This window comes from Sphaeramia orbicularis, chromosome 7 (genome assembly GCF_902148855.1).
Source record: "Sphaeramia orbicularis chromosome 7, fSphaOr1.1, whole genome shotgun sequence".
Lineage (NCBI taxonomy): Eukaryota > Metazoa > Chordata > Actinopteri > Kurtiformes > Apogonidae > Sphaeramia > Sphaeramia orbicularis.
In genome coordinates this window covers 46,666,626-46,735,902 of record NC_043963.1, presented here as the reverse complement: position 1 = coordinate 46,735,902, position 69,277 = coordinate 46,666,626, and the positions used below count along the sequence as shown (strand labels likewise).

Sequence of the window (69,277 nt, the reverse complement as noted above, 5' to 3'; positions counted from 1 at the left end):
AAGTGTAATTTTAACAATATTCTGTCTCAGTTTATCATTGACACATGTACATTATAACGTACAGATCACAGTGGATCTACAAACACACAAAACATTTAGTAACGGGCAGAATATTGTTAAAATTGTACTTACTTCTCTTAAAATGTTTCAGGTTGTTCATATTTGTTCAGGTTATTCACATTTTTGGCGAAATTATACTTTGTTTTAGCGTAAATACATGAAAATATTTACATTTACTACGAGAAAAATCTGGAGTTGTCATTATTTATATGTTCTTATGATAGTTTTTTACCGATCTGACCCATTTGAGATTGAATTGGTCTGAACCTGAACTAAAAGGATTGTTAATATCTTGGTGGAATTTTGGCATTTCACAAATTCATCCCAAGGACCAGACTGGACCCTTTGGCGGGCCAGATTTGGCCCCCGGACCACATGTTTGACACCTGTGGTTTATGGGGCACTGAGCTGATTAAACATATGCATTTTAACCATAATATTTACTGTGTATTTGTTCACTTCCTGGTCATGGGATGTCAGTAAAATGAATATTTGGCTCCTAAAACTTCAGCTGAGCAGGCGACACAGGGATGCACTGTCACTGGAGGATGAAAACCTTCTGTGAGTTGTTTCGGTTTTCTTGTCCTTATATAGTTAGATAATTTTTTACTGGGTTACCATGTGGCCTTCAGTGAGGTGCAGATGCTTTCAGGGCTCCAGAATGAAAGTAAAGGAGACGATTAACCAGTTCCAAATGTCATAGGCAACAAAACCTGGTCCTGTTCAGCCAGTTCCACCTCTGTTTATTCACCTCTGTATTTTATAAGGACTTTAGTTGACCAGAGGATGAGAATACAAACTACGTGTGGCTTATACAAACTATGTCAGGAGCAGTACTTTAATACAACTTCAGATCAAATTGAGGAACATTTTTTTATAATTAGTTACTTGTGTGTGTTGTAAAAAAAAAAAAAAAGTCACATTAAATCACATTAGACCCTGTTAAAGTTTAAATGAACATTCAGCTGGTACATATATAATATATAGTGGTACTGGTGTTGTATATATCAAGGTTATAATAGTTTTGGATTTTTCATTATAGTTTAGTTTTATTTAGTTTTGACTTTTTTTCTCTAACTCAGTTTTAATTAGTTTTTAGAGCAGGTTTGCTAGTTTTTATTAGTTTTCATTATTTTTTAAATGTTTAGTTGTAGTTTAGTTTTAGTTTCTTTATATCTTTTATCTTCTTCACCGTCAAATTCAAATAAATCCCAGACAGGACTCTGCTGCTTTCACCCAACTTTAGTCTCCATGTTTCCAGGTAGAGTGGGGATGAGAAGACGACTAAACGACAAGTGACAAGAAGTGACGGACCGTTAAATATCATATGGTGCCAGCAGCTAAAATTGCTTGAGGGAAATAAATCGATTTTATATCAATCCGACATTGACAAAGACGAAAACGAAGGGAATTTTATCCAGAATTTTTATACGTTTTTGTTCATTTTGTAAACACACAATACAGTTTCAGTTAGTTATCGTTTTTTTTTTTCTTTTAATTATAGTTTTTATTTATTTCAGTTAACGAAAATGTTTTTTACAATTCTAGTTTTTTTTCATTTCGTTAGTTTTTGTCAACGATAATAACCTTGGTATATATTAATTTAACCGTCAATTTAAAATGATGGCTCTGGAGTGAGGATGTCCCAAAGGCCTGTTGCCATGGTAACTCTCCTCCCAGGTCCTTGCCCTGGCTCCATAACTCACATGTCTGTTGGGAAGAGTGAGGAGTCAATGCAAGGACCTGATGAGACAGAGGAGACGACACTATTTCATACCAATTTGGGAAAGTAGTCATAACATGAAATGGTTTAGAGGAGCTGCCGTGTTTGTTCTGTGTCAGAAACATAAGCCATCGTCTGCACAGTGAACACACTTGACCTTGTCCTCACAGGGAAATTCACTCCAGAGGACATCTGATTAGTATAAGTCTAACCTTAACCTAGCATACATGTTTTTAGCTCACCGGTCGATAGGCCATGACTATAGTGAAGGCATCATCTTCGTTAGCAGGTTCTTCAGACATCTTCTCTCTCAAAACCACTGATCAGATTAGCTTCCTTGGGACAATGTCTACGAAGTTTATTCAGAGTTTTGAAATACTTTGATTTTTGAATTTTTGACAATTTTTTTTAAATATGTAAAATTTGCCTTTACTTATAATGGTCCATATTTTGATGGTTTATAACATGGAAATGATTACACATATCAATATAGTTACTATTAAGCACTGATAGGAAGTCATATATGGACTTTCATTTGGGTCCATGACCTTTGACCTTCAATGAACTTGAAGGGTCAAAGTCAAGCTCACCGATGTCTACATTTCAACAATCTTCTCTGAAACTACGGGACAGATTCATTTCAAATTTTTTATGTATCTTCCTTTGGACAAAATCTGTGAAACATCTGTTCACAGTTTTGAAATATTATTATTATTATTATTTTTTTTTTTTTTTTTTACACATTTTTTAAATATGTAAAATGTGCCTTTACTTATAATGGTCCATATTTTGATGGTTTATAACAGGGAAATGATTACACATATCAATATAGCTACTATTGAGCACTGATAGGAAGTCATATATGGACTTTCATTTGGGTCCATGACCTTTGACCTTAAGTGACCTTGAATGGTCAAAGTCAAGGTCACCAATGTCTATATTTCAACAATCTTCTTCTCTGAAACTACGGGACAGATTCATTTCAAATGTTTTATGTATCTTCCTTGGGACAACATCTGTGAAAGATCTGTTGACAGTTTTGAGATATCAAAATTTTTGAATTTTTTATACATTTTTTAAATATGTAAAATTTGCCTTTACTTATAATGGTCCATATTTTGATGGTTTATAACAGGGAAAAGGTTATAGATATCAATATAGTTCCTATAGAACATTGATAGAAGTCATATATGGACTTTGATTGAATTAGCTGAGTTCTCCTCCAGTGAAAGTACCACCCACTTCTATTGGGAGATGGATCTCCTGCGTCAACACCACAGGACTCTAACATAGAACAGAACCTGACAACCTCACACATTTAAGTTGTTATTGATTCTTGACTAAGCATACCGGTGAGATACAGAGTCACTGGTCCTATTTTTGTGTGATATATATAAAAGATGTAACAAGATAGAAAAAATATCATGTTTAAATGTGGAAGGGTAAATAAAATGTAAAAGATAAAACAAAATAAAAAGGACACGAGCGACAAAAGGACAGACATTACAAGATATGAGGTGGAAAACACACCCATAGTTGATTCTATAATTGAATATTTACTTTGTACACAGGGTTTCATAATATAAAGGCAAATGAAAGAAAATTAGTACAGTCTGAGTTCTTCAACAAGACAAATGGTCTGTAACAAGCCTTGAAAACTGGAGTGAAGTGAATGATCATTCGTTTCAGGGCACAGTGTGGAGTTAGTCAGTTATCAGAAACATCTCTAGACGGGTGGAGATCATACTCACACTTTGTTAAATTACTGTCATACAAAGAAGAGAAGAGAAGAGAAGAGAAGAGAAGAGAAGAGAAGAGGGAAGAGAAGAGAAGAGGAAGAGAAGAGAAGAGAAGAGAAGAGAAGAGAAGAGAAGAGAAGAGAAGAGAAGAGAAGAGAAGAGAAGAGAAGAGAAGAGAAGAGAAGAGAAGAGAAGAGAAGAGAAGAGAAGAGTGTAACAGGACTGAACTTGTTTACTTGTCACATTTGGAGCTGGGTATTCACCTTCTTTATCTTCATTCTAGAGTTATACACTGCAAAAATCTAAATCTTACCAAGTATATTTTTCTCATTTCTAGTCAAAATATCTAATCACACTTAAAATAAGACATAATCACCCAAATTGTAGCTTTTCAGTGAGATATAAGAATTTATTTTTAATCTTAATTCAAGATTTTTTTTTTTTTTTTTGCTTAATTCAAGAAAAAAAAAATCTGCCAATGGAACAAGTGAAAACTATCTTGGTACGATTTCTTGAAATAAGATTTTCATGATCTATTGTCTGAAAATAAGTTCTTATATCTCACTGAAAAGTTACTCTTTAGGTGAGTATGTCTTATTTTAAGCGTGATGAGATATTTGGACTAGAAATGAGAAAAATACACTTGGTAAGATTTAGATTTTTTTCCAGTGTAAAAGCATCTGTATCTCAACACCACATGGTAACCCAGAGATAATGACATAAACATAAGAACAAGAAAATAAACATTTTTGTAATTGGCGAAAGAGTGGACAAGGTTTAAAGAATTAAGACATAACAAAAGATCATCTAGTTCTCTCCATGTTCTAAAATGATTCAGATCTGATTTCAGGAATAAAACAACACACAGTGCTATCATTTACTTATGACAGAGGAAGCTAAAATAACAGTGTGTGCATAGATAACCCTCACTGCTGGATGCATAATCTAATTTACCAGTGGCTGGATTAGTCCAACAGATGTCTACGCAATGTCACTGTCATGGCTCCAGCAGTTTTAGGCATAAAAATACTCATTCAGGGTTAAGGAAAATAGGGGTGTTCTGTCCCTAGGTTTCTTGTTTTAGCCTTTACCACAGTACTTTTCTTCAGGTTGCCTTAACCCATGAGGGCCCAGTGTTATGTTTGTGGCAGTTCACAAATGAATTTTTCTCTATATTTAACCCATAAAGACCCAAACATCCACCGACGACCAAAACATCTACTGATCTAAAATGTTTAATAATTTCTGATCCACTAATTCTATCAATCCATGTGAATAATTGGTATAAAATGCAGTTTGTCATCTTTTCATGGTCATCAGATATGACCCATTTGGATGTTTAGAGGCTCCGTAGTTACCGTGGAAACATTGTCATCTTCTACAACATTGATTCACCAGTAAAACCCATGGAGTTGGATCAATAACAGTGGATGGAGACACTGGATTTATGCTCAGTTAATGAGAGATTTTGCAGAAAAAGTCACTTTTTCCTCTGTTTTCTCTGTTTCTGCAATAATAACCCTCAACTCCAATCTAAGCTTTAATGAACATCTACATGATAAATAAATTAAATATGGGAAAATACCTGATGATCACTGAAAAAACACAAATACAGAGGATTATGCCACAAAAAATCATGATAAATCACTTAAGAAAACTTAAATATATAGAAAAAAATATTTTGGAACAGACACAAAAGTAAAACTGGGTCTTTATGGGTTAACCTGTCTTAAGGGATTTATCATCATTTTTTGTAATATTATCCTTTGTATTTTGTGTTTCAGTGAAAATCTGGTATTTTCTTATATTTAATTTACTGATCATGTAAATGTTCATTAAAGCTATGATTAAAATTGAGGGGTATTGTATTAGAAACAGAGAAAACTGAAGAAAAAGTGACTTTTTCAGCAAATATAAACCAAGTGTGTCCATCCACTGTCATTAATCCAACTCCATGGGTTTTACTGGTGAATCAATGTTGTAGAAGATGACAGCGTTTCCACGTTCACTATGGAGCCTCTGAACGTCCAAGTGGGTCATATCTGATGACCATGAAAAGATGACAAAGTGTATTTTACAATAATTACTTGGATGAATTGATAGGTTTAGTGGATCAACAGCTATTAAACACTTTAGATCAGAAGATGGTTTTGGTCAAAGGTGGATGTTTGGGTCTTTATGGGTTAATGCAACTGTATGTAAGCCATTGTGTGCTTTTCCTGTCTTCCATTTATTCCATATAAATGTTAGATTTATCCAAACCTTGTCTTATAATTATGAAGTAAATGAATTATAATTATTTGTCAGATTTCATTACAGTTCTTGCCCAGTGCTTGCACACAAAAATGTATGCTTAGACAAAAAAAAAAAAAAAAAGATGAAAATGAAAATGACAGTTGGACTATGGAACAAATTCTGTTTTTGCTAACTCAACTTTTTTTTTTTCTAATTCTTTTGATTTTTTTCCCCCATGTTTTTGAGGTACTTTAATGTACAATTGTAAACACTTTTAAGCTTCAAAGACTTTCATGATGATGGCATTTTACATTTTAGTCTACTCATGGATGGAATTGTTCATGATGCGGATGTAGACTTTGACAGACAACCCTCTTTGTTACCACTGTAGCATAATGTTATTATATGTAATTCTTTTTTCCAATGTGTGCAATATAGCTTACATATTGCATTGCTTACTGAATTCTCATTTGTACTTTTTTCTAGTACTGTTTTCGTAAAAATGTGCAAAAAACCGTTACACCCATTCTCGCAGTCAGTTTGAAAGTAAAAGAGCTTCCTCTTAGATCTGTGTGAATTTTGTTTTCAGGTGAATCTGACAGTGTGAGAAAAGCTTTCATGACTGTATTCTCTTATCCCACAACGCTCAGGACATGATAATTAGGAGAAAACTGTTTAGATTATTGCTGACGAGTTTCGTGAAAATTTGAAAACCGGTATATACAGTAAATGATTCAGAGTGAAAATCATATTGGCAATGCCAGTGAATCACTCCTTCCATAACAAAGGAGTTGGATGAGAAGGCTTACTCAGCTGAATCGACCCAAAAAGTAGGTGAATATTTGTTTCAGGAGATTCACCTCTCGTCTGACAAGTATCTGTGTCATCTTTCAGTAAATGTCAGTTTTCAGAATTTCTTACAGGAAAACACGTATTGTATTGTGTGTGTCTATATTGTATGTGTATGTGTCTGTGTATGTATGTGTATGTGTATGTATTGTCTGTGTCTGTATTGTATGCATATGTGTCTGTACTTATGTGTCTGTATTGTATGTGTCTATACTGTATGTGTATGTGTCTGTGTCTGTATGTGTATGTATTGAATATGTCTATATTGTATGTGTATGTGTTTGTGTCTGTATTGTATGTGTATGTTTATGTGTCTGTGTCTGTTTCTGTATGTATTGTATGTGTCTGTATTGTATGTGTATGTGTCTGTACTTGTGTGTCTGTGTCTGTATGTGTCTGTGTCTGTATGTGTATGTGTTTGTGTATGTGTCTGTATTGTATGTGTCTATATTGTATGTGTATGTTTATGTGTATGTGTATGTATGTATTATATGTGTCTGTATTGTGTGTGTCTGTATTGTACATGTCTGTATTGTATGTGTATGTGTTTGTGTATGTGTCTGTATTGTCTGTGTCTGTACTGTATGTCTGTATCTTCTGTGTCTGTGCTGTATATGTATATATGCATGTACAGTATGTCTCTGTTAATCACTATAGGACTCTGTGTAAAACCACTGTTACCTAAAAACATTCGACCCAAAAGTCAGTAGGTGCCTACGTCTATCGTGTTTTGGCATCAGAGCCTGTGACACTTTGATGTGGGACTTTCCCAAAGAAATTGTGTTTTATTTTTACACTTTCTAGCTTTTTCATCCTCACATTATTTTCACTTTGATATTGAACACCATTTGATGTAGTTGACCCATAAATGACATACGGCATTTTATTTAAAGTATACATGAAAGTTTAACAGAAGGGAACTTTGTACCTGTCTTCAAACAAAATATAGTTTATCTACATTATAAAAGCCAAGTGGCGTCTGTGTGTGTGTGTGTGTGCGCGCGTGTGTGTGTGTGTGTGTGTGAGTATATGTGTGTCTGTTTAATAAGTGATAAACTAGACAGATCTAGCCTTTGTATTTTGGAGTACTAATGTATTTTGGGTCAAGGATCAGACAGGCCAAAACAGCTTATTGATTGATGTACTTTTTGAGTTATTAGTTGTTTTTAAAATTACAATGGATTTAACAAGCGGCCCACAGACGAGTCCATTCACAGCTGTAAACGGGGGGGGGGGGGGGGGGGGGCTGGATCTGGGTCAATGGAACCACCGGGACGCGACAGGAGAACCGGATCCAGCTGTGATTACACACTAACAAGGTCAAGCTTGTTCTTACTGTGGCCTGGTTCCACTCCACCAGTCCCAGTCAGACCCGGCCTGTTAATGTCCCCCTCCGGACCATCCCCCGTTGCTGTAACATGGTGAAATCGTCTGTACAGACTCCGATCAGACGGATTGGAGTTCAGCGGATCGATACCCCGGTGAGTCGCAATAAACCGTCATGTTCAGTCCTGCATAAAAGTCTCTGGTCCACATCCATGTCAATACAAAACAAAATGAGGGCCATTCTTTTCCTTCCTAATCTGTGTGTTACATCAGTAAGCTTAGTCAAGTCATGTGACTGTGATGACGTCATACAGTAAAATGTAAAGCCTTTTCAAAGACATAAGGGAACTATGTCCGATTAAGTGGTAACACGTGGACACATGTCATGTTCACCAGTCTCTGTCATGTAAGCAGAGGAACTTATATGCATGTACTATATATACTGCTGAGCAAAGATTAAAATTTTTAATTGCAATTAATCGCATGGATTTCTGCGATTAATTGCAATTAATCACATAGTTATATTGGGGGGTGGGGGGGTTGCAGGCATCAACAGCGTCTAATGCCTTCAATTGATATTTCAGACTCCAGGTACTCCGGTGATAAAAAATAATTCCACATTGCAGTGCTTACAAACTGTGTCCTTCTCAACCCCACCATCTGAAGACATTTAAAATGAAAATGTTTATGTAAAAGACCGGTTCAGTTGTTAAAAGCAAGTAAAGGGGGCCCTCTAGTGGTTGGAATAAGTTGCACTAACGTATGTTTTGTCCTTGCGGTGTTACCGTAGCCAGTTCGGACATAAGAAGGAACTAACAGACACGTTTCTTTCACTCTGTTTGTATGGCCCGAAAATCGTTTGCCTGTGAGTATTTTATGTTCAGTTGTTGTAAGAATGAATAGTATAAAATATCTCTGATGTGAACCTTTGTTGCTGGATAAAAAGATGTTGTAAATCTTAAATGAATCTGTAAATGCTAATCGTTAGCGTGTCTATGGATTTTCCCATTTAAGTTAGCCTTGAGCTAGCGATCTTTTCCCCATTCATTTAAATGTATAATGCCATGTAAATGTACTAAGGCAATGAACAGAACTCAGACATATTTTATGTGTATGTTGCAGTTTTACACTGAGTCTCAAGTAAAAGATTTGGAGAGAAGTTTTCGGTGTCCGGCTTTTCTTGGTAAACCTGTTGTCTATCTGCCGAGCTAATCGCTACACGCACACAAGCAGGGGCAGAAGAATAGGAGTTAGAATAAAACAGCATTAACGTGAGATAAAAAGAAATTGTCGGCGTTATTTAATGAATGCGTTAACGCAGTAATAATGCATTGACTTGCCCAGCCCTAACTATATATACTTTGTGCTTGAGTAGGTATTTATAAGCACTTTAACATTGTGTATAACAAAATTTGGGGTGATAAAACTTTTGGGTGAAAAATGTCAAATTACTGCTTGGTAACACATGGACTTGAAATGGACATCAATTTTTTTTTAACCCATAAGGACCCAGTGTGACTTATGGCAGTTCCAAAATTATTTTTTCTCTTTATTTAACCTTTCCTTTATTATAGTATTATCCTCTGAGTTTTGCATTTTTCCAGTGAAAATCATCTATTTTCCTATGTTGAAATGACTGATCATGAAGATGTTCATAAAAGCTCAGAGTAAAGTCAAAGGTTATTGCATCAAAACAGAAAAAAATTTAAGAAAATGTGACTTTTTCAGTAAAATATAGCATTTACTGGACACAAACCAAGTATGTTCATCCACTGTCACTGATCCAACTCCATGGGTTTTACTGGTGTATCAATGTTGTAGAAGATGACAGTGCTTCCATGTTCACTATGGAGCCTCTGAACATCCAAATGGGTCATATCTGATGACCATGAAAAGATGACAAACTGTATTTTACACCAATTATTTCTATGTATTGAGTGGATTCAACAGTTTAGATCAGTACATGCTTTTGGTCGATGGTGGATGTTTGGGTCTTTATGGGCTAAGCTTTATGCAAACATTCAAAACATGCTGTTCTCGACAGATATTGATATCCAGTAGGACAAAACCTTTTAGATACTATGTTCAGTTATGCTGAAAATAAATTTTGGAGGAAAATATGGAAAAGTGTCTGTTTTATTGTCATGAGAATGTGGTAGCACGTGGACAGGCTGCCATAGTAACATGTGGACGACTCTTCACCATTGTATGCGTCACCCAAAATGTATCAAAAGATCATTACTTTCTGAAAGTTTCACTCAAATATCTGAATTATAAGTAACTTGAAAATTGAAAATTGGTATTTTTGTGGCAACATGTGGACAGGGCCTTTTAAGCAACTCACAAATGTTCAAACTCATAAATATCAATAATATTCACAAAATAATGAAAATTTAATACTTGAAACTTAATCCTCTATATAATCAACAGACTGAATACATTTTCAAATTTTTTAGATATGCTTTTTTGCGTTAAATTCAAGCTATGGCTATGGTGTAAAAAGTATAATCGATAAAATCTGTTGTAACTTTTTTCTACAAGTGGTATTTTAAAAAGGATAACTGTCCCATAAAATAGAGATCTTTAGCTAAAAAATTAACCCACTTGATAAATGTTGTGTGCACATTTACTTTTTCATGTTGATGTTCACTTTTGCTTGATTGGACCCAACTATGAATGCATTCTTTTCTGTTACTTTTGATTTCAATGCAAAACAAAATAAGGGCCATTTTACTTTTTCCTTATCTGTGTGTTACACCAGTAAGTTTAGCTCAGCCCCCCATTATATCAACTCTTCTGCTTCTAGAACCTGTAGATTCCCACGGGTCAATGCACTAGTAACAGTATATGTGTATTCATTGTTTTTAATTTAATTTGTACTTGCTTAGACTTGGAAATACTGGTGAATATACTGTATGTAATGAAATGACATGACAGACAGACACACATGAGAAACAGGACAGATGTGCTAATATACAGGGTGTCCCATAAGTCTCCATACATAGGAGACATAATACATATGGTTCTAACATGTATTTCTTTATATTTCTTCTTTATAGTTCTTCAGCAGTGGAGGACACGCATTGAAATGTGTTCCTGACAAAATGACAGTCATATAGAGCATATTATATAAATAAAAATGGTTTATGTCAAGAAACGTTTATTTTTCCTATGTATGGAGACTTATGGGACACCCTGTAGATGTAAAACTAATCCAATCTGAACTATGAACATTTAAATATAAGATGTAATTAATATTAGTTATATGAGTGTATATTAGCTCTATTAGTATATAATCCATATAGTATATTTATATCACTCCAAAATCTATCCTGTATATTATGTATATACTGTCTACTGATTCTACCTCTGGTTAGATACTAAACTGCATTTGGTTACCTTGTAATGACATTAAAGTTGAACGTAATGTAATGTAATGTAATCTAATGTAATATCATATCATATCATACAATATAAATCTAATCTAATCTAATCTAATCTAATCTAATCTAAATCTAATCCAAATTAATCTACGTTATCCCTAACTTCAACTAACTATAAAGGTGACTTGACTGGGTGTCTTTTACATACAACTAGATCTGAGAGATCAACATCAATCACAAACACAGACGACAAGGACGACAACTTCCTTGTTTTCTGTTCATCAATTTCTTGATTTTTTTAAAAATTCAATTTAATTTATTTATAATTTCAATATGAATCTGAATATGATTGAAATTATAAACAATGACAATATTTTGGGGGTATTTAGCTGTAAGAGAGAGAGTCAAAAGATTCTCAGACAAATATAATAAAATGTTTATCAAAATTACAAAATTATTTTTCTCCATTAGCGTCTAAACACTTTCGTAATCTATGTTTCCGTCGGTACATTCCCTCTTTGTAGAATTGCTGGGGCTGTTTTTGACATTTGTCTGAGAACATGTTGACTCTACCTTGTATATGTTACTGGTGACATACTGTACATATAAGGTGTGATTTTTGTCTGAAACTCATCAGAAATATTATTTCCTGATGTCACAAAGATTGTTCTGTGTAAACTCAGGATGACATTCATTTTCAGCATCAACAACCTCAAACCAATACATGTTGAAGAGGAAGCCTCCAGAACAGTAAGCGGTGGGGAAGCCCAGTTACATGCTGTATGACATTCAACAGGTGTAAACAGCTTGTTCTGAGGTTATTTTTTCTGTTGTCAAAGGTCATCTCTTTTATCAGAATGCCACTGAGGCACAGCGGATGCCTGAGTCCTTTCGAATCTTGATTTCCTCTCAAAACCTTTTCCGTTATTATTAACATCATTAGATAACCTGTCCTTTGGGGACTTCATCAGATGGTCGCTCACTTTTTTTGTGCAGTATGCGAACTGATGTAGAAGTTTTATTCCTGGAAAAATGACAATGGAACGTTCTAAGTATGCACTACCTCGGTGCAATAGTCACAACACATGCACATTGTTCTCCCAATCTTACCTGTATATATCCTATATTGCATCTATATATCCTTATTTGTTTCTCATCTGTACTGTAGAGTTAGCTTTTGTATATGTCAGTAGTTTAAGTAGTACTCCAGTAACATGTATATTTAATATTTCATCCTGTAGCTCTTTGCACACGCCTACATTTTCAGTATATGTGTGATATTTTTAGTCTTTTTTTGCACAAAGTGTTTTTGCTGCTAAACAGAACAGAGCTGCTAAATGGTTTTTCATTGTTCCTGTCATAATAAAGATGTATTCTATTCTATTCTATTCTATTCTAGGTAGATTATGTTTCATGTTCTTCACTACTAGAAGTCAACGCATGAAATGAAAGATTCCCTGATCTTGTTGGGGTAAACACTAAATATCATAACCAACAAAAGCTCAGAGAGTAAATAGACGACAGAAGTCTGACCTCAGTCTTTGTCTTTGTCTTTGTCTTGTTTTGCCGGTTCATCTGATCAGATCAAATAGTGTCTGCATTTCAGGTTCATTAGTACTAACACGCAGACATCAAAAATGTCTGAACATCAGAAGGAATACCTCTTGTACCTTGTCGTTTACTCATATGTTACAGTTGTGATCAACTTTCACCTTTCATCTTTCACCTCTTCATCTTTTGGCAAAGTTGTCACATTCTTTGTTTTGGGCCATGCAGTTTCAGTGAGTTTCCATAATCATTTATTATGCAGAATCAGTCGGTGTGAAAAAGAGAAAAGAGACATCAGTAAAATTGTGTTTTTACTGAGTTGCTTTATCTTCCCCTGTCTAGTTGTTCTTGTCATAACGTCCCATGTTTTGCAGAATATCATGTACATTTGTGGTGATTGTTGATCACACATACAGATATTTATTTATTTAAATCAACAATTGACATCTATTTTATCTGTGACAACATTAATTACATTTGATGTGATCTTTAGTCATATTTAATCATTTTAATCTGATTGTGTGTTTTGTTATTTTTAGAATGTTCCATTTTCTGGTTTTCAGTGCTATTTGTTTTTTAAAAACACTTCAAACATAAATATGATTTTTGGTTTTTAGATTTAGATGTTATTGCGATCTGTTTTGAAAGGATTTATTAAAGGTTTGCATTAGTTAGGGTCACTGATGGATATATGTGTATAATTTTGATATGACCAGTATGTATTACGTATGCCCTTGTTAATTATGTCTTTTTGACAACATCACTTAAATATTCATCAATCATTAAGTCATTTTCCAAACCACTTAAGCCTTGAGATGGAGGCAGGGATGTTAGAACCTATCCCAGCTACCATCAGGTGAAGGCAGGTTTACCCTGGACACTTAAGAGTGGGCAAATTATTTTGAAATGTCCCTTTAATTAACATTCTCTATAGGCTAATCATAATAGGATACTATTATAAGATAATGATAATATGGTTGTTGTTATTGTATGGTTGTGTGCTGTGTTTTTTTTTATTCAATTCAATTCAGTTCAATCCAGTTTTACAAGCACCATTCAGAAAAATATGATCATCTCAAGGCACTTCACAAACTCCAAATACCATAAGTCCTTTGTAGTATCGGTTCCATTATATTAGTACACTACAGTGTGAAATTTGAATATTTATATATTTATTCACTTGTGAACAACTTTCTGTCTGTGATTCTATTGATGATGGAGTCCTGTGAACATGACAATGTTCCATACATGAACTGCTGTGTCAAAGTTGGTGGTTTACGAAGTGTCTCATTTGAATAATGAATCATGGAACGACATGATTTTATATATACATGTGTGGGTATGTGTGTGTGTGTGTGTGTGTGTGTGTGTGTGTGTGTGTGTGTGTGTGTAGGTGTAGGTGTGTGTGTAATTTTATCTCTTCTTATAAAAAGATGAAAATTCATGATTTATTATTGATAGATGAAGTACAACTTGGACTCAGTATGTAATCATTGCACCCGATCAAAGATGATTACTGATGTGTGTAGGTATAAATAGGAGTGAAACACGAAATGTGTCTGAGAACAATATTAGTTGAATTTTATGGGACATCATGTCTGTGTGTGTTTGTGTGTATAGTATATGTAGTAATAATACATTTAACACCGTGTGATATATTTATATATAGACACACACACACACACACACACACATGCGTACAGGTTGAATTGAGGTTTTACTTCACTGAATATCCACTGAATATTTAAATCTTAAACCAAAGATGACATTCTGAGGGACTTCTCTTCACACGCTATCTTCCTACTGTTTCGTGTAGGGTGACGGTGACCTCCGATCAATTTTCTTATTTTCTCAGTTTTCTAGGTTAAATTTCAGCCCGTAGGTGATCTGGTAACATAATCATTTCGGTGAGTCACGTTTTAAAATTCCCTTTTTAGAATAACATACACTATATGAAAGTAAAAATAACCACTAATTTCTTTCAAGCTTGTACGGCTCCACTTAATTGTACGGGGTTGTTTTTTGGAGGAGTGTGTAGCCTTTGTTGAACAGGAAACCCATCGTTTATTTTACACTTAATGTACAAATAATCATTTACAGTCTTTCTGGCATAAGAGATCCCAGTACTATAGGAATACTTCCAATGTTCACTTCCTCCAAACCTCTATATAAACCTGACTTAACAGAGAATTGCAGTTTGTGGACAAGAGTTTCCTAGAACCCAAAAAGCTGCTGCATTCTGTCTGTAGTTGGGAGTATTTACTTTTCTTCTGTTTAATTTGTGAACCTTCTATTTATTTATTCATTTGTTTGTTTGTTTATTTGATGAGGACAGTACATATTAATGAACACTCAGTACAAATAAAAACATTACTTTGTGTAAATATGCCAGATTTAGCTGGAACCTTTTTTCCATCTGTAGTCCTCAACATTTAAAAACAGACTAAACATGCAAACAAGACCATACAGTGTATATGACACATTACTATAGAAAAGTGTACATCATACAATAAATTATTAATACAATAAATACAATATAAAACAGCCAAGAAGAATAACTACAGAGATGGGAATGAAATGCTGAGCAGACATCACAGGTGTTCACAGGTTTGATTAGATTTTAACCTTCTTTTTTTTTTTTTTAGCTCTTTTTTAAATGAGGAAATGGTGGAGATTTCACAGATAGTCGTTGGGAGACTATTCCAGCTCTTGTTGCTTATAACAGAGATGGTGTTTTGACCTGATTTAGTTCATCTGAAACAGGTCAAAACACCATCTCTGTTAAAGGAAGAAAACAGCTTTGCTTCTACGTCAGCTGAGAGCAGCTTTATAGCTAAATTATTCCATCATAACTGAGACAATGGAAATATTAGACAGGAACAAACTATCATTACCAAGCTCTAAGTTGTAATATTTTGAAAGTTTTGAGAAAAGTTTGGACCTTTTTTTTTCACATGACAAATAATAAGATTAAACTTAAAATCTGTGGTTTATTTATGAAGAATAGAGCCTTGAAACTTGAAACTTTGCTCTGATAATTGCCAGGGGTGTGAACCTTTACTGGCTGCACGATACAGTTTTTACAAATTGATTCATGGTGCATCTTAATGGTCATATCCTGAATTTTCTGTAGTACCAGATATCAGCTTTTCCATCCATTAGCACCAACAGTCTTCATACAGGTGAATTTGAACTCCTTATTTAGATAGAGGTTTCAAAAATCACACTGTTTTTCATCATTTACTGGGCTGCTGTCTCTGGAGGCTGAGGCTATGCACCAAGTAACCACCTATGCCACGAGGTAGAGAGGGACACAAATATTCTGGGAGGAATTCATTGGATCTATAATACACTTCTTTAAAAATAGAAACTAGACAATACACTGTGACAAAAAGGGGAACAGACATAAAAAAAAATGTAAGAATGTTTCTTTAACAAAGGATTTGGCATGTGGAGGGTTAATCACAGGCATCAGGACACACTCACCTTGTGCTAAAGACATACAGTAGTCTCCTATATGTCACTGGAATGTGTCACCGACTGCATATGGTATGAAACGAAATTCATATTGAATATGTTTTAGAGAGAAATAGTACATTTAAGATTATGTAATTCAGTATAGCATGATCTAAACCAGGGGTGTCAAACTCATTCTAGTTCAGGGGCCACATTCACCCCAATTTGATCTCAAGTGGACCGGACCAGTAAAATAATAACAATAAAAAAAGTAAAATTACATGATGAAAATATTTACATCAACAAAGTTTCCTTACAAATCTGAATAACATGAACAAGCTGAAATGTCTTTTTTTATTTATTTATTTTTTTGATTTATTGATTTATTCCAAAGATGCCATGAAATTTGACATATATGCGAACTAGCCAAACATACATAATGATACAAATATCGAGAATCATAACAATCTTAGACAGAAGAACAGCACAATAGTTCCATTTACATGCCTGAAAAGGGGTGGGAAGAAGTGCAACTTAAGAAAAATAAGTGCAATTTTAACAATATTCTGCCTCAGTTTATCATTTACACAAGTACATTACATTTTACATTACAATTACAAATACACAAACCACTTAGTAAAGAGCAGAATGTTGTTAAAATGACATTTGCTTCTTTAAAAACATTTCAGGTTGTTCATATTTGTTTGGGTTTTTCCCATTTTTTGCAGAAGGATAGTTTGTAAATGTAAACATTTTCATATAATTGTACTTTTTTTTACACAAAATAAAGAGAAGATTTGACATTTTCATTATTTATAGGTTATTACGAGACTATTTTACTGGTCTGACCCACTTTAGATTGAATTGGCCTGTATGTGGAACCTGAATTAAAACTATGGTGACTCCATTGTTTTTCAATATCTACTGTGTAATTTTTGTATTTCACAAATTCATCCCACGGGCCGGATTGGACCCTTCGGTGGGTCGGTTTTGGCCCCCGGGCCGCATGTTTGACACCTGTGATCGAAACAAATTGCTTTCAGACATCCTGTATAGATAGATAGATAGATAGATAGATAGATAGATAGATAGATAGATAGATAGATAGATAGATAGATAGATAGATAGATAGATAGATAGATAGATAGATAGATAGATAGATATGTGAAGCTAAGATATCACTCTTACACATACATGCCACACTAATAAACTGAATGAACCCCAGATGATAACACTGCCCCCACAGACTTGTACTGTAGGCACTAAGCATTATGGGTAACCACTTCATCCAGCTCTCTCCTCACCTTCGTGTATCCATCATTCTGGAACAGGATCCATCTGGACTGATCAGACCACAAACCACAGTCCAATCCTAATGGGTATTAAAGAAATGAGCAGCTACTTATTGCACCAGTTAAAGAACTTTTGCTGCAGCAGAAACATATTAATCACTCCAGTAATTATCCAGTGGAAGGGTATGGACTATTTGCTGAGTTAAATCCAGGTGGGAATTTTTTTTTTCTAGGTGTGATGTGGAAACATGAAGCCATCACTGCTCATATACAGAAAACAGACTTGTAGTTGAGCAAGATACAACACTTGACATGAAAGATGTGCAATGGCCTGATCATTCATTCATTTTTCTTTTGACAAAAAGAGTGGATGAAGTGTCTTTTAGCAGTTTTTATCTATAACTGAAAATCTGACATGTCATTCAAAAATATTTTTACAAGACTACATGTCTGAAGGGATATTTAACCTTTGAAAACCCAGTGCTACTTTTGTGGCTGTTCCCAAATTATTTTTTCCTCTATTTTTTTTTTTTACCTTTCTTTAGTAATTTGTCACCATTTATTCTAATATTATGCTTTGTATTTTGCATTTTTAAGTGAAAATTAGCCATTTTTCTTTGTTTACTATATTGATGATGAAGATATCCATACAAGATCAGATTAAAGTTGAGGGTTATTATATCAAACAGAGAATCAACAGAGAAAACTGAAGAAAATGTGACTTTTTCAGTAACAGATATCAGCTGAACATAAACCAGGTGTCTCCATCCACTGTCATTTGTCAACCTACATGAGTTTTACTGGTGAATCAATGCTGTAGAAAACAGGTGGCAAACATACAGCCCGCAGGCCAAAACCAGCCCGCCAAAGGGTCCAATGAGTTTGTAAATGTTAAAGATTTCACGTAAGATATTAACACTCATTTTAGTTCAAGAGCCAAATGCAGTCCAATTCAATCTCAAGTGGCTCAGATCAGTAAAATACTACTATAACCTATAAAAGATAACAACTCCAAATTTTCCACTGTTTTAGTGTAAAAAAAAAAGTTAAATTAGATTAAAATGTTTACATTTACAATCTAATGTGAAAAACCCAAACAAACCTTAACAACCTGAAATGTCTTTAGAGAAGTAGTGCAATTTTACCAATATTCTGCTTGTTACTACATGTTTTGTGTATTTGTAGGTTCACTGTGATCTGTGAGTTGTAATGAACATGTGTAAGTGATAAGCTGATAAGGGATTGAAAAACAAACCACAGTTATCGTTTTTAGACTCAAGACTAAACCCAAAAACCAGTGAGTGGTGAAGCAACCTCTGATGTTGAAAATCTGCACTCACTGTGAGAGGAATAAAACACGGGTCCCAAAAAAGTTCTTATCTTGTTTTAATTTCAAAACTGAGTGGTGCATTTTTAAAGTAGAAATTCTAGGTTCATGTTATTCACATTTTTTAAAGGATAGTTTGTAGATGTAAACCTTTTCATAATGTAATTTTACTTTTTACACTCTAAAACATAAAAGTTAGACATAAAAAGTTTGGAGTTGACATTATTTATGTATTATTGTGTTATTTTTTTAATGGCTCACTTCAGATTATTTTGGATTGAAAGTGGCCCCTGAACTATAATGAGTGTTGTAGAAGGTCATCTTCTACAACAGGGGTGTTATTGCATGGGTTTCCTGTTGCTGGTATTGAGGATTAGTTATCCTTAACCCATAAAAACCTAAGTGCTACTTTTGTGTCAGTTCCCAAATGATTTTTTTTTCACTCTTTACCCTTTCCTAAGTGATTTATCACCATTTATTATAACATTATTCTCTGTATCATGCATTTTTCCAATGAAAATCAGGTATTTTTTTATATTTAACTTAATGAACATCGATGTTCAAAATAACTTAGATTAAAGTTCAGGGTTATTCTATAAAAGCTGAGGAAAAGTGACTTTTTCAGTCAAACTATCATTAACTGGAAAAAAAACCAAGTGTGTCCATCCACTGTCATTTATCAAACTCTGTGGGTTTTACTGGGGAATCAATGTTGTAGAACATAGGTGTCAAACATGCGGTCCGGGAGCCAAATCTGGCCCGTCAAAGTGTCCAGTCTGGCCCTTGGGATGAATCTGTGAAATGCAAAAATTACACTAAGATATTAACAGTCCTTTTAGTTCAGGTTCCACATTCAGACCAATTCAATCTCAAGTGGGCAGGACCAGTCAAATACTATCATAATAACATAAAAATAATGACAACTCCAAATTTGTTCGTAAATGTAAATATTTTCATGTATTTACACTAAAAGAAAGTATAATTTTGCAAAAAATGTGAATAACCTGAATAAATATGATCAACCTGAAATGTCTTAAGAGAAATAAGTACAATTTTATTCTGTTATTAAATGTTTTGTGTATTTGTTGATCCACTGTGATCTGTACGTTATAATGAAGATGTGTAAATGATAAACTGAGACAAAATATTGTTAAAATTACACTTATTTTTTCACTTTGTTCATGTTATTCACATTCTTTGAAAGGATAGCTTGCAGATGTAAACCTTTTCATAATGTAAATTTACTTTTTTGATTCTAAAACATAGAGAAAAGTTTGGAGTTGACATTATTTATATATTATTATATTATATTGTTATATATGTTTTATTATTTTACTGGTTCGGCCCACTTCAGATCAAATTTAGCTGAATGTGGCCCCTGACCTAAAATGAGTTTGACAGCCCTGCTGTAGAAGATGACAGTGTTTGTATTTGCACTGTGGAGCCTCTGCATGTCCACTGGCTCATATGTGATGACCATGAAGAAATGACAAACTGCATTTTACACCAATTATTCACATGTACTGATAGGACAAGTGAATCAACAGTTATTAAACACTGTGTATCAGTAAATTCTTTGGTATGTTTGGGTGTTCAGGGGTTAAACCAGCTTTAGTGCAGACGGTGGAGCCCACTGTATCCTGTCCGGTCCGTGGGGAAGGGGCAGGTTGTGGTTCCACTCAGGGCTCGCGCCGCCCTTGTCCACGGATTATTCAGACGGGATTCAAATCACTGCTGACAGCAGCACGCGCCGGCCCTTCCGACGATTGGACGCCGCGGTTATTCCCGAAACCTGCCGAGCGCGAGGCTGTCTGCTCTGGAAAACAGCCGCGCGTCCACCTGCACGAGACCCCCATCACAGCAGCCGCCGCCGCCGCATCGGGGATATTTCCATTTCCATCCGTTGTCCCGGAATCACGCCTGATTCCCAGAAGACTGACCGCTGACAGGGCTGCGGGACAGAATGTGGACCGGCCTTTTGGTGTCGTTCAGTCCCGAACCGGGCTGCGCGTGGATGTGACCTAGCCTCGGTACGCTAGCTCGGTAACCGTTTTGTCGTGAGCAGAAGCTCGTGGGCTGTTTCGGTATGTTAAAGCATTTACAGAATAACAACCATGAGATTTCCGGCGCCCTGACTGGAACAATGCGAAAGGAAATGCGGCGGCGGAGCCAGAGGGTTTCAGAAAGCCAACAGGAGACGGTCCACAGGGCGTCTGGTGATGTCTGTCAGCTCCAACAAAGATGACTTTACTAATGCGACGGGTGGACATTTGAGAAGAAAAGCAGGATCTGACACAGCCTGGGATTCCACACACTAGAGCCCTGGGAATGGGGCTGAGCCACATTCCGTGGGCTGTCACCGGGACTGGGATTTAGGCTACAGGCGACTGACACGAGCTAATGTGGAAAACAGGGAGACATGACATGCACAAAAAAGAGGATTTTTTTTTTTTAAACTCTTTGTTTTTTTAAACGGAGTCCGCAACAGGCTTCAGTAAACACCTTTTAGAACAGACTTGGACCCTTGACAAATACGTCATTGCACCGTCAGGGGCTGGTGTCCTCTAGATTTATTAATTGTTTCCTGCTATTTATTATTTATCTGTGTTGGAAGAATCAGGTGGATTTGGTGTAGACCGCAACAGGCGGCCTCCTGCCTCAGTCTGGAGAACAGGCAGCCCACAGCAGGTAAGCAACCAAACATGAACACCATTTTGTATTGCCTACAGGTTCCTGGACTGCATTTTTTTTTTTTTTTTGAGTATGCTATGTTTGCAGCAGCCTCATGTAGGCCCAGACTATTGCAGCTCACGGGGACTGCTGCTTTTTGTCTGACTCAGCCTATACAGGGGGAACAATTAATGAGGGCTGCGTTATGCAGAACTAAGGCAAATACCCATTAGATGCATGGATCACCACATGCATGCATACACGGGACAGTGTGATGGTGTGTTTTACTGATGACAAATGGGGTCTCTCATCACCCGGACAGCCAAGTGATTTAATATCATTTCCTGTAATGTCTCCCCTAAAAAGAACATAGCGCCACCTCCTGAAGGAGTACATGTTGTGGTGTGTGATTTGAAGCAGTTGAGGCTAGACCTCATCAGGCCCACAGGATCCATGTGAGGAGGCATAATGCTGGGCCCTGCTGTCAGAGACCAACTCTGTCTATATTTCATCCAGTGAGCTTTGTTGCCTCCTCCCATCGACATCAAGCCAGAGGTATTGGGCTGCTGTTGCTACCCAGTTCCTGACAGTGACTCGGCCCTCCGCCGCCAACCAACTTCCAGCTTCATAATGCCCCTCCTTTAAGATGCACAGCCTCTCTCACTTCACTCAGCTCCCAGCCTGTGGAGCTGTGGGTAAAACACAGAGGTGGATTAACACATATGTTATTATGTGTTAAATAATTATTATTGTGCACTAAAACCCATCACTTTCACCCATTTTAACCTCAAAGTGGAAATGTTTGATTCTTTCTTAATAGACATTAACAAAGCTCTGACCAGAATTCATAGATTCATGTATATGTACTGATGGTTTTTCTGTAGCCTGTGGTGGCTGCATGTACATGTAGGATATAGTGCAAAGAGTTCTCGGTGTTTTGCAAATTAGGGCCCATTCATTGTTAACAAAACCTATAGATTTGTGTAAGATATGGTGCAAGGTTGCCTCCTACACCTCCTTTACATTTTAGAAAGTGATCTCTGGTGTGTCACTGCGTCTGAGGGAGTGTTACACAGTGGAAAAACATGCTGCTGTCTTTATGATGTATCCGCGTTGGCGCTGTGACATTCAGATGTTATCTATCATTGATATCTTGCATTTTAATTTAATGTGTAAATTTCTGAGCATATTTCAGTATAAAATAACTACACTTGAAAATTGCTAATCAAATAAAAGAAATTAGAGGAAAGTTGTAGCATTATTTAAAAAAAAAAAAAGAAAATATCAGTCACTACTAACCATTTCCTCTGTTTTAACCATCCTATGGCTTTTATGCATATACATCACATACTACACATCATAACATGTCTCCAGAAGGACTCCTGTGCTGCTTTGGCATTAATTACAGTCAACAGACGGTGAACACTTCTAGAGGTGTGGACACCTTTCTTCTAAAACTAATCCTTTCACTTGTTGTCTTGGTGATGACTGAAAGTGCTCTTTAACGTATTGGTCCTAATCCTTCCCCATAGGTGCTCAGTTTATGTTGAGATCTGCTGACTGTCAAGGCCACAGCATATGATTCTGCTCAGTTTCATACTCATCAAAGTAAAGTGAGTCCTCATTGTCATTTTCAGATCCCTCCCATCCGGTTTTTGCTCTCATTTGTCACCCAGCTGCATGTGTCTCTGTTTCAAGAGTAAAAACAGTTAATGTATGCACCTAATTAATCAGCCGGCACAGTGGATCATCCGCAGAAGGTTGGGGGCTCAAACCTGGTTCCTCCTGTTGATTTGTCAGTGTGTCCCCACACATGAGTCCTGAACCCTTGGTCCACTGATGAGAGTGGGAGTGTGTATGTGATTGAATGAAGGACAGAGTAAAGCATTTTGAGCACCGGTAAAGTAGAAAAGCACTTAATAAATGTAATCCGTTTACCATATGGTTGACCATGTGTAATACAGGGATCTGTAGTTGCAATAGTGAAATCTGACAATATAAACAATACATGCATTGCATTTACAGAGTCCTACACTTACACACTTACAACAAGGGATGCACCAGCAGTGAAGTTCTTGGTTAAAAGTGATGCCAGTATTTTTCTTTCTTGAAAATGAGCACTTTTACATGCACACTAATATTCCACTAGTATTCAGATTTTGAAAATCTTTTGAATTTGACAGGCGTCTCGTAAACAGTGTATTCCATGTGGATATTCCAAAAGGACTTGTGTCCTAATAGAGTATTTTTCAATTCTAATATACAGGATATGCTGACTCTATTGTGGTTTGATGAGGATTCTTTAGGCATGTATATGATGCATTTGTAAAACAAGAAAAGCGCTTGGAGAGCGCAGACCTCCACCAAGACAGATCTAAACCCCCCCCCCGATCACCACCAAAATTTAATCATTTTTTCCTTGTGCCAGTATCAACATTTCCTGAAAATCCGTCCATAATTTTTTGAGTTATCTTGCTAACAAACAAACACGCAAACACACATAGCAAAATGATCACAATACCTGCTGGCGGAGGTAATGAATCGACTTTGTGTGTTTTAATGCTGATTGTGAGACATGGCCCATGTTTTGGATGAAGTAAAGAAAAAGATCTTCTCTGGTAGAGATGGATACTTCAAAGAAAAACCTACATTGTCCTAATGAAAAATACACCCGCTGTTAAACATTATGACAGAGGTTTATAGATATGAGCAAATACTGAAAAACTTCCTTTTCCAGAAGATCTTTGAGGGAACAAAAGAAGGAGGCTGAACTCATGCTTTGGAACATCTGCCACCAGTCAAAACATTAAAAAGCATTCTTTTTAATGGTGTATGTATGGTTGCATTTAAAGAGGAATATTAGAGGAATGTGTGTTTTCATTGACCATATAAACAGCAGATTTGGAACGTTGTCAGAATTTTCACTCAGAATTAGGTACAAACCATGTTCCATATATAAACATAGCCAATGTGCCATTCAATTACAATTTAACTCAAATTTACTCACAATTCTAAATGTCATCCTCTAGGTATTTTTTAAATATTTCTGAAAGACTTTGATTATTTTTTTTCTTTTTAAATTGAATTCACTTTTCCAAAAATATGGCTAAACATCCTCCAGGGACCCAGTAATGCATTTTTGTCCTCTGTAGGGAACAAGAGTTTCACAGCTTTACTTAGAAAGAAACATCCTGTCCACTGCAAAGGACATTCCATAAAGAAAAACAAAAAAAGAATTATATCTGAAAAGCTATTGCCTCATGCTTTTTCCAATCAAAACCATTATTTAATGTAAAAAAAAAACAAAGCATTTATTCTGGGTCTCAAGAGGATACAGAGCTCTAAACAACGAACCATTCGTTAACTGCACTTATCCACAACTATAAACATAAAAAGAATTTTGCATCTTTTCATTTAACAGTTACAGTATATCACAATGACCCTGATAATGATCCACAATAAGATTGTTTTAATAAACGGTTTGCAAACAGGAGCAAGAACAGAAAATAGAACCTTTCAGTCACACATCTACATTCATTATTTGCTAAAATGCAGAGCATTAGGCCTGCGCGGCACAATCTGTGGTCATTATCAAGACTGCAGCCCAATGTCAGATTGGTAATATCATTGTCAATACTGTTTTTAGCAGGGTAAATAAGCAACATGACAGATATTGTAATTTGGACTGGGTGACTAAACTCAAATGGGATGTTTCAGACAGATACTGACAGATATTCATTTCTTCACTTAAGAGACTATACAAAAGTTCAGGGGTGTCATTCTCACTCATTTTAGTTCAGGGACCAACTTTAACTGTAACAAATGAGCTTACCACAGAGCATATTTCCTGGCCTTTCTCACTTGTAAGAAAAGCTGCCACACAACAAAAAATACAGATTCACTCAGGTCTTTAATGGAAAAACTAACATAAATTATATGTTTACTCCACTTTGTATTTGCTGTGATTTATTTGTTTTGCTAACTGCTACTCTTAGCATGTTAATCACTACTAACAGCTAAGCTAGTACCTTACTTTGAGGAGCTGTATCTTTACAAAGTAATACTAAAATACACAAATATTTACATTCGTCGGGTTGTCCATTAAATGTTGGTAAAACTATCTGGGCGCCATGAAAGTGTAGAAAATGTGCCATATTAGTGCAGTCCATTTACCATTATTTAAAAGCATATGTAGTCATTTGGCCAAATATCTATACCAGGGGTGTCAAATTCATTTAAATTCAGTGGCCACATACAGCCCAGTATAACCTCAAGTCAAATAATAATATAACCTATAAATAACAATAATTATACATTAACAATATTATGCCTCATCTTCTCATTTACACACCTTTGTTTACATTATTTATATTACATTTGTGCATTTTTATACTAGTTGTATATTTTCAAATTGTACCCTTTCATACAGTATATCTCTAATTTGCACATGTTTTGACTGCACACTATTTTATATATTTTTAATATATGTATGTATCTTATTGTGTTGTTATTTAGATGTAAGTGCACCGTTGCGGACAGAGACCACCTGCAATTTCATTGCACAACTGATGTAATGACAATAAAGCCTATTCTATTCTGTTCTGTTCTATTCTATTCTATTCTATTCTACACACGTACATTACCACTTACAGATCACAAAATGTGGAATTTATATATTTCTAAATTTTTATGCTATTATTTTACTTGTCCGATCCATTTGAGATCATATTGTTCTGTATTTGAAACTTGAACAATTTTATTATTATTATTATTATTATTATTATTATTATTATTATTATTATTATTATTATTATTATTATTATTATTTTAGTTGAGTTTTACTTTTTTAATTAAAACCTTTATTTAACCAGTCCCATTGAGATCCAGATCTCTTTTACAAAGGTGATCTGGCCAAGAGGTCAGCATCACATGAAAGACTGCAGGATTTAAAAGACAGGTAATAACAACAGATTAAAGCAAACAATAATATAATAATAACAGAAAAGTTTGTCAGTTTTGAAGTGCAAATTTAGTTGAGGTCACAGCAATTTAAAAGCACAGGCACTGTCCGATTGACTCTCACTGTCTTGTCCGTAAGACTTAAAAGAGTTCAACATCCTTGACTGTTTGTATCTTCAGGGTAATTTTTGCACCTCCTAAATTCAACCCATGGGTTGGATTGAACCCTTTGGTGGGCCAGTTTCTGCCCCCCGGCCATACGTATGACACCCTTGCAAAAGTGGATACTGATCACGGAAATTATGTATATTGATTTTAAATTATTTAGTCCACCTCATTTACAAACTGTTAGCTGTCTGTGTGTGAAGATTAAAATGGTTTGCTCCAATATCAACACTGATTTCAGATAGTTACACGTCTATAGTGACATTGTTCTTTGTGAATGACTATTAGCAATGACTTTAATCTGTGTAATAGGATAATTTGTGCTACACGGTGGGAAAGACGCTGAAGAGGCAGGTGTGGATGAATCTGACAGGAGTTACAGACACCTGTGTAAAGTGTGAAAGGCAGAGTTTAGGTTTTGCTAAGTGGCTCCACTCAGTTCTTCTGAGGTTCTTAGCTTCTGTAAGCTTATCTTTTTTTCATCTTTGTCCTTCAAAGTTAGTGATCTTTAACCCATAAAGACCCAAACATCCACCAGTGACTAAAAAAACATCTACTGATTTAAACTCTTCAATACCTGTTGATCCACTAATTCTATCAATACATGTAAATAATTGGTGTAAAAAACAGTTTGTCATCTTTTCATGGTCATCAGATATGACCCATTTGGATGTTCAGAGGCTCAGTAGTTACCATGGAAACACTGTCATCTTCTACAACATTGATTTACCAGTAAAACCCATGGAGTTGAATCAATGGCAGTGGATGGAGACACTTGGTTTATGTTCAGTTAATGATATATTTCACTAAAAAAGTCACATTTCTTCAGTTTTCTCTGTTTTTAATATAATAACCTTAAACTTTAATTTGAGCTTTAATGAACATCCACATGATCTGTAAATTAAATATAGGAAAATATTTCATCTTCCCTTAAAAATGCAAAATACAGAGGATATTAGAATAAATGGTGGCAAATTACAAAAGAAAGGTGAAAAATAGAGGGGAAAAAAATCATTTGGGAGCAGCCACAAAAGTAGCACTGGGTCTTTATGGGTTAAATATTCCTTCAGATATGTAAGTTGGTGATAAAAACATTTAGAATGACAATGTGTCAGATTTTCAGTCATAGATAAAAACTGTTAAAAGACTCTTCATCCATTCTCCTTATTAAAAGAAGAAAAATGAAATCATGATTAGGCCAGAAGCTATGTAGAGAATGTGGAAACAGTCATTTTCTTAATTCACCAGTAAAACCCATGGAGTTTGATAAATGATAGTGAATCCGATGGACACACTTGGTTTTTGTCCAGTTAATGATATATTTGACTGGAAAGGTCATGTTTTCTTCAGTTTTCTCTGTTTTTGATAAAATAACAATTTTTATCTAAGTTGTTATGAACATCTACATGTACAGTTAATTAAATACAGGAAAAGACATGATTTTCAATGGAAAAAAATGCAAAGTACAGAGGACATTATTTTAATAAAGGGTGATAAATCACATAGGAAAGGTTAAAAAGAGACAAAAAATCATTTGAGAATTGACACAAAAGTAGTATCTGGGTTTTTATGGGTTAAGGATAACTAAGGCTGTGTTCAGACAGCAGGTCTGAATACACAATTTGGATTTTTTGACGAAATCTGATTTTTTTTGTGTGCTTGTTCATATTACACATTACATACGACTTCTATCAGTTTTGAGTGTGAACCGAATGTGACCCGTGACCCGCGAAAGTGACCCGTATGCGCAAAAGAGATCCTGACATAATACATGACCATGCAGGTACGCACTGTGTTTACAGAAGTAAATATGTTTTTCCCACCGCTTCTCCCGGGACGCAGAATTGTGATGTTTGTCGCATTTCAATAAAGTAAAGGTCAGATAAAGGCAACCTGGTTGTTCAGACTGAAGTCACATTGCAAAATATCAGATACAAATCAGATTTAGGACCACATATGAAAGTGGCCTGGGTGAGATTTGAAAAAATTGGATTTGTGCTGTTCAAATTGTCCTTAACAGATCGGATACAGGTCACATATGGGCAAAAAAAAAATCGGATTTGGGCCACATTCGCCTGCAGTCTGAACATAGCCTAACCCTCAATACAGTGATACCTTGACTTACGAGTTTAATTTGTTCAATGACCAAGCACGTAACTCAATTTTTCAGATTGAAATGAATTGAAATATCATTAATCCTTTCCAGCCCCATAAGCTGAAATATGTCAAGATAATGTCTAGTGTGTCCAAAACATATTTCTAACCGTTGAGTAACATGCTTTGAACCTGTGTGTAACTTATATTGAACTTATCTCCAACACATATTGACGTAGATATATTTAACGTGTTCTGGATGACCTCTTTTTTCCTCTTCCACGCAGCAAAGTGTTTCAGCACCTGCACTCTGGACAGCAACCAGACTTGGTTGTGCAATACCTGCAATAATTAATATCACCTTAATGGTCAAATTATCTTTCGAGTTACGAGCAGCAACATATCTGAAGCTCACTCGTAACTTGGATTTTGGCTTGCAACTCGAAACAAAAAATCGACCAAGCGACAGCTCATAACTTGGGAAACTCAGAAGTTGGTCCACTCGTATGTCAAGTTATAATTGCACCAGCAACAGGAAACATATGCAATACCAGAGTAGTAGCAGACGTGAGAAATAAACAGTAGGACACTAACTGAAATATGGTTTAAATATGACCATGAAAAATAGTGTTATGATGTCAGTATGATTTCCAACTTGTTGTGAAGTTCTTTCCTTAAACATAACCCTTCCCCAACTCCCTAAATGAGTACTAATCAGATATATATGCCTTTACTTGCAGGAAGAAATGTTACAAGAAGGAACAACAACAGGGAACGGCTCTGTGAAGAGCTTCAGGGACAGGCAGCTACTGCAATTTGTGAGAACCAGCCACACACCACATCAAGGTCACACCTTTTATGTTTCATCTCCATCTCCAACATACTCACTGCCAATTGTAATTACCTTGTACCAACATTTTTGAAAGTTCTTGACCGTTAAGAAGGTAAACATTCATGGCAGTCAAACACTGACTGCGTTTACTTTGCTCTGCTCATTCCAGTAGTCTTTCATCGTCTGTAACGTCATGATTTTATCCTTCATTACATCGGGACTTTAGTTTGTCTGAAAAACCTCTCTGCACATTCCCTAAATATTTTCTTTTACATCCCATGGGTTCCAATCATTAAGACTTGTTCTATGTCTGGCAACACTCACCCTACTGTACCAGCCTGATTTAACCCATAAAGAACCAAACATCCACTGGGGACCAAAACCATCTACTGTCTATTACAACTGTCACATCTGTGTTCTAATGTCCGATGGAGTATACTTTAATGACTACGTTGATCTAACTTTGACAGCACAACCAAGGCAAGTTAGTAATATTGGCAGGGGATGTCTTCCTTCAAAGAACTCAAGGAAATAAATGTTCTATTGACATAGAGCTGGACATCATGTTTGGAGGAATTTGGAAAATGTGTATTTGGTCCTGACATAGTGTGTGCATTTAAAGCTTTGCATTAAAACTCCCTTGTGGCTTAAACCTTTAAAGACCCAAACATTCATCGGCAACCAAAACCATCTACTGATCTAAAATGTTTAATACCTTTAGAACCACTAATTCTATCAATACATGTAAATGATTGGTGTAAAATACAGTTTGTCATCTTTTCATGGTCATCAGATATGACCCATTTGTAGGTTCAGAGGCTCCGTAATGAACATGGAAACACCGTCATCTTCTACAACATTGATTCACCAGTAAAACCCATGGAGTTGGATCAATGACAGTAGATGGACATACTTGGTGTATGTTCAAATAATGATAGATTTGACTGAAAACGTCACTTTTTCTTCAGTCTTCTCTGTTTATAATATAATAACCCTCAACTTTATTCTAAGTTATTACGAACATCAAGATGTTCATTAAAATAAATATAGGAAAATACCAGATTTATACTGGGAAAAGCATAATTCAGAGGCCAATTTTATAATAAATTGTAATAAATCATTTAAAGGTTAAATAGCAAGAAAAAAAAAAACATTTGGGAATTGACACAGAATTAGTAGCAAACATGAGAAAGAAACAGTAGGACACTAGCTGAATTTACTGAGTTTTCATGAATATCGAAATTAAATATAGGAAATTAAACAGAGAAAAATACAGGATTTACAGTGAAAAATACAAAATACAGAGGGTAATATTATAAATCACTTAAGAAAGAAATAGAGGGAAAAATTTGTTGGGAACTGCCACAAAAGTAGCAGTGGGTTTTTATGGGTTAGAGGCTAGTTCGTGCTCCAGTAGAAGCTGAGGGAACCAGATCATTAGTTGTGGTTTTATTTTTTTCACCCTCAAAACTTGAAAACCACTTGTCAAACAGCAGAGCATTTAATAATTCTAAGGTAGAAAAAGCTGTTGAGCCCAGGAGTCAACAGTACATCCTGTGGTGGTTTAAGTGTAAATGTGGTTTAAGACTGCTGCTTTTAGATAGTGTCAAACATTCAGTATGAAAGATTCAAACACACTCATGAATTTATGGAAAGACTGTGTTGAATACTGTTCTGTACTGAGAGTCGACGGTTTGACGCCATTAGCTAACTCCATTTCTAAGCTCACACCTGTCTGTTGGATTTCATATTGAACCTTTACAGGAAATCATCATTGTCTCTCTATCTAAAAAAAGACAAAATCAAAGCTTCAGCTATGGTGTTTGCAGGAGGGTGCATTTGAATCTACTACATATCACCACTACATATCATGGTACATGGCTTTTGATTTAATACATTATGACAGGTGTGTCAAATATACGGCCCGCGGGCAAAAACTGGCCCATCACAGGGTCCAATCCAGCTCTTAGGATGAATATTTGAAATACAAAAATTATACTGTAAATATTAATGGATATTAGTCAAAATTGTGATACTAATTTTAGTTTAGGGGTCACATTCAGCCCATTTCGATCTCAAGTGTGTTCAACCAGTAAAATCTATATCATAATACTGGAATGTCTCAGAGCGCGTGTGTGTGTGTGTAACGCCACATTTACTAGCAACTAGCAGTGCCCCCCTTAAACAAACATCCTGCTCCGTCAAATGAAAGTTTGCAATGTTTCAGGAGGTAGGGAAAAGGTCAGTGAGCTTCACAGCAACGGGATACGTAGAGGAATTAGTAACGTGTGTTAAGTGTCACTTTCACTTTGCAAATGGAAAGAGGAGACGCATGGTCATACACTACCAGTCAAAAGTTTGGACTCACCTTCTCATTTAAATGACATGAGATGGACCGCAGATGGCCAACAGGTGCTCAGCATCACTTGGAACTGCTTGAAGACTGTTGGAAAACATTTCAGGTGCCTACCTCATGAAACTCATCAAGAGAATGCCAAGAATGTGCAAAGCAGTAATAAAAACAAAATGTGGTTATTTTGAAGAATCTAAAATCTAAAATATGCTTTGAGTTATGTCACACTTTATTTTAACTACATAATTCCATATGTGTTCATTCATGGTTTTGATGCCTTCAGTGAGAATCTACAATGTAAATAGTCATGAAAATAAAGAAAAACCAGGTGAGTCCAAACTTTTGACTGGTAGTGTATGGTGTGCGTATACTCTATGTGAGGTACACGCAGCACGGACCCCCCCTTTACGAACTATTCACCCCCCACAATGTTTGTGTGCTTTGTGGCTCACAATTTCACTATACCAAGCAATTTTTATGTCAGTACTTATAAAATATAGACTAACATCTTTTCCCAAACGTCTGCTCTCCCCAGCATAAAAACTACCACATCTACAACCCATGGTTCCCCACAGATCACATACTAGTATTATCATAATAATCTGTAAAAAAAAAAATGAACAAATGTTTCTTTTTGTTTTAGTGTAAAAAAAAATTATATGAAAAGGTTTGCATTTATAAAATAGTCTTTCACAAACATTCTGAATAACCTGATTAAATATGGACAAGCTGAAATGTCTTAATATATATCATAATGTCTCAATATTCCGCCTGTTACTTAATCAGGGTTCTCACTAGGATTTTTTCACAGTGTAGGGGCAGCATGTACAGGTGTGTGCTGCGTACATTGCGTGAGAATTGTAGGGGGGTCCAGGGGCATCCTCCCCTGGAAAATTTTGAAATTTATACCTCTCTGAAACACTATTTCCTGCATTTTGAGGGGCAAATTTAGAGGAATGAAGCCAAAAAACGATGCGATATTACCCTTGCGTTTGGCGTTGCTCCCACGCTTCGACGCAGACATGATGGTAGAAAAATATTCACTTGCACAAAGTTAGGGATAATCGGAGCGGCACTCACACTGCACGCACGCACAGGCTAAATTTTAGATCTAATTTTCCACGGGTGATCGGCCTGTTTAAATAAGATAAATTGGTTGAAGTCTCATTGTCAGCCAATGAGCGTAAGGCAAGTGATGTTGCCAGGCGGGCGTCAGACAATACCAAGGCACACAAAGGGGTGTTGATTCTATTGTTCTCATTTCCTGTATGCAGCGCTTTGCACCAAGACAAAGGAATATATTTTTTCAAATTCAAATCTTGTTATCATTACACTAGAGGATCACACACACACACACAGTGACGTTCTGTTTTTAAAAGCAAGCAAAGGGGACCCTCTGGTGGTCGGAATACGTTGCACTGGCGTGTATTTTGTCCCTTCGTTGTTACCGTAGCCAGTTCACACATGGGAAGGAAGTAGCAGACACGTTTCTCTCATTCTGTTTGTATGGCCAGAAAGAACGTTTGCCTGTGAGTATTTTATGTTCAGTTGTGGTAATGAATAGTAAAACCTGTCTCTGATGTAAACTTTTGTTGTTAGATTAAAAGACATTGTAAATCTTAAGTCGATCTGAAGATGCTAATCGTTAGCATGTCTATAGATTTTCCCATTTATGTTAGCATCGAGCTAGTGATCTTTTTTCATTCATTTGAATGTATGATGCTATGTTAATGTGCTGTAACAATGAACATAACTGAGACATGTTTTGTATGTATGTTGCAGTTTTACACTGAGGTCTCGAGTAAAAGCTTTGGAGAGAAGTTTTCGGCGTCCAGCTTTTCTTGAGAAACCTGTTATCTATCTGCCGAGCTAGCCGCTATACACACAAGCAGGGGCAGAACACACACAAAAGCACCACTACGCTGGTTGAAAGACAGCGTCACGGGTCAAATCTCAGCGTCGGGGCCCCGCAGGGACAGCGTCGGGGGCCCCGACGTTCAATGACACTAGCGAGAACCCTGTTAATGTTTTGTGTATGTGTAGATCCACTGTGATCTGTAAATTGTAGTAAACGTGTGAATGATAAACTGAGGGATATTGTTAATATTTCACTTATTTTTCTTAAGACATTCAGTTTGTTCATGGTTGTTTGTTATTAAACATCTTTTTAATTATGATAATAATAATAATAATAATAATAATAATAATAATAATAAGGATCCATTATTCATTTGCTCTCACGTTCACATTCTGGTGGTGGTGGTGGTTTCAAAGGATAGGTTGTAGATGTATATATTTTCAAAGTGTAATTTTACTTTTTTCACTCTACAACATAGAGAACATTTTATTATGTTATTATTTTACTGGTCCAGCCTGTTTGAATGTGGCCCCTGAACTAAAATGAGTTTGACACCCCTGCATTATGATATCTTGTGATACTGAAAGAAAGGTCATACATTTTAATTCTTTTTAAAATGTAGTTAGAGCAGGCGTGTCCAAAGTCAGGCCTGGGGGCCAATCATGGCCCATGGTCAGATTTTATACGGCCCACAGCTTCGGTTTTATAATGTATTATTTATGGCCCTTTTGGACAGTTGAACAGAGTAAATAAATCATAAAAGGTTAAAAATGCAATTTCTCCTTTCACCTCATGTTGGCAGCACCACCCTAACTCTATCTGGCTCTGTGACCTTGCCGTGAACCTTTCTTGCTAATTTCTAACCAATGGCGCCTGTAAATAAAAAAAGAAAGTTGACAGTGAGGGCCGCTGCTTCCAGGAGAGATGGGAATTACAATACTTTTCGCTGAAAATCGAGGCAATTGGGTTTGTTTAATTTGTCAAGAGACTGTTGCCTTGTTTAAGGAATGGGCTCTATGCACAGCCCCACTGCTTCCTAAACTGCAGGTGGCTCCTATTTTCCCTGTCTTTCATTATTGGACACACTGATTAATCCAGGTGTGTCTGACCACAGTAGTCACAACAAGACGTAGCAGACACACCTGGATTAATCAGTGTGTCCAATAATGAAAGACAGGAAATAAAGGAGCTGCCTGAAGTTCAGGAGGTAGTGGGGCTGTGCATAGAGCTTATTCAATGTAAAGAGACACTACCAGACAAAACATGCTAACGCATACGACAAGCTAACAGGGAGTGAGCGCTCCAAAAAAGTGAAGCAACTCCAAGCTTCTATAAAATCACAACAGTGACTCTTCATGTGAGCCTGTGAGTTAAATGAATTCGTCACCAAGGCAAGCTACAAAGTTGCCTATAACTGCTGGTGTTATGTACCTGTAGATGTGACACAAAATATTACTTTCTGAATGATTTTGTGAAGACAAGAGTAAGAGTCATATGTTTTCAGCTTAAATGGTAACAGACTTTGCATTACTGAGTAATATATGAGTAATAATTACTCATATAAGTCATGTTTAAAATGAAAGTGGGGTTAAGATTTTTATCAACTTCTTGGAAGTTTAAGATACCCCATACAGTTTGTTCTATGTTATCTGACTCCAGATGTGAAAGAAAGGCAGAATAGTTTTTTTGTTTTTGTTCACACCTGAGTGGCTTAGATTTGGTTACATTGCCATTTTAAAAAAATTATATTGTGTCAATGAAAATAAAATTGTGATAGAACAGCGCATTTATATGTAATTTTTACTGTTTAAAAAATGCCAGAAGGGACCGCTGGCCCCTGGCAATCTCCACATTATCAGATCTGGCCCTCTTTAAAAAAAAGTTTGGACACACCTGAGTTAGAGGAAAACTGTTACCTTATACAACCATATGCATGCTGTTAAAGCTATCCAAAAAATAACACAACAGAATCCAATTAAATTAAATAATAAACACATACAAATGCAAGCACTGTTGTCCATTGTCCAAATACACATGTGCCAGATGCAGAACCAAATGATGTCGACATCCTAATCTCATGTTATTATAAAGTATGAAAAAATGATGATTTCTAAACACAATCTTCATCTACATAACATCACTGATTGTTAATATCTACAGTGTAATTTTTGGACCTCGTAAATCCATTCCGTGGGCCAGATTGGACCCTTTGGTGGGCTGGTTTTGGCTTGCAGGCCGCATGTTTGACACCCCTCCCATAGAACATTCACCAAGACTTTCTTTATGTAGCTCATCAACATGCATTTTAGTAAAAAAAAAAATGTATTCATGGTTTGAGGTGCAGTGAAAAGCATGTATTTATTGGATGATTTCCTCATGTTTATTACTTAAATGTTATGTTTTATCAGTTGTCTATTATGTAATAAAGTTAGTTTAGGTTAAAGTTCATTTGCAACTGTGTCAAATTTTCTAAAATATTAAGTTTTTATTATCTAAATTGCAGTAGCTGAGCTTAGCATCAGTACAGTACCTTTATGTTGCCTTAAAATTAAGGTACTCATTCTTATCAAATTCACACATTTACAGCAAAATGTAAAAAAATAATAATAAATTAACTCACACCTGCAAAACATGACATGATACGTACTTTTACTGCTTGTTATTTGGCAGTTTCAGCATCATCGCAATTTTACAGTTAATTCTACTAAACACTCGTCTCCCTGGATGCTCACAAAAATTAGCACAGGCACTGGATGAGCAAAATATAACCTTTGATTGACAAGAATTGAACCGTTTCATTGAATTGAAGTGGAAGTTTCAGTGAGTGTCATCAACCTCTTACACTATTCCACTGCACACACACACCCCTCTAGTGGTCAGAATACAAATAACATGTCTAACCCCCTTTTTGACTCAAACTCTGATTCTGAAAGCTTCTGCCAAGACAGAGGTGATCAGTGTGTGGATGTCCATGTGTGAATGTGTGACTGGAGCAGATCAGGGACATTCATTCAAGGGTTAGTTTGAGTTTTTGTTCTGATTTTACGATCTACTAACAGACCATCCCAAACATCCACATCCATTCTCGCATGTGTTACATTTTAAATATTTTCACTGCTTTTCCTTTCATACAGTTTTATCCCATAAGAACTTTGTACACAAACCAGAGAGAACAAAATCATCTTGTGGACAATATGGTCCAAGACAAAACACTCAGGCTCTGGGAACTTAAACTCAGCAGAGTGTTCCTGATTATGTATTAAACCAATTTTCTAAACCATTATTAAACATATGGTTTTGATTTAGCCGTTATGTCCAGCCCAGAATGGAAGATTGAACACCTGTAACTGGGAGCTTGTGCAGGTCTTGAAAGTCTTTAAAAGTATGGAATTTTGAAGCGCTGTTTTCTAGACTTTGAGAAGTCTGGAATAAAGTATAATAAAGTAGGAAAAAAACTTTCTCTCATTGTTTTAATTTTAGAGTATGCACTAGGGCTGGGCAATATGGTCTAAAAAAAAAAAAAAGTCAGATTCTTAATGAAAAACTCAATTTTTGATTTGATTTTCTATCCCCTATTTAAAAGAACACAAGTGCAGACTGAAAATATATTGAAAATGTTTATGTTTATGTTTATGCATTTGGCATACGCTTTTTTCCAAAGCGACTTACAGGGGAAAAACAATTAAATCACTCAATCAATCATATTTTATTTATATAGCGCCAGATCACAAAAAAAGTTATCTCTTGACATTTTATATATAGAGTTGGTCAAAACCAGACTCTAAGCCAATTTACAGAAACCCAACAGAATCCTCCTGGAGCAAACACTTGTGACTGGTGACAGTGGAAGGAAAAACTTCCCTTTAACAGGCAGAAACCTCGAGCAGACCCAGACTCCTGGAGGATGGCCGTCTGCCTTGACCAGTTGGGGTTAAAGAGAGAGGGTATAGAAGGAGAAAAAGAGAGAGCGATAGAGATAGAAACTGGGGGAGAGGGGGAGAAGGGGGGAGTAGGGGGAGACACATGGAGGCGGTTGAGGATAAGTGAGTGGTGATGATGAGGGCAGGGAAGAGGCCGGACCACCGCAGCAGGTCCAGAAATAATCCTGGAAGAATCTGTGGCTATCCTGGGAAAAACCTTATTAGAATATTTAAAATGGAATGTTTGAAAGTGCTAGGATAGGAGGTGCTCTCGAAAGAGCTGGGTCTTCAGGAGCTTCTTGAAGATAGGCAGGGATGACTCTGTTCTTGTAGCACTTGGTAGAGCGTTCCACCAACGTGGAACGACCCATGAAAAGAGCCTGGATTGTCTTGTACAAGGTCTGGGAACCACCAGACTACGTTCCCCAGACGAGCGGAGTGGCCGTGGGGCGACATAAGCTTTTATTAGTGCACCTAAGTAGGTAGGAGCAGACCCACTGAGAATTTTGTAGGCTAGGATTAAAGATTTGAATTTGATGCGGGCAGCTAAGGGTAGCCAGTGTAACTCAATGAGTAAGGGGGTGACATGTGCCCTTTTAGGCTGATTGAAGACCAGACGCACTGCTGCATTCTGGACCATCTGTAGTGGTTGGACAACACAAGCTGGGAGGCCTGTTAGAAGAGCATTGCAGTAGTCAAGATGGGAGATAAAGACATTAGCTTTATTGTTTTCAGTTTAAGTGCACTGAGACAGACCTTTAAAAAAAAGCAAAGGCAGTCATTGGTTTCAACAAAGTGGCACCACGCACCCTCACATATTTTACAGCAAGGATTTGCCTGTTCCGTATCTGATCCAAACCAGTTCCAAACGAGTAAAGTCTTAGAACCGTTCTTGGGAATAAGCTGCTCTCTGCCGCTGGCTGTCTCTACCATGTGCACTGTGATTGTGTTTCACATGGGGGAAGGGGAAGGATGGTTCCAGCTCATAAAACTACAGAACCCAGAAGGATGTGTTGTTGGTGTATTCAAAATACCTATATTTTTTGCATGATAAGAAAATCGATTCTCTAAAAATAAAACTTGATGTGATCTACAAATTCGATTTTTTTATTAAATCGATTTTTTTCCCAGCCCTAGTATGCACAAATACTGCTATGATATGATTTCACTAACTGGTCAGTACTGGAATGATTCTAGTGAAACTTGTTTGTGTGATATCCATGCACTTCAATGATTTCATATGTATTGAAAACATTTCTGTCAGTAAAACATAATTTACTGCAAATTATACATTCATTCCTTCATACATTTATTAAAATTAAATTTTCTGCTACACACAACAGGTACAATCTCAACCAAAAAAGTAGGCATGCAAGTATAAAAGTACATAAAGTCAAGGTCTTAGGGGAAAAAAATAGCAGTTTTGAAAAAGTCTGGAATTTTTATTTGGATAAAGATCAAGCACCTTGCTGTAAGTGACCTCCAAAACATTTGTTTGTTGTTAACATGGTGTAAATTCTCAGGTTATTAACTAACATTAGGTGAAGTCCCAGTGCTTATCTATCCCAGTGCTGCTCTGGAGTTGGTTCAACTTACACACAGACTGAGAACATGTTTACTTTTCCACCAGCGGACAGTAACATCATTGAACAGGTCTGTACATACAAACTGACTGATAAGTTCAAATCTATGGTGAATTTATCAAAATGGCAGATGCAGAGACAAGTTTGTCTTTAGTTACTGGCTCGTTTTCTCCAACAATTCCTGAGTGTCTGCCCTCCCACGTCCACTGTCTGGAGGAGCTCTCTGACATATTGTTCTGTTTGATATAAATTGCATATTCAAATGTATTAAGAAGAGTTTTATAGTGTAGGAGGTTTTACATTACTTCATCACCTACCTAATTACTACTTGTACAGTTATTATTACAGTATTTGATTTGAATTTGTTCACATATTAGACAATAGAGATTCACCCTCAGCTTAGAATAAACCTTAGAATAAAAACCTAACCCTACAATTTCTTTTTTATGTGAATGTTTTACAGTATGACGTTGTAAATAATAAGGCAGATGTCTGGTCATGAGGGCAAGTCATCTGTTCTGTTCTGTAAACTCTGTTTAACTCAAATAAACCAAGAAGCATAGGGTCAATATGTCTAATACCGATGCTTTTTTTCTGTAAATGCAGGTTTATCACTTAAACCACAGCAGTTAGCCAAAATAATTTAATTAGTTCATCTTTGAGTCCAAGTGAAAGTTTCTGCCAAATTTGAAAAAAAAAAAAATAGCCTCAGCCAATTTTGAGAAAATTCTGTCAAGCAGATTCTGAGATATCACATTTCAAACATAACAGAGATGCAGATACAGATCATACATGACAGTTAAAGCCTTTTTTATACATTTTATGTGAAGGTCTAGAAGCCTAATTGATTCTTTACTTAGAGAAAACATTTGAGTCTTAAAACAGACAACTCTTCAAACTTCTAACTGCTTGTATTGTCTGATGGTTTCCAGGCTCTGGGAGTGGACTGGGAGCTGAGACGTCATAACACACCAACCAAAGGGACCCTGCTCGAAATGGGGCAATGTGGGCTGAAGTGTTTGTGTTCCATGTGAACTGCACAGAGGAAGCAACCACGAGGACGAAGGAACAACCAGTAGACGGAGGAGGCAGCGGAGAAGTGGTGGCTTTGGCTTGTGAAAAAAGGGTGGTATGGGAGGGGGGGCCTTCGAGATGGCGACAGGAAATGAAAGCAGCGAGGGGCCTGGTGGAGCCATGGCAGCAGTGGTAGCTACCACAGGGGGGATGATAGTGGAAAGTCCCTCCTCAGCTGTCTCTACTTATATCAAACTGGTGCTACTGGGACTGATCATCTGCATTAGTCTGGTGGGTAACCTGGTGGTATCTCTACTGGTACTACGGGACCGGGCCCTGCACAAGGCGCCTTATTACTTCTTGTTGGACCTGTGCCTGGCAGATACAATTCGCTCCGCCATCTGCTTCCCTTTTGTCCTGGTGTCTATAAAGAATGGCTCAGCCTGGACCTACAGTGTGCTGAGCTGTAAGGTGGTGGCCTTCATGGCAGTGCTCTTCTGCTTCCATGCCGCTTTCATGCTGTTCTGTATAAGCGTAACACGCTACATGGCTATTGCGCACCACCGCTTTTACTCCAAGCGTATGACATTCTGGACATGTGTGGCGGTGGTGTGCATGGTGTGGACCCTGTCTGTGGCGATGGCTTTCCCTCCTGTTTTTGATGTGGGCACCTACAAATTTATTCGCGAGGAGGACCAGTGTATATTTGAGCATCGATACTTCAAGGCTAACGATACGCTAGGTTTTATGCTAATGCTAGCTGTGCTCATATTAGCTACTCATGTTGTCTACATGAAGTTACTCCTTTTTGAGTACAAGCACCGCAAGATGAAGCCAGTCCAAATGGTACCAGCCATCAGCCAGAACTGGACCTTCCACGGGCCGGGGGCCACTGGTCAGGCAGCAGCCAACTGGATCGCTGGTTTTGGCAGGGGCCCGATGCCACCCACTCTGCTAGGAATTCGGCAGAACTTGCACAACCAGAACAGGCGCTTATTGGGTATGGAGGAATTTAAAGCAGAGAAGCAACTTGGCAGGATGTTCTACGTGATCACCCTGCTCTTCCTGGTGCTCTGGTCTCCCTACATAGTGGCTTGTTATTGGCGGGTGTTTGTCAAGGCTTGCACAATACCACACCGGTACCTTTCCACCACTGTGTGGATGAGTTTTGCCCAAGCCGGCGTCAACCCTATTGTCTGTTTCTTCCTTAACAAAGACTTGAAGAAAGGGCTCCTTTCCTATCTACCAGCCTGCTGCAGGACTAAACCTCATTTGCCACGAGAGCCTTATTGTGTCATGTAAGCAGAGATTCTGATCAAAAACCAAGGGCCAACCAAATGATGGCATGTGGAGATGATTGCTTGAGTTGTTGTGGTTTTTGATTAAATGTTAGACATTTTAAAGCAGTGAGTATATACTAGTGAGTGTACTGATAAAAAACACTGGAATGGCAAGCATGTACTGTATCTCCATCTTATCCTTTTTCACACTAAACAGCATACACAGAAGTTGACTTTTGACAACAGGAGAAAAATACTTTAAATGCAAAACATGGAAGTTATAATGCAGTTTTTGTGGAAACCAAGCCAGAGAAACAGTCACCAACAAATGGCATGAGCTGCTTCATAAAGAATGTCAGAAAGTAGATTAGAAATGTCTTGCATTGACAAAAGGACAGTTTGGCAGCAAAAAGATAGATGAGAGAGGGAATCTTAATTATACTAACATGCTGAATTAGTTCACCGTGCTGGATAATTCTGTTAGTGTCTATAAATGTTTTCAATGATTAGTTTGAAATAAATGAATTAATCATGTTACTACGCCAGCTGCTGAGTTTGTATTAATGTTTAATTTGAGGTAGTTGGCAACACCATGAAGAAGAAAAGTCAAGCTGAGGTTTTGAAGAAGTTGGTTGGAATGATAATGCTGATGAATATGTTCGGTGTTCTGAGTGTTCTCGGGGATGGATTGTATTTTTTAACTTTATAAAGGCAGAATGGTACAGAAACGTGAATATCCAGTTAGATGGTTTTATGTGGAGGAAAGCTCATCATAAAATGTTCTGTCAAAGCCCTTCATGTATCTACAAGGACACTAGTGTCCTGGTTTTGAGCCTTATCCTGGTTCTGAATGTATTCAGGATGTTATGTGGAAGTAAAGGAATCTTAATCATCTCACATCACACACACACGGCTCTAACAGTATCCAGGATGATGGGTATATTACCGCACCATCATCCTGAAACCTAGGTACTGTGTCTAGTTTCTCTGTGATTACACCAGTTGGGGTATCCTGCCTCTTAAAGTAGCATAAGGCTTTCTCCAGGTTTCTGAAACCAGGGTGAAGTGTTTAGGCTGTACACCACCAGTTTACACCATGAGAATACATACACACATGCAAGCACACACACTGGGAGTCCCATCATCACGACAGTCTTCAATCTGAACACTAAAAGCAGAGCTGTGTTCTCTGATGGTCACACCTTTTCTGAAAAACAAACTTTCTCTACTGTTTCTCAATAGTTACTCACTTACAGAGTACAGTAGAACTTCTGCTGGTACACTATTAATGATTTTAAATCTGTCCATTAATAGAAAATGAGAGATGTGACCTGATCATCTTTGTTATTTTGGTTAGATTTGTTCAATGTAGCATTTCGTATTTCCAGCAGATGAGGTCAAATACTTAGGCTGTTCAGTTACCACAAGCAACCGGTGCATTTTATTTACTTCACCCATAAAGACCCACTACTACTTTTGAGCCACTTTTCAAATCATTTTCTCTCTTTATTCAACATTTCTTAAGTGATTTATCACCATTTATGATAATTTTACCCTCTGTATTTTACTTTTTTTAGTTTAAATCATGTATTTTCCTGTATTTAATTCACTGATCATGTAGATGTTCATAAAAGCTCAAATTAAAGTTGTGGGTTATTATATCAAAAACAGAAAAAACGGAGGAAAAAGTCACTTTTTCAGTCAAATCTATCATTATCTGAACATAAAACAAGTGTGTCCATCCACTGTCATTGATCCAACTCCATGGGTTTTACTGGTGAATCAATGTTGTAGAAGACGACAGTGTTTCCATGGTAACTATGGAGTCTCTGAACGTCCAAATGGGTCATATCTGATGACAATGAAAAGATGACAAACTGTATTTTACACCAATTATTTGACAGGATTAGTGGATCAACATTTTAGATCTGTAGATGGTTTGGGTCTTTATAGGTTAAAGCCACAAGGGAGTTTGAATACAAAGCTTTAAATTCACGCACTATGTCAGGCCAAATACACATTTTCCAAATTCCTCCAAACATGCTGTCCAGCGCTACGTCAGCAGAACATTTATTTTCTCTGAGTTCTTTGAAGGAAGACATTGCCTGCCAATATGACTAACTTCCCTTGGTTGCTCTGACAACATTAGATCAACATAGTCGTTAAAGTATACTCCATCAGACACTAGAACACAGATGTGGCAGCACAAATAGTGGTACAGTGAAAATAGTCTTCGTGCCCCTGCAGAATGGGAGGTCCTTGAAGCTTGTGTTGTTGTCAAGACCACCCACACTATGACTGGCTTCTACAGCACTACTGCAAGCTCACTGTCGTCGTGATGCCTCATAAAGTATCTGGGAGAGGTAGTTTAGGAGGTGAAGCAAGAACAGGTTGAGAACATGCTGATGTCACAAATTAATACAAATCTGAATCATGTTTGGTGAAAGATTTCTACTAAATGTTTTCCCGTGCATGTCTCAAATGTTGCCTCGAATTCATTTGACTGCTTCATATAATTACCTGTAAATTTAGGACATGATTTGCCCATGAAAAATTTACCCATAAAAACCCAGATATCCACAAATGACCAAAAGAATGTACTGATCTAAAATGTATAACTTTAGAATCACTAATCCTATCAATATGTTGAAATATTTCAGGTAATATATATGTAAACACTGTCCTCTTCTACAACACTGATTCACCAATAAAACCCATGGAGTTTGATAAATGACAGTGGATAGAGACACTTCTTTTTACATTCAGGTAATGATAAACATACTGAAAAAGTCACTTTTTCAAGTTTTCTCTGTTTTTGGTAAAATAACCATCAAATGTAATCTCAGCATGATTAAAGTACATGATCAGTGCATCAAATATAGGAAAATACCTGATTTTCAATGAAAAACAACAAAATACAGAAGATAATTTTATGATATATGGTGATAAATTACTCAAGAAAGAGTGAAATAGAAAGAAAAATGAATGAAACAAGTGGTGCCAGGCACAACAAACCCCGCCCTTCAAATATATTGTAGCTTATTTTGGCATCAATTCAGCTGATGTCAGTATATCAATTGCCTCTATATATGTGCCAAGTTTGAAGTAAATTGAAACAAAATTGATGTTTTTATAGACGTGAAATTTCGCTCATTATAAGTATATGGGGGATAAAGATTTTAAAATTTCATTAAAAATTGGAACTTTGATCTACTTTTCCCAAAATGTAATCACATCTATTCTGGGTCACTGGCAATCTATAAACCCATTTTAGTATGAATTCAACCAATGGTTTTGCTGCTACAGACATTTGAAATTTTGCCCATTATAAGTAACTGGGGAAAAAAAAGGTTTAAAAAAATCTTTTAAAAAAATTTACTTTTTTGTACTTTTCCCAAAATGTATTGAGGTCTATTCTGGGTCACTAGCAATTTATAAACCCAATTTGGTATGAATTCAACCAATAGTTTTACTGCTATAGATATCTGAATTTTCGCCCATTATAATTAAATGTGGGGGTGTTAAAAATTCATAAAAAATTGAAACTTTGACCTACTTTTCCCAAAATGTAATCACATCTATTCTGGGTCACTGGCAATCTATAAACCCATTTTAGTATGAATTCAACCAATGGTTTTGCTGCTACAGACATTTGAAATTTCGCCCATTATAAGTAAATGGGGGAAAAAAAAGATTTAAAAATTCATTAAAAATTGGAACTTTGACCTACTTTTCCCAAAACGTAATCACATCTATTCTGGGTCACTGGCAATCTACAAACCCATTTTGGTATGAATTCAACCAATAGTTTTGCTGCTAAAGTGTTAACAAACAAAGAAACAAACAAACCGAACCAAAAACACTACCCCTTGCCTCCGCTTCGGGGGTGGGGTAAGAAAAGAAGCACAGGATCTTTATGGGTTAAGATTTCTGATAGAGGTTATGCATTGACATCACTTTCTCACTGGAAGCCAACCCATCAGTCGGACCGAGTGGCAAAACATGCTGCAACCTTGTAGGAAACAATGAAATTGGGAGAAAAACTAAACAGAAAAAATGAATGGTCCAGTAAAGGCAAGTTCTTTCAACAGCAATAATTACAGCTTGGCAGAGAACTAGTGGTCCACAGACACTGACGTATGGCCAGAATCAGGATTTATTTCTACCTGATTTCAACAAAGAGGAAATATAAAATCATGAAAACACCCAAGTTGAAATGCTTGTCTTACCTTTTTCCATATTAATTACAAAATGTTTAACCTACGCTATTACCCTTTGTCCAGCATAAAATTATAATATACCCTTATGAGGTTCAGCACAGTTAAATGGGTCAGGCAGCCTGTTATTATCAAGGTAACAAACAGTTCTTTGCCTTTAAGTTCAGTTAACTGGAAAACTAGACTATTTCCATGCATGAATTTGCTAGCACCTTATGGTAAAACATCCTTGCATTAACATCCATTCAGGTGAATCTCACATGTAGCTATAACCCAAGGTCTGACCACACAAAGGATGCACCACAGAATTCATTTTTATGTAATTTCTCAGGACACATTTTAACCCATAAAGACCCAAACATCCACCAGTGACCAAAACTACCCACTAATATAAACTGTTTAATACCTGTTGATCCACTAATCCTTTCAATCCATGTAAATAATTGGTGTAAAATACAGTTTGTCATCTTTTCATGGTCATCAGATATGACCCATTTGGACGTTCAGAGGCTCCGTAGTGACACAACATTAATTCACCAGTAAAACCCATAGAGTTTAAAAAATGACAGTGGATTGAATGTTTAGTTTATGTTCAGGTAATGATACATTTGACTGAAAAAGTCACTTTTTCTTCAGTTTACTCAGTTTCTGATATAACAAGCAGTGCCAGGCATAACAAACCCCGCCCCTCGCACATATTTTGCCCTTTATAAGTAAACGGGAGGATTTTAAAATTGCATATAAAATGTGAACTTTGACCTACTGTTCCCAAAATGTAACCAAGAACCATTCTGGATCACTGGCAATTTCTAAACCCAATTTGGTATGAATTCAACCAATTGTTTTGCTGCTACAGATATGTGAATTTTCATCCATTGTAATTTAATGGGTTTTTTTTTTTTTTTTAAATTCATAAAAAATTGAAACTTTGACCTACTTTTTCCAAAATGTAATGACATCTATTCTGGGTCACTGGCAATCTATAAACCCAATTTGGTATGAATTCAAGCCATAGTTTTGCTGCTACAGACATTTGAAGTTTTTCCCAGTATAAGTAAATGGCAAAAAAAAAAAAAAGATTTTAAAAAATCCTAAAAAAAAAACCTAACAACTTTTACGTACTTTTTCTAAAATGTATTGAGATCTATTCTACATCACTGGCAATCTACAAATCCAATTTGGTACGAATTCAACCAATAGTTTTGCTGCTGTAGTATTAACAAACAAACAAACAAACCGAACCAAAAACCATACCCCTTGCCTCCCCTTAGGGGGGGCGGGGTAATAACCCTCAACTATAATCTGAGCTTTCATGAACATCGGCATTATCAGTGAATTAAATATAAGAAAATACTTCATTTTCACTTACAAATGCATAATGCAGATTAAAATATTAGAATAAATGGTGATAAATCATGTAGAGGTTAAGTATAAAGGGGGAACAGTAGCTCTGGGTCTGAAAGGGTTCAGGTGGTCTGGGACACATTTGTCCAAATTATGCAAGTGATTCTATCCACTGTTTTAAGACAATTGAATTTAAAAAAAAAAAAATTCATATGAGGTGTTCCATTAAATCTAACATTCTTAGATAATTTCAGCTCCATGACAGATTACACAGGTGTGTTTCTGTTCACATCAGAAAACAGCTCTGCTCCACCTCCAGCTTGTTTGGGTTCCCATCAGGCCATTCTGCCACTCATTGGGTTTGTCCTTGTGCCCATCTGTAACTGCAGTGACTTCAGCCAGCTGGGATGTCAAGTACATCACCTCTATGGACTATGAATGTATTTAGTGCATTATGTGCATTTTGAAGAATTAGTGTTGATTAGTGGGGCCACCAGTGGTTTTGGACATTTTCAATACAAGTTGGAAAAAGAGCACAGCACACTGAAAAAAATGAAGGGAACTGGAAAAAATGTTAAAATCCCAGTCTCTGGAGTAATTTCTAGAAGTTCAGCTGGAATCAAATGCACTGTAATTCAAAGTATTATAATGTAACACTGGTGCTAAGAGCAGAAATGTATCATAGACCATAGTGTCCAAGGAAATCAGAATGTTACAGATAATTATCCATGCATGGAATAATCAGTAGAAGAGGTTCCTCTTACACTCTCAAAAACAGAGGTACGATTATCAGAACATTTATGTACCTATAAGTACATTTTTTAAGAATGTTCTCTCAAAAGTACAATATTGGTCTTTAGGAGGCCAGAACTGCACCTTTAGACTATGAAAAAGGCTCCAAAGTTATGGAAAGTACAAATGTGTACTATAAGGTTCCCTGCAGCATTAAAAATGTGTGTAGACCATGAGAACAGGCTGTAGGCTAGGAGAACTGAACAGTAGGACGAATTAGAGTTCAAACATTAGGCTTATTTATTATATATCATACTGTAATTACTCTATATTATATTTAATAATAATTTGTGTTTTAATTTAGTAGCCCAATTAGCTCAATGATAATAGCCTAATAATTTATTTATCTTATCAGAACCTCTGATTATTGCCATAATCTGTGTTTTATCCAGTTTTCATTCACACCTCCATGTCTTGATGTCGTAGCTTACCTATGCCGTGTTTTTTTTTTTTTTCTTAGTTAGGCCACCGGTTCAAACTTTAAACATCATGGCATTATCAACTATACAAGAGTTTTCTTTCTATGTAAAATACTCAAGGTACAAAAATGGACCATTTCCAAAGGTACAGAAATGTCTCTGAAAAAAGTACACCCCCAGCAACAAGCGCTTGTACCCTTTTAAGTACAAGCTGGTACCTCTGTTTTTGAGAGTGTAGAACAATTAAAAAATATATATCATTGCTGTCGGGTGGAAACCTTGTGAATCTGTTTTTGGTCTTTTTTTTTTTTTTTTGGTCATAAAACGATTCTATTGGTCAGTCTACACGTTGGCCTGACAGTTTTAAAAATATTTAACCAATGAAAAGTGTTGAAAACAGCTTGTGACTACATCTGTTAACTTCTTTCATTTATTCAGAATATACATCATTTTTTCAGTTTCCTGAAAAATAACCATTCTGGACATAAGAGGTTTCCACCTGACAGTGACAATATGTTATATTTGTGAAGCTTCCCTAAATGATAGGATTGGTTTTCATGAAAAGTGTACGAGGAAGAGTCCAAAAGTTCTCCGACAAATCTTATCATTTCAAAATGTGCGTCCACAGCCCCAGCAGTTCTACAAGGAAGGAATCTACAGATGGAAACATAGATCGCAGAAGTGTTTAGACTCTAATGGAGCTTATGTAGAAAAAATATTTTGCTATTTTGATAATTAAACATTTTTATTACATTTCATTAGCCATACATAAGTCATACTTTATGTGGACAAAAGTACTGGGACATGTTAAATTCAGGTGCTTCTTTTCTAACAGGGGTCTGGGATACAAAACAATAATGACAAATGTCATAATATAGTTTTATATTTTGATAAATATCATTTCATTGCATTGGTTAGTTTGATTTAAATTGTTATCTTTGCTTCCAAAATGCCCCAGAGATGGTTTTTACTTAAATTCTCTCAATTTTGATTTTGTTTTTCATGATTAGGATTTTAAATGTTCTATCTTTAAATATCTAAAATATTTTTTGTGCCCTGACCGTAAATGATAATTTTCTACCACAACTAACCATCTACTTTCTTCACATCTTCACAAGAAAAAACTTAAAAAGGAAATATTGTTGTTTATAAACTATATGGACAAAAATATCGGGACACATCATGTCTACACCTGTAAGATGTATGATGATTTGAGATACAGACATCAATATTAACCCTTTCATGCATGAATTATGAAAACCTTAATCAAGACTTTTTTTTTTCCTGAGTAATTCTTATTCCTCTTTGAGCATTAAAAAAAAAACAAAAAAAACAATGCAACTGAATTTTTGATTTTAGAAGCAAAAAAACATGCATTTACTGATATACTGTGTGAAAACTATGAAATAAAAACATGTTTAATGCTGCTAATCTGATGTTTTCTCACATTTTAACACACTCTAATACTAGTTATTACTCACTTCATGGAGATAATATGCAAAAAAAACAACAACTTTTTGTTTAAAAATGCAACGAAAAAACCCTGTTAATTACAGTCTAATGACGATAAGCAGTTTTTTTTTTTTACACTCAAACATGTTACTGCAGATCAGGTTTATCAAGAACAGGAATGTTACAGAAATGGTATTAATTGTAGTGTATTAGATGGTGCATAAGCGTCCACTGTGTTGGCTGACCTGGAACTAAAACAACAAAATCCATGAATATACAAGAGAACACTTTTGAACAGCTGTCCACTGTGGTGACCACTATGCATGAAAGGGTTAATAATCAATATGATATTTATCACAATATAAAACTATATTATGACATTTGTTATTATTGTTTTTTATCCCAGACCCCCGTTAGAAAAGGAACACCTGATTTCAATGTGTCCCAATACTTTTGTCCATATAGTGCAGGGGTGTCAAACTCATTTTAGTTCAGGGGCCACATTCAGCTAAATTTGATCTTCAGAGGGCCGAACCAGTAAAATAATAAAATAATAATAGATAAATAATGTCAACTCCGAACTTTTCTCGATGTTTAAGAGCGAAAAAAGTTAATTTACATTATGAAAAGGTTTACATCTACAAACTATCCTTTCAAACAATGTGAGTAACATGAACAAACTGGGGAAAAAAGAGTAATTTTAACAATATTCTGTCTCAGTTTATCATTTACACATTTACATTATAATACAAAAAATACACAAAACATTTAATAACAGGCAGAATCTTGTTAAAATTGTGCTTTCCTTAAGACATTTCAGGTTTTTTTTTTTTAATTTGTTGAGGTTATTTAAATTTTTTGCAAATTATACTTTGTTTTAGTGTAAATACATGATAATATTTATATTTACAAAGAGAAAAATTTGGAGTTGTCATTATTTATATGTTGTTATGATTGTATTTTACTGGTCCCGCCCACTTGAGATTGAATTAGTCTGAATGTAGAACCTGAACTGAAAGGGTTGTTAATATCTTAGTGTAATTTTTGCATTTCACAAATTCATCCCAGGGGCCGGACTGGACCCTTTGGCGGGCCGGATTTGGCCCCCGGGCCGCATGTTTGACACCTGCGATATAGTGTAAGACTAAAGCAGGGGTCACAAACTCATTTTCTTCCGGGGGCCACATTCAGCCCAATTTGACCTCCAGAGGGCCGGACCAATAAAATAATAACGGAATAACATAAATAATGACAACTCCAAATTTTTGTCTTTGTTTTAGTTTAAAGAACAAAAAAACATTAAATTATGAAAATACTTACTTTTAAAAACTACCCAAACAAAAAAAGATGTAAATAACCTGAAAAAAAAAAGAAATTTCTCAAGAAAAATACGTGCAATTTTTACAATATTCTGCTTCAATTTATCATTTCTACATGTGCATTATGGATTGGATCTACAAAGACACTAAGCACTTAGTAACAGGGAGAAAATAGTTAAAACTGTGCTGAATTTTCTTTAGACATTTCAGGGTGTTCATATTTGTTCAGCTTATTCACATTTTATTGTTACAGGATAGTTTGTAAATGTAAATATTTTCATCATTTAATGTTATTTTTTGCACTAAAACAAAGACAAAAATTTGAAATTGTTCATTCAAGATTTTTTGCTTAATTCAAGATGTTTTGCTAAATTTAAGATTTTTTTTTTCTTAATTGAAGATTTTTTTTTTGCTTAATTCTAATTTTTTCCTTAATTCAAGCTAAATGTTTTTTGCTTAATTCAATTCAAGACTGTGGAATTTTTGACTCTGCAAATTCATCCCACGGGCCGGATGGGAACCTTTGGCGGGCCGCATTTGGCCGCACGTTTGAGACCCCTGGACTAAAGCAATTATGCTATGAGGCTAACGATTTGTCTGAGAACTCGTACATTCCAGACTTTTTTGTCAGCTTTGCAGATCTACGTTCATTTAGGATTATTCCAGAACACAGATCAGATTCAGTTCCATGAGCCAAGCTTCTTCTCTCACATGTGAAACAGCAGATGTCTAGTAAAAGGTGAAAACACCGAACCAAAGTTGTCAGGAGCTTCAGGTCACAAGAAGGGGGAGGTCGATACCCACAATACTGACCCTCCTCCAATCTAACTGGATATTCTGTCACATGAAAAAAACCTCGCATTATTTTCTTTAAAACAATGATTATCAGTTAGCTGAGTGTTCTAATCATCTGAAAGTACTGAGGCTATGAGACGACAGCAGGAGGCATGTCTGCTGCTTTATTTTGGCACAAATCAAGTTCAATTGATCTACTGCTTTTCTCTTAATATTCTGCAAATTAACTCTTTCCTGGCAAATAAAAGGACTGGTGACAGAGCTGGTCATTTGTCAGTGAATGTCTGGAAATGGCAGCCCTTGTATTGGAAGTAAGTAGTGTTTTTCTGGGTTTGAGGTGGCCCTGTGGCGTACCACAGAAAACGGCTAATCTTCTTTTGATTTTCAGAGTTATGGCCTTACTCAACATAAAAACTTAAACCAATGCAAGACAGAGCCGACAGATAAACGTCTTTCCTGTGTGCTCTGAAGTACTGAAGAGGACGAACGAGAACACTGTGCACGCTAGGGACATTTGGAAGACGCGTTGCCCTTGCCATCAAAACTTCCGAACTGTGTCGACCCTGAACTTCAGTAGAAGCAGGAAGTGGAACTTTTCTGCTGCAGGAAGGTCCAAAAGTCTACGTGGATCTAAGTGAACTGAACCACATTCGAGATTTTCAGGAGATTTTTTTCTCAGTTGTTGACCCTCTCATATATCACAGCAGAGGAACGGGGTGGGGTGTGTGTGGGGGGGGGGGGGGGTTGACTGGTCTTTCCATTTTGTCTTCTGAGACCGAGCCAGAAAAGTGTGGATTCACAGTTGATGCTGGACAGGCCTGGCAGTGCTCTTTTGTTGCCTCAGGCAGATAATCTTTTGTAAATTTACTGTGACCTCTGTACTATTTAGTGTGTATATTGACAGCAAAATAACTTGCAACAGATACGTTCATGATCATTGTATTTTTACTCTGCGTGTGTGTGTGTGTGTGTGTGTGTGTGTTTTTATTGGCAGGTATGAATGTGTTGGTGTGAAAATGAATCAGCAAAATGAGCAGGAAAATACTGGCCAGATCCATACTGCATTTTGAAAAGATCATTCCTATAAATGGTTCCTCAGCATTTTCTGTGTTGTTCCTGACACAGTGCTCTGAATGTCGGTTCAAGTCCATTGGATTTTACTCATGTCCCTTTTCAGATTATTCTTTTGACTAATTGTTCTTTTTTGTTTGGGTGATAAATAATGAAGGTAAAAGACCTAGCTGTGATTACATTACAGTGGCCTTTCTAAATACTACTTATTAAAAAAGATAAACTTCTTCAGCTTCCCTAAACTCATCTTATTTCCACTAAGTTTAACTTAATTTTAAGAGCACTTTACTCTGTGAACCCAGTGACATCACCATCAAGTCAGAAAGGTCTGCACACTTACATGGTTTATTTGAGCTGGAAGTAAAATTATATGCCTTCACTGTGATGAAACACATTAGTCCTGGTGTTAACCCTCCAGTGTCCGGGTGCACTTTTTAGGCACACTTTGCACTTTGTGTTAAAAAACTTCATATTATTTTTCACAATTTAAATAAGATTAGAATTCAAAAGTTGTTCATTTTTGCATGATCTTTAAAATTCTGGCCACCAACTAAAATTTGCACATTGTAAACAGAAGAAAATTAAAAGACTAGCACCTGTCTCCCAAGTGTGCCAAAAGCGCACTATTTCTTCCATTATAACCTCTGTTTTTGATCCGTAAGCCATTAATATAAAAAATAAATCCTGCTTTTACTGATATCTGGGCTTCATTTGAGAGGTGAGGGTCCAAATGAATTTATTAACATTGTTAATGTTGCTGTTAATCACTGGCATATGCCAGACTGCAAAAATCAAATAATATGCAATCTAATTTTTATGCAGTATTTTGAAAAAACAAACATATTTTTTGTTTTTTGCATCAAAAAATGTAGGGACATCATGATGAAAAGAGATCGTTTAAAGGGTTAAAAAAAAATCTAAAATGAATGATTATTTGATATGTATGATTAGGGCTGACCTTGATTTACAAAAATAAAATAAAATTAGAGCAGAAAAATAAATGAATATATATTTAATAGTTTGATTTATAGGTGTGCATTTTACACACATGGTGACAGATGCTAGTATTTTTTAACATTTGACCTAGACAAAAATAATAATTCAAATTAACTAATGTTGGAGTTAATCATTGACATATTTTTGCAGGCTGCAAAAATCAAATAATATTTGATCCACTTTTTATGTAGTATATTGGAAAAAAAAAAAATTTTGTATTTTTTGCATCCAAAAAAATGGTTTGTTTACATTACAGACACGGCATTTAAAGGGTTAAAAAATGTGACAATTATTGAGTATTTGGTATTTTTATTTACAGCTCAAGTTGATGAAATAGAAAAAAGTGTAAAAGAATTAAAAACAAACTGTATGAAATTTTTTTTTGACATTATTCCACAGTAAGGGCAGTAAGGGCCTTGCTGGACAGGATACCGGAGAGTTACAGGGACTTTTTTTTTTTTTTTTTTTTTTACATACATTAACACTAGCATTGGCTCCAAGGAATTAAAACTCCAAAGTCAGACCAAAGACACTAAAGGCTAAAGATGAAAGATTTCAATATTAACTGTTGCACAGAAATATAACCATTAACCTGTGGTCAATTCAGAGCTGTTTTAACGGCATTATGGGCCCCTGGGCAGAGCAGTGTACTGGGGCCCCTATGCCAACTACTCACAGGAATTATTACTGGCCTGAAGTCAGAGGTCTGAAGTGAAAGACAGTTCAAACGATGCTACAAAGCTGATTTCAGTTTGGACAAAGAACCTTCTCTTGCATAGTTGGTCACCATGTTGAGCCGCATTATGTAATAAATTCCCGTAATGTAATAAAAGTTCAAAATGTAATAAGAATGTCACGTCATCTTGTAATAAAGCCTCATTATGTAATAAGTTGACGCATTTTGTAATAAACTACGTCAATGCATTTTGACACATTTTTATTTTTTTTAAAAAATGTAATAACATGGTTCATTATGTAATAACAATCCAAATTAATATAATTTCAGAGCAATTTAGAAGAAATTAGTCACAGGAGCTACAGGTAGTGTAATTAGAACTTTAACCACACAGTTTAAAGATGAAAATAAAAATGCGTCAAGTGCATTTTGTGATAAGTTTCTCAAATTTTAATAACTTACTACATAATGCAAAAAAATGTACTACATAATGCATTGAGGTAATTTATTACAAAATGCATCAGTTTATTACATAATGCGGCTTTATTACAAGATGCCGTGACATTCTTATTACATTTTGAATTTTTATTACATAATGGGAATTTATGACATAATGCAGCTCAACACACCATCATGCACATGAACACTCTGAGTGCACTGCAAATTATTTGGTTCTTATCAAGACAAAAACAAAACAAAACTTAGATTTGGAAGTGTTAGATAATTTATCTTGTTTTAAGAGTTAATTTCTTATTTTAAGTGTTCCTACATCTGTAGACATGCTCATTTCTAGATTTAACAATCTGAATCCAAGAAATCTTGTCAAGTGAAATGATCTTGCTGCATGGACAGATATTTCCTTTCTTTTAAGTATGTTTTTCCTCAGATTTAGTGTTTTTATCTTGTTTTTAGACACCCATTTTTGCAGTGTGCAATTTCAACATTGTTGAAAATTATCTTTCTATACAAATTCAAGTACAAAATAAAAAAAATCTGCCAAAAGTGACAGAAGAATTTTAGTATAAATTTGAAAAATCTGTAAAAATTCTTTTAAAAAGTTCAGTACAAAATAATACAATATTTATAAAAATGATTGAAAAATTCTAGTACAAAATAAAATATAAAATTAAAAATAATTGAAAAAAGCATAAAAGAACTTAAATTAGCAAAGAGTGAAGTAACTACACCCCTTTGATGGGCATGTATCATATATGATACGAGGTGCATTCAGGAGTTAACATACACAGATTAGCTTGGGGCCCCCTATGCTAATGCCCATTAGGCCCATGTGTTGAAACGGCCCTGGGCTAATTAGCTGGAGCTTCCATCAGGTTTATCACTCAGAGGCAACGGTGCCGGTTCCCTGACTTCACCGAACGCTCTCACAGTGTTTACGACAGTTAGCCTTGGGTAGATTTCTTAGCTGCGATGGTACAGGTTAGTCACACTTTGGTTTTTTTGGTAAAGAAGAAAATATAAGAAAACATGTGAGTTCAGTCCATGGTTTGGCTTCATAACAGACTGTAGAGCTGCAGTAACGTGTGTGTCAACACCTCAAACTGTCATGTGTCTCAAATAATGAACACTGAGTTAAAACTAGGTCTTATCAGGTGGTGTCATAATCTGCTGGTCTACGAATAAGGTGTTAAAGATGATCCCAGAGGTCGTCTGGTTGATATGGAACCAACAGTTTTCACAGATGTTTCTTTATTCAAGGAACTGAACCACTTCTTTCATAGGACCTCTTGATTCTGATCTCCTTTCGTGGACTCCAAGGCCTGGACATGGTTACACCCAAAGACTGAAATCTTGCATCTTTAGTCACAAAGTCATTGGTCAAATACTCATTCCAGGGGTAGAATGGATGTTTCCTTTGGAAATCTGTTAAAAGAGTGCTTCAGCTTCCCATTGGAATGGATGCCTGAGGGCACAGTGGTGCAAATAATGTAAATGGACTTTTTTTTTACCCTGTTAGTTACACTTTAAAGCAGCGGTTCTCAACTGGTCTGACTTCAGGACTCACTGTCAAACCTCAATTACAAGCCACGACCCAAACTGGTAAAAGTTAAACTTCTCTGTATTTAATGAAAAGCTGGTGTGTTTTGTACCTGAGATATTACAAAATACACAGCAGGAAAACACAGAAGTCGAGTTTAATGATAAACCAAACTGACCAGCAGGTGGTGATGATGAAGAGGGAAATATTCCCTTTGACACTAAATTAGGTACATTTGAACCAAAACTAAAAAGTGCACAAAGTTAAAAATTAAAAGTGCATTCAGTCACTTATTCCAGCATTAAACACACTGAGGTCCTCAGTGGAGGTAAAACCATGTCTGATGTCAGGCCTGAGCTTCTCCATGAAACTTTTGGGTCATCCTTTAAGCTGTGAAATGTTACAGCGCATTACCCCCACCTACTGTTGGAGAGTGTGAATGGGAGGTGCCCCCCTCCATAAAAAACAAACAGGACTGGTTTCTTAACAAAGACCCACAACCCACTGAGAATGGGTTTGCGACCCAATTTTGGGTCACAACCCACCAGTTGTACACTGCAAAAATCTAAATCTTACCGAGTGTATTTTTGTCATTTCTAGTCAAAATATCTCATCACACTTAAAGTATGACATAATCACCCAAAGAGTAACTTGTAACTGAGATATAAGGACTTATTTTTAGACAACAGATCTTGAAAATCTTATTTCAAGAAATGGCAGATTTTTTTTTTGATTGAATTAAGAAAAAATAAAATAAAATAAATAAATAAACACACACACTCACACATATAGATAGATAGATAGATAGATAGATAGATAGATAGATAGATAGATAGATAGATAGATAGATAGATAGATAGATAGATAGATAGATAGATAGATAGATAGATAGATAGATAGATAGATAGATAGATAGATAGATAGATAGATAGATAGATAGATAGATAGATAGATAGATAGATAGATAGATAGATAGATATTGAATTAAGCAAAAAAAACAAAACCTGCCAATGGAACAAGTAAACAAGTCTTGGTAAAATTTCTTGAAATAAGATTTTCAAGATCTGTTGTCTAAAAATAAGTCCTTATATCTCAGTTACAAGTTACTCTTTAGGCGATTATGTCATACTTTAAGTGTGATGAGATACTTTGACAAGAAATGACAAAAATACACTCAGTAAGATTTAGATTTTTGCAGTGTACAACTGGTGGGTTGTGACCCAAAAGAGAGTCGCAAACCTATTCTCAGTGGGTTGTGGGTCTTTGTTAAGAAACCAGTCCTGTTCTTTATTTTTATGGAGGGGGGCACCTCCCATTCACACTCTCCAACAGTAGGTGGTAATGCGCTGAAACATTAAGATTTTCAAGATCTATTGTCTAAAAATAAGTTCTTATATCTCACTTACAAGTTACTCTTTAGGCGATTATGTCTTATTTTAAGTGTGATGAGATATTTTGACTAGAAATGAGAAAATACACAAAAAAATAATACACAAAAATACACAGATGTTAATACTTTTGATGTCTGCTCTGACTTACACGGCAAAAATCTAAATCTTACCAAGTGTATTTTTCTCATTTCTAGTCAAAATATCTCATCACACTTAAAATAAGACATAATCACCTAAAGAGTAACTTGTAAGTGAGATATAAGGACTTATTTTTAGACAATAGATCTTGAAAATCTTATTTCAAGAAATTTTACCAAGACAATTTTCACTTTTCCATCAGCAGATTTTTTTTTTGCTTAATTCAAGATATTTTTTGTGTAATTAAAGTTTTGTTTTGTTTTCTTTTGTTTTGTTTTGTTTTTTGCTTAATTCAAGCAAAAAAAAAAAAAATCTGCCAATGGAACAAGTGAAAACTATCTTCGTAAGATTTCTGGAAATAAGATTTTCAAGATCTGTTGTCTAAAAATAAGTTACTCTGTAGGTGATTATGTCTTATTTTAAGTGTGATGAGATATTTTGACTAGAAATGAGAAAAATACACAAAAAAAATAATACACAAATGTTAATACTTTTGATGTCTGCTCTGACTTATACTGCAAAAATCTAAATCTTACCGAGTGTATTTTTCTCATTTCTAGTCAAAATATCTCATCACACTTAAAATAAGACATAATCACCTAAAGAGTAACTTGTAAGTGAGATATAAGGACTTATTTTTAGACAACAGATCTTGAAAATGTTATTTCAAGAAATCTTACCAAGATAATTTTCACTTGTTCCATCAGCAGATTTTTTGCTTAATTCAAGATATTTTTTTGCTTAATTAAAGTTGTTTTTTTTTTTTTTTTTTTTTTTTGCTTAATTCAAGATGTGTTTTTGCTTAATTCAAGCAAAAAAAAAAAAAAAAAAAAATCTGCCAATGGAACAAGTGAAAACTATCTTGGTAAGACTTCTGGAAATAAGATTTTCAAGATCTGTTGTCTAAAAATAAGTTACTCTTTAGGTGATTATGTCTTATTTTAAGTGTGATGAGATATTTTGACTAGAAATGAGAAAAATACACAAAAAAATAATACACAAAAATACACAGATGTTAATACTTTTGATGTCTGCTCTGACTTACACTGCAAAAATCTAAATCTTACCGAGTGTATTTTTCTCATTTCTAGTCAAAATCTCATCACACTTAAAATAAGACATAATCACCTAAAGAGTAACTTGTAAGTGAGATATAAGGACTTATTTTAGACAATAGATCTTGAAAATGTTATTTCAAGAAATCTTACCAAGATAATTTTCACTTGTTCCATCAGCAGATTTTTTTTGCTTAATTCAAGATATTTTTTGCTTAATTAAAGTTTTTTTTTTTTTTTTTTGTTTAATTCAAGATTTTTTTTGCTTAATTCAAGCAAAAAAAAAAATCTGCCAATGGAACAAGTGAAAACTATCTTCGTAAGATTTCTGGAAATAAGATTTTCAAGATCTGTTGTCTAAAAATAAGTTACTCTTTAGGTGATTATGTCTTATTTTAAGTGTGATGAGATATTTTGACTAGAAATGAGAAAATACACAAAAAAATAATACTCAAAAATACACAGATGTTAATGCTTTTGATGTCTGCTCTGACTTACACGGCAAAAATCTAAATCTTACCAAGTGTATTTTTCTCATTTCTAGTCAAAATATCTCATCACACTTAAAATAAGACATAATCACCTAAAGAGTAACTTGTAAGTGAGATATAAGGACTTATTTTTAGACAATAGATCTTGAAAATGTTATTTCAAGAAATCTTACCAAGATAATTTTCACTTGTTCCATCAGCAGATTTTTTTTGCTTAATTCAGGATATTTTTTGCTTAATTAAAGTTTTGGTTTTTTTTTTTTTGTTTAATTCAAGATTTTTTTTGCTTAATTCAAGCAAAAAAAAAAATCTGCCAATGGAACAAGTGAAAACTATCTTCGTAAGATTTCTGGAAATAAGATTTTCAAGATCTGTTGTCTAAAAATAAGTTACTCTTTAGGTGATTATGTCTTATTTTAAGTGTGATGAGATATTTTGACTAGAAATGAGAAAAATACACAAAAAAAATAATACACAGATGTTAATACGTTTGATGTCTGCTCTGACTTACACTGCAAAAATCTAAATCTTACCGAGTGTATTTTTCTCATTTCTAGTCAAAATATCTCATCACACTTAAAATAAGACATAATCACCTAAAGAGTAACTTGTAAGTGAGATATAAGGACTTGTTTTTAGACAATAGATCTTGAAAATGTTATTTCAAGAAATCTTACCAAGATAATTTTCACTTGTTTTGTTTGTTATTTTGTCTAAAAATGAGAAAAATACACTCGGTAAGATTTAGATTTCTGCAGTGTGAGATCCCTGCTTTAAAGGTCCATGCTTCTATTTTTATTTGCTCAGTAAATCATGTGTGCTGTCCCCACTGACACCCATTTCCCACTAAATGTAAACATCTTTGGTGTTTAAATGACTTTGTGTGACCCAGGAGCCCAGTGCTTCCAGTTCATTGCAGGTCAGAACCAGAATCAAATCCCAAACTGGAAGTCATTTAACAGAGTTGACCTTCCCAGTAAAACACTAACACTGCTTTGTTTTTCCTACAGTTTGAAGTTTGGACATGATCAAAATGCTTCTGTAGTCTGTAGAATTCTTCTGATGCTGCACTGAGGGGCTGAAATGAAGGTGTCTCCCCACTGTGGAAATGAAACACACATTAAAACACACTCATAAAACAGTGAAATCCTGAACGTAGTGTGATAAAAATACTAATGGCAGAGCAGTGAAATTTCTTGTGAATCTTGGCTCCTTGGAGAATTCCAAAACAGAAAATCCTGATATTTTGGGGGATGACTGGCACTGACAGTGGAAGCAGATTGGAATTATTTGCCTTAAAACACTCCCATGCTCCTCTGTTATGTGGACAAGAAAACAAATGGAACAGGAAGTGCATGAACCCAAAGCGTTTCAACATCCAACAGGTTTACTGTAGACTGAGGTTCTGCTTTGTTTTTTTTTTTGTTTTGTTTTTTTTTTTAACCCTATTGCACTGTGCCATGATGAATTATTACAGACATTTTAGGGCCATGTACTTCTGAGCTACAAATAAAGTGGTTTGCATTATCTGGATCATCTGTTTTCTTTTATCTGTGTCAAATAATTCTGTTGGACTAAGGATGGAGCCATGCCGCTGTGTTTCTATGTCTGTGGAAAAAGGTGTTCAGGGCTGTCCACAGCAAAGAATGAGAACGATAACTGGAGGAAAGTGAACATCCACTTTTTTTTTTTTTTTTTACCGTTTAACCCTTTCATGCATACTGGTCACTACAGTGGACAGCTATTCTACAGCTGTTCTCTTGTATATTCATGGGTTTTATTGTTTTTTTTTGTTTTTGTTTTTTTTTGTTTTTTTTTACACATATCTGTATTAAAGTTTTAAGACACTATCTTTTCTGACATGAATTGATAATATTATGTAGATCTCTCCTGAGCATAAACCCCCAGAATCACAAGCCCTCCCCATACTTTTCACACAGTTTATCAGTAAATACATGTTTCTGTGTGTCAAAAATTAAACGTGTGGTGTCCAGCTGAGGGGACATTTTGGCAACTTCATGAAAAATAAGTTCATATGAATTTTTTTTTTTTTTTTTTTTTTTTTTTTTTTTGTACGTATTTTTTTTTTTTTTTTTTTTTTTTTAATTTATTTTTCAGAAGAAAATTTTCAATCACATTGTTTTTTTTCATGCCTAAAAAGGAATAAAAACACTCAGGAAAAAAAATTGATTAAGGTTCTCATAATTCGTGCATGAAAGGGTTAATTGATTGCCATTCCAACATTTATTTCAATAAAAAGTAGCTCCTTGTTTTGGATAATCCCTTTTGGTCTAACTAAAGCAAAAATAAATTTTAATAGTAAAAATGTAAGTCAAATTATCTCTAAAATGACCCGTCAGAGAGATTTTGAATGTCGTGTTTTGACCCTAATCATGTTATTTTTCCTGAGTGGTTTTTATTATTTTTAGTTTTATTATTTTATTTTATTTTTTTTTTTTTTACACATATCTGTATTAAAGTTTTAAAACATTATCTTTTCTGACATGAATTGATAATATTATGTAGATCTCTCCTGAGCATAAACCCCCAGAATCACAAGCCCTCCCCATACTTTTCACACAGTTTATCAGTAAATACATGTTTCTGTGTGTCAAAAATTAAACGTGTGGTGTCCAGCTGAGGGGACATTTTGGCAACTTCATGAAAAATAAGTTCATATGAATTTTTTTTTTTTTTTTTTCATTATTTTTTTTTTTTGTACGTATTTTTTTTTTTTTTTTTTTTTTTTTTTAATTTATTTATTTTTCAGAAGAAAATTTTCAATCACATTGTTTTTTTCATGCCTAAAAAGGAATAAAAACACTCAGGAAAAAAAATTGATTAAGGTTCTCATAATTCGTGCATGAAAGGGTTAATTGATTGCCATTCCAACATTTATTTCAATAAAAAGTAGCTCCTTGTTTTGGATAATCCCTTTTGGTCTAACTAAAGCAAAAATAAATTTTAATAGTAAAAATGTAAGTCAAATTATCTCTAAAATGACCCGTCAGAGAGATTTTGAATGTCGTGTTTTGACCCTAATCATGTTATTTTTCCTGAGTGGTTTTATTAGTTTTAGTTTTATTATTTTTTTTATTTATTTTTTTTTTTTACACATATCTGTATTAAAGTTTTAAAACATTATCTTTTCTGACATGAATTGATAATATTATGTAGATCTCTCCTGGGCATAAACCCCCAGAATCACAAGCCCTCCCCATACTTTTCACACAGTTTATCAGTAAATACATGTTTCTGTGTGTCAAAAATTAACCCTTTCATGCATGAATTATGAGAACCTTAATCAAAAATTTTTTCCTGAGTGTTTTTATTCCTCTTTAGGCATGAAAAAAAAAACAATGTGATTGAATTTTTTTTTTTAAAAATCAACCTGTTTTTCATGGAGTTATAAAAATGTCCACTCAGCTACACCATGAATTTTATTCCTGAAGCAAAGAAACATGTATTTAAAACCCAATATCACAAAGTGATATGAAAACAGTGAAATGAAACCATGTTTAATGCAACTAATCTGATGTTTTCTCACATTTTAACATATTCTAATACTAGTTATTACTCACTTCATGGAGATAATATGCAAAAAATAAATATTAACAATTGATTTCCACTCAAGAACCAATCAAGAACAGCAAAGTTACAATAATGGTATGAATTGCAGTTTATGAGATGATGCATAAGTGTCCACTGTGTTGGTTGATACGGAACTAAAACAACAAAATCCATGAATATACAAGAGCAAAGCTGTAGAGTAACTGTCCACTGTAGTGACCACTATGCATGAAAGGGTTAAACGTATGGTTTCCAGCTGAGTGGACATTTTTGCAACTTCATGAAAAATAGGTTCATAAGATTTTTTTTTCATTATTATTTTTTTTAATGTGTTTTTACATTTTTAAATTATTTTATTTATTTATTTATTCTTCAGAAGAAAATTTTCAATCGCATTGTTTTTCTCATGCCTAAAGAGGAATAAACACTCAGGAAAAAATTTTGATTAAGGTTCTTATAATTTGTGCATGAAAGGGTTAATAACAACAGGTTACACAGCAATAAAGAGGCTAATTAACCCTTTCATGCATAGTGGTCACTACAGTGGACAGTTATTCTCCAGCTGTTCTCTTGTATATTCATGGGTTTTGTTGTTTTAGTTCCATATCAGCCGACACAGTGGACACTTATGCATCATCCCATACACTGTAATTCATATCATTACTGTAACTTTGCTGTTCTTGATAAACCTGATCTGCACTAACATGTTTGAGTGTAAATCAATTGCTTGTTATTGTTAATAGACTGTAATTAACCATTTTTCTTAAACAAAAAAGTTTTTTTTTTTTGCATATTATCTCCATAAAGTGAGTAATAACTAATATTAGAGTATGTTAACCCCTTTAGCCCTATCAGCCCGCCCGCTGGCCGAAAAAATTATATTAATATTCATCTACTATAAAAATATAATAAATCAGGACATTGAATGTTTTTTTCAACTTTTGCTCAAAGTTTAGACCCTAATGTTAATAAAAGTACATCAAAAGTGTATTTTAGTGCAAACTTTAATGTTCAAACATGATTTTTAATCTTTGTGGGGTGAAATATACGCTATTAAAAATCTCCGACACGAACAATTAATTTATGCATATCATTGTCAATCCAGCTGAAAAAAAACAGGCGAGGATAAAAAATTCTAATTTCTCTATTAGTTTGTTACAGTTTACTCAGGCAGAGAAATAGATACAATATTTTAGACAATGGGAATAGATTCTGTGAGGTCTGTAAATGTCCACAGACACCAAGAACATCCATATGAACCTTATTATTGTGAAGTAATTCTTCCTTTACTTTGGGTATGTCTGTTTAGGCGTTTTTCCCCTGAAAATATGGTCAGGGTTAAACAGGTTTTTAAAATGTGACAAAACATCAAATTAGCAGCATTAAAAAATTTATTTCATAGTTTTCATTCAGTATATCAGTAAATACATGTTTCTTTGCTTCAAAAATTAAATGCGTGATGTCCAGCTGAGTGGATGTTTTTGCAACTCCATGAAAAATAGGCTCATAAAGAAATTTTCAATCGCATTGTTTTTTTCACACCTAAAGAGGAATAAAACCACTCAGGAAAAATAACATGATTAGGGTCAAAACACGATATTCAAAATCTCTCTGACGGGTCATTTTAGAGACAATTTGACTCACATTTTTACTATTAAAATTCATTTTTGCTTTAGTTAGACCAAAAGGGATTATCCAAAACAAGGAGCTACTTTTTATTGAAATAAATGTTGGAATGGCAGTCAATTAACCCTTTCATGCACAAATTATGAGAACCTTAATCAATTTTTTTTTTTTCCTGACGTTTTTATTCCTCTTTAGGCATGAAGAAAACAATGTGATTGAAAATTTTCTTCTGAAAAATAAATAAAATAAATGAATTAAAAAAAAAAAAAAAAAATACATACAAAAATAAAATAATGAAAAAAAAAAAAAAAATTCATATGAACTTATTTTTCATGAAGTTGCCAAAATGTCCACTCAGCTGGACACCACATGTTTAATTTTTGACGCACAGAAACATGTATTTACTGATAAATTGTGTGAAAACTATGGGGAGGGCTTGTGATTCTGGGGGTTTATGCTCAGGAGAGATCTACATAATGTTACCAATTCATGTCAGAAAAGATATGTAGTGTCTTTAACTTTAATAAAGATATGTGTAAAAAAACAAAACAAAACAAAAACAACAGAAAGAACAACAAAATACATGAATATACAAGAGAACAGCTGTAGAAGAGCTGTCCACTGGAGGGACCAGTATACATGAAAGGGTTAAAGTTCGCTCTTTGACGGGATGTTACAGCATTTTAACATACTCTAATATTAGTTATTACTCATTTTATGGAGATAACATGCAAAAAAAAAACTTTCTGTTTAAGAAAAATGGTTAATTACAGTCTATTAACAATAACAAGCAATTGATTTACACTCAAAGCTGTTACTGCAGATCAGGTTTATCAAAAACAGCAAAGTTACAGTAAATTACAGTGTATGGGATGATGCATAAGTGTCCACTGTGTCGGCTGATATGGAACTAAAACAACAAAACCCATGAATATACAAGAGAACAGCTGGAGAATAACTGTCCACTGTAGTGACCACTATGCATGAAAGGGTTAATTAGCCTCTTTATTGCTGTGTAACCTGTTGTTATTAACCCTTTCATGCACAAATTATGAGAACCTTAATCAAAATTTTTTCCTGAGTGTTTTTATTCCTCTTTGGGCATGAGAAAAACAATGCGATTGAAAATTTTCTTCTGAAAAATAAATAAATAAATAAATTTAAAAATTTGAAAACACATTAAAAAAAATAATAATTAAAAAAAATCTTATGAACCTATTTTTCATGAAGTTGCAAAAATGTCCACTCAGCTGGACACCACACGTTTAACCCATTAAGGTTCTCATAATTCGTGCATGAAAGGGTTAATTTACTGTCCCTCATACAAAAGTGAACTCATAAAGTATTCATTAACCCATAAAGACCCAAACAGTCACTGGAGACTAAAACCATCTACTGATCTACAAATGTTTAATACCTGTTCTTACACTGATTTTATCAATACATGTAAATAATTGGTGTAAATTCCAGTTTGTCGTCTTTTCATGGTCATCAGATATGACCCATTCGGACGTTCAGAGGCTCCGTTGTTACCGTGGAAACACTGTCATCTTTAACAACATTGATTCACCAGTAAAACCCATGGAGTTTCATAAATGACATTGAATGGAGACACTTGGATTATGTTCAGTTATTGATATATTTGTTGAAAAACTCCCTTTTTCTTCAGTTTTCTCTATTTCTGATATAATAATAATCAAGTTCAGTCTGAGCTTTTATGAAAATCCTCATGATCAGTCAATTAAATATAAGAAAATACTTGATTTACACTGAAAAAGGTGGAAAATACAATGGATAATCACTTAAGAAAGGTTAAATAGAGAGAAAAATGCATTTGGGAACTAACACAAAAGTAGCACTGGGTTTTTATCAGAGGTGCGAAGTAACGAAGTAGCCTACAAATACTTAGTTACTTTACTTAACCCTTTCATGCATGAATTATGAGAACCTAAGTCAAGATTTTTTTTCTGGAGTGTTTTTATACCTCCTTAGGCATAAAAAAAAAATTGTGATCACGGTTTTTTTTTTCACGGAGTTACAAAAATGTTCATGCTTTTAATTTTTTGAATAAAGAAATATGTATTTAAAACCCAATATCAGAAAGTAAAATGAAAACAATGAAATAAAAACATTTTTAAGGCTGCTAATTTAATGTTTTCTCACATTTTACCATACTCCAATGCTAGTTATTAGCTCATATAATACGCAAAAAAACACTCTTTTTGTCAAACAAATAACAGCTGATTTACACTTAAACATATCACTGCAGATCAGGTTTATCAAGAACAGCAAAGTTACAGTAATGGTATGAATTGCAGTGTATTATGGGATGTTGCATGAGTGTCCACTGTGTTGGCTCATATGGAACTAAAACAACAAAACCTATGAATATACAAGAGAACAGCTGGAGAAGAACTGTCCACTGGAGTGACCACTGTGCATGAAAGGGTTAAAGCTGCGTGGGACTTTTGTCACCAATTTTTCATCAAATCTGTAAGACCCCAGTAACAGCGTTAGTATCACGAATCCATGAGTCTTTCCGGAATTACTCATCTGACGCTCTTCCCTCACTGTGAACAATTTCGAAGTGTATCCCAACATAAACAAACCATTTGTTTACAAACAGAGCCGGTACGTCACCAGGGCATTTTAAGAAATGTGTTTGGACGTGGATTGTGGGAAGTGTATGGAAGTAAATCTGTCTCATCAGATTTTGAATTATAAAAGCTATTGAATTGAATTTTTAGCACTGGTTGTTTTTTGCACTGAAATTAAGTGTCTGAATTTTGTTTTGCACTGAAGTTAAATATCCTATTTTTTTTTTTGCACTGAAATTAAGTATCTGATTTTTTTTTTTTGCACTGAAATTAAGCATCTGAAAATTTTTTGCACTGAAATTAAGTATCTGATTTTTTTTTTGCACTGAAATTAAGTGTCTGAATTTTGTTTTGCACTGAAGTTAAATATCCTATTTTTTTTTTTGCACTGAAATTAAGTATCTGAATTTTTTTGCACTGAAATTAAGTATCTGAATTTTTTTTTTGCACTGAAATTAAGTATCTGATTTTTTTTTTTTTTGCACTGAAATTAAGCATCTGAAAATTTTTTGCACTGAAATTAAGTATCTGATTTTTTTTTTGCACTGAAATTAAGTATCTGAATTTTTTTTGCACTGAAATTAAGTATCTGATTTTTTTTTTTGCACTGAAATTAAGTATCTGATTTTTTTTTTGCACTGAAATTAAGTATCTGATATTTTTTTTTGCACTGAAATTAAGTATCTGAAATTTTTTTGCACTGAAATTAAGTATCTGATTTTTGTTTTGCACTGAAATTAAGTATCTCAATTTTAGCACTGAAATTAAATATCTGAATTTTTTTTGCACTGAAATTAAGTATCTGAAAAATTTTTTGCACTGAAATTAAGTATCTGATTTTTGTTTTGTACTGAAATTAAGTATCTGTTCTGTTTTTTTGTTTTTTTTGCAATGAAATTAAGTATCTGAAATTTTTTTGCACTGAAATTAAGTATCTGAATTTTTTTTTGCACTGAAATTAAGTATCTGAATTTTTTATTTTTTTTTGCACTGAAATTAAGTATCTGTTTTTTGTTTTTTTGCACTGAAATTAAGTATCTGAAAATTTTTTGCACTGAAATTAAATATGTGATTTTTTTTTTTTGCACTGAAATTAAGTATCTGTTTTTTTGTTTTTTTGCACTGAAATTAAGTATCTGAAAATTTTTTGCACTGAAATTAAGTATCTGATTTTTTTTTTTGCACTGAAATTAAGTATCTGATTTTTTTTTTGCACTGAAATTAAGTATCTGAATTTTTTTTGCACTGAAATTAAGTATCTGATTTTTTTTTTTGCACTGAAATTAAGTATCTGATTTTTTTTTTGCACTGAAATTAAGTATCTGATATTTTTTTTTGCACTGAAATTAAGTATCTGAAATTTTTTTGCACTGAAATTAAGTATCTGATTTTTGTTTTGCACTGAAATTAAGTATCTCAATTTTAGCACTGAAATTAAATATCTGAATTTTTTTTGCACTGAAATTAAGTATCTGAAAAATTTTTTGCACTGAAATTAAGTATCTGATTTTTGTTTTGTACTGAAATTAAGTATCTGTTCTGTTTTTTTGTTTTTTTTGCAATGAAATTAAGTATCTGAAATTTTTTTGCACTGAAATTAAGTATCTGAATTTTTTTTTGCACTGAAATTAAGTATCTGAATTTTTTATTTTTTTTTTGCACTGAA

The 69,277-nt window shown here is 34.9% G+C and overlaps 1 protein-coding gene and 1 long non-coding RNA gene across 4 annotated transcripts; both read left to right on the top strand.

Moving 5' to 3' along the window:
* Positions 1–20,599: 20,599 nt before the first annotated feature.
* On the top strand, positions 20,600–42,206 carry gpr173 (G protein-coupled receptor 173). 3 transcript variants are annotated; one of them, XM_030139751.1, is made up of 3 exons: positions 20,600–21,626; positions 29,567–29,644; positions 40,305–42,206. In XM_030139751.1, the coding sequence occupies exon 3, from the start codon at positions 40,504–40,506 to the stop codon at positions 41,686–41,688; it is 1,185 nt and encodes a 394-aa protein (XP_029995611.1). In that variant the 5' UTR covers positions 20,600–21,626; positions 29,567–29,644; positions 40,305–40,503; the 3' UTR covers positions 41,689–42,206. The 3 variants fall into 3 exon arrangements, with proteins under 3 accessions (XP_029995611.1, XP_029995610.1, XP_029995612.1); XM_030139750.1 differs by having other exon boundaries at positions 29,567–29,672; XM_030139752.1 differs by lacking the exon at positions 29,567–29,644.
* A 13,459-nt stretch (positions 42,207–55,665) lies between these two features.
* Positions 55,666–56,825, top strand: LOC115423107 (uncharacterized). The gene is made up of 3 exons (XR_003935907.1): positions 55,666–55,676; positions 56,185–56,188; positions 56,487–56,825. It is a non-coding gene; the product is annotated as an uncharacterized LOC115423107 (long non-coding RNA).
* The last annotated feature ends 12,452 nt before the right edge of the window (positions 56,826–69,277 follow it).

What these genes read in the sequence shown, in the direction of transcription:
- gpr173 (XM_030139752.1), top strand. Translation starts at nt 40,504, where the DNA reads ATGGGAGGGGGGGCCTTCGAGATGGCGACAGGAAATGAAAGCAGCGAG.